General features: G+C 35.5%; 1 protein-coding gene and 1 non-coding gene across 5 annotated transcripts; one reads left to right on the top strand and one right to left on the bottom strand.

Moving 5' to 3' along the window:
- Positions 1 to 880: 880 nt before the first annotated feature.
- Positions 881 to 984, bottom strand: LOC112752129 (small nucleolar RNA R71). The gene has a single exon (XR_003176573.1). It is a non-coding gene; the product is annotated as a small nucleolar RNA R71 (small nucleolar RNA).
- Positions 985 to 27,555: 26,571 nt separating this feature from the next.
- Positions 27,556 to 58,494, top strand: LOC112750589 (LEAF RUST 10 DISEASE-RESISTANCE LOCUS RECEPTOR-LIKE PROTEIN KINASE-like 1.2). 4 transcript variants are annotated; one of them, XM_025799382.3, is made up of 5 exons: positions 27,721 to 28,630; positions 35,787 to 36,837; positions 55,970 to 56,008; positions 56,717 to 56,968; positions 57,229 to 58,494. In XM_025799382.3, the coding sequence occupies exons 1-5, from the start codon at positions 28,571 to 28,573 to the stop codon at positions 58,209 to 58,211; spliced, it is 2,385 nt and encodes a 794-aa protein (XP_025655167.1). In that variant the 5' UTR covers positions 27,721 to 28,570; the 3' UTR covers positions 58,212 to 58,494. The 4 variants fall into 4 exon arrangements, with proteins under 4 accessions (XP_025655169.1, XP_025655167.1, XP_072072831.1 ...); XM_072216730.1 differs by lacking the exon at positions 35,787 to 36,837 and adding an exon at positions 54,972 to 55,774 and having other exon boundaries at positions 27,945 to 28,630; XM_072216731.1 differs by lacking the exon at positions 27,721 to 28,630 and adding an exon at positions 54,972 to 55,774 and having other exon boundaries at positions 35,983 to 36,837.
- The last annotated feature ends 13,595 nt before the right edge of the window (positions 58,495 to 72,089 follow it).

Raw genomic sequence — 72,089 nt, 5'->3', positions numbered from 1 at the left:
TTGATTTTAAAAGTTTTCTATTTCAATCATATCTTTTTCAAACCCACCTAACATCTTTTCTCTCTAATTTTTGAATTCTAACCACATTTTAAAATAAAAACAAAAATATTTTCCTTTTATTTTAATTTAAATTTGAAAATTTCCCCCCTCCTCACCTTCTTCTATTTAAGGACTAACACTCCTCCTCAATAAGCAATTTGGACTCTCTCCTTCTTTATATGTTCGAATTCTTATCTATCTACCTCATCCTTCTATTCTTATTTTCCTCCGACACCTCAAGAAATCTCTATACTGTGACATAGAAGATTTCATACTTTCTTGTTCTCTTCTCTTTCACATGAGCAGGAACAAGGACAAAGGCATTCTTGTTGAAGCTGATCCTGAACCTGAAAGGACCTTGAAGAGGAAGCTAAGAGAAGCTAAAGCATAACTCTCTGGAGAGGACCTAACAGAACTTTTCGAAAAAGAAGAAGACATGGCAGCCGAAAATAACAACGATGCCAACAATGCAAGGAAGATGTTTGGTGACTTTATTGCACCCTCTTCTGACTTCTGTGGAAGGAGCATCTCAATCCCTGCAATTGGAGCAAACAACTTTGAGCTTAAGCCTCAATTAGTTTCTCTAATGCAGCAGAATTGCAAGTATCATGGACTTCCATTGGAAGATCCTCATCAGTTTTTAGCTGAATTCTTGTAAATCTGTGACACTGTTAAGACTCATGGGGTTGACCCTGAGGTCTACAAACTTATGCTTTTCCCTTTTGCTGTAAAAGACAAAGCTAAGACATGGTTGGACTCACAACCTAAGGACAGCCTGAAGTCTTTGGAAAAGCTAGTTAATGCTTTCTTGGCCAAATTCTTTCCACCTCAAAAATTGAGTAAGCTTAGAGTGGAAATCCAGACCTTCAAACAGAAGGAAGGCGAATCCCTCTATGAAGCTTGGGAAAGATACAAGCAATTGATCAGAAGGTGTCCTTCTGGCATGCTTTCAGAATGGAGCTTCATATGCATATTCTATGACGGTCTGTCTGAACTGTCCAAGATGTCATTGGACAACTCTGCAGGTGGATCTCTTCATCCGAAGAAGACGCCTGAAGAAGCCCAGGAACTCATTAAAATGGTTGCAAATAACCAGTTCATGTACACTTCTGAAAGAAATCCTGTGAATAATGGGACAACTTAGAAGAAAGGAATTCTTGAGATTGATACTCTAAATGCCATATTGGCTCAAAATAAGATATTGACTCAGCAAGTCAATATGATTTTTCAGAGTCTGTCTGGAATGCAAGCTGCAACAGGCAGTACTAAGGAAGCTTCCTCTGAAAAAGAAGCTTATGATCCTAAGAATCCTGGAATAGAAGAAGTGAATTACATGGGAGAATCCTATGGAAACACTTACAATCCTTCATGGAGAAATCATCCTAACATTTCATGGAAGGATCACAGAAGCCTCAACAGGGCTTCAATAATAATAATGGTGGAAGAAATAGGTTTAGCAATAGCAAACCTTTTCCATCATCTTCTCAGCAACAAACAGAGAACTCTGAGCAAAGTCGTTCTGGCCTAGCAACCAGAGTCTCTGATCTATCTAAGACCACACTAAGTTTTATGAATGAAACAAGATCTTCCATTTGAAATTTGGAGGTACAAGTGGGTCAGCTGAGTAAGAGAATTACTGAAACTCCCCCTAGCACTCTTCCAAGCAATACAGAAGAAAATCCCAAGAGAGAGTGCAAGGCCATAACCATGACCAACATGGCCAAACCTGGAGAGAGTAAGGAGGACGTGATTCCCAGTGAGAAAAACCTACTTCTGCCATTTACGAGCTCTGATGAGTATTCTTCCTCTGAAGAGGATGAAGATATTACTGAAGAGAAAGTTGCTAAGTATCTTGGAGCAATCATGAAGTTGAATGCTAAGTTATTTGGTAATGAAACTTGGGAGGATGAACCTCCATTGCTCATCAATGAACTGGATACCTTGGATAGGCAGAAATTACCTCAGAAGAAACCGGACCCCAGAAAAATCTTAATACCCTGTACCATAGGCACCTTTGATATGGCTCTGTGTGATCTAGGGTCAAGTATAAACCTCATGTCCCTCTCTGTAATGGACAAACTAGGGATCCTTGAGGTGCAAGCTGCAAAAATCTCACTAGAGATGGTAGACAATTTAAGAAAACAGGCTTATGGACTTGTAGAGGATGTCTTGGTAAGGGTTGAAGGCCTTTACATCCCTACTGACTTCATAATCCTAGACACTGGAAAGAACATGGATGAATCCATCATCCTTCGCAGACCCTTCCTAGCCATAGCAAAAGCTGTGATTGATGTTGACAGAGGAGAATTGGTCCTTCAAGTGAATGAGGACTACCTTGTGTTTAAAGCTAAAGAATCTCCTTCTGTACACATGGAGAAGAAGCATGACAAGCTTCTCTCAATGCAGAGTCAAACAGAGCCCCCACATTCAAACTCTAAGTTTGGTGTTGGGAGGCTATCATCATGCTCTGAGTATCTATGAGGCTCCATGAGAGCCCACTGTCAAGCTATTGACATTAAAGAAGCGCTTGTTGGGAGGTAACCCAACTTTTACTTATCTATGTTAAATTTATATTTTCTATTGTTATTTTATGTTTTCTTTAGGATGATGATCATGTGGAGTCACAAAAATAACTGAAAAATCAAAAACAGAATGAAAAATAATATTAAAAACAGCACACCCTGGAGGACAAGCTTACTGGCATTTAAACGCCAGTAAGGGTAGCAGAATGGGCATTAAACGCCCAGTCTGGCACCATTCTGGGCGTTTAACGCCAGAAAAGGGCACCAAACTGGCGTTTAACGCTAGAAAGGGGCACAAAGCTGGCGTTTAACGCCAGAAAGGGGCACAAAGCTGGCGTTTAACCCAGAAAAGGAAGAAAAATTGGCATTTAATGCCAGAAAAGGAAGAAAAGTTGGCGTTTAACGCCAGAAAGGGAAGAAAATCTGGCATTCAACGCCAGAAATGGGCAGCTACCTGGTGTTTAACGCCAGGATTGGCACTCAAAGGGGCGTTTACACGCCAAAATGGTGCAGGGATGAGAAATCCTTGACACCTCAGGATCTGTGGACCCCACAGGATCCCCACCTACCTCAACTCACACTTTCTCTTATTCACACTTTCCAACGACACCCTTCCCCAAATACCCCTCACCAATCACCTCCATTTCTCTTCCCCATCACCACTTCACTAATCACCTCCACCACTCCTCCCCAAAAACTCCTCATCCCTCCTTCATTTTCACACATCATAAACACTTCCTTTCCCCCCTGGCCGAACCACTCACCCCTCTCCATCTCCTCCAATTTCTTCTTCTTCTACTCCCCTCTTTCTTCTTTTGCTCGAGGACGAGCAAACTTTCTATGTTTGGTGTGGTAAAAGGGTTACTTTTTGTCTTTTCCATAACCATTTATGGCACCTAAGGCCGGAAAAACCTCTAGAAAGAGGAAAGGGAAGGAAATTGCTTCCACCTCCGAGTCATGGGAGATGGAGAGATTCATCTCAAAAGCCCATCACTAAGAAAAGGATGGAGCAAACAAGAGAGCCCACTCATGGACCTCAACAAGAGCATGAGGAAATTCCTCATCATGAAATCCCTGAGATGCCTCAAGGGATGCACTTTCCTCCACAAAACTATTGGGAGCAACTCAACACCTCTTTGGGAGATTTGAGTTCTAATATGGAGCAACTAAAGATGGAGCACCAAGAGCACTCCATTATTCTCCATGAAATTAGAGAGGATCAAATAGCCATGGGGGAAGAGCAACAAAGGCAAGGAAGAGACATTGAGGAGCTCAAGCACTCCATAGGATCTTCAAAAAGAAGAACTAGCCGCCATCACTAAGGTGGACCCGTTCTTTAATTTTCTTGTTCTTATTTTTCTATTTTTCGTTCTCTATGCTTTATGTTTATCTATGTTTGTGTCTTTATTTACATGATCATTAGTGTCTAGCGTTTATGCCTTAAAGCTATGAATGTCCTATAAATCTATCACCTTTCTTAAATGAAAAATGTTTTTAATCAAAAGAAAAAGAAGTATATGAATTTCAAATTTTAAAATAGTTTAATTATTTTGATGTGATGGCAATACTTTTTGTTTTCTGAATGAATGCTTGAACAGTGCATATTTTTGATAGTGAAGTTTATGAATGTTAAATTTGTTGGCTCTTGAAAGAATAATGAAAAAGGAGAAATGTTATTGATAATCTAAAAAATCATAAAATTGATTCTTGAAGTAAGAAAAAGCAGTGAAGAAAAAAAGCAAGCAGAAAAATCCAATAGCCCTTTAAACCAAAAGACAAGGGTAAAAAGGATCCAAAGCTTTGAGCATTAATGGATAGGAGGGCCTAAAGGAATAAAATCCTAGCCTAAGCGGCTAAACCAAGTTGTCCCTAACCATGTGCTTATGGCGTGAAGGTGTCAAGTGAAAAGCTTGAGACTGAGCGGTTAAGTCGTGGTCCAAAGCATAAAGAGTGTGATTAAGAGCTCTAGACACCTCTAATTGGGGACTCTAGCAAAGCTGAGTCACAATCTGAAAAGGTTCACCCAGTTATGTGTCTGTGGTATTTATGTATCCGGTGGTAATAATGGAAAACAAAATACTTAGGGTCATGGCCAAGACTCATAAAGTAACTGTATTCAAGAATCAACATACTGAACTAGGAGAATCAATAACACTATCTGAATTCTGAGTTTCTATAGATGCCAATCATTCTGAACTTCAAAGGATAAAGTAAGATGCCAAAACTGTTCAGAAGCAAAAATCTACTAGCCCCGCTCATCTAATTAAGACTGATCTTCATAGATGTTTTCAGAATTTATTATATATTCTCTTCTTTTTATCCTACTTTGTTTTTATTTTCTTGGGGACAAGCAACAATTTAAGTTTGGTGTTGTGATGAGCGGATAATTTATACGCTTTTTGGCACTGTTTTTACATAGTTTTTTGTATGTTTTAGTTAGTTTTTAGTATATTTGTATTAGTTTATATGCAAAATTCACATTTTCGGACTTTACTATGAGTTTGTGTATTTTTCTATGATTTCAAGTATTTTCTGGCTGAAATTGAGGGACCTGAGCAAAAATCTGATTCAGAGGCTGAAAAAGGACTGCAGATGCTGTTGGATTCTGACCCTGCTACACTCGAAATAGATTTTCTCAATCTACAGAAGCCTAATTGGCGCACTCTTAATTACGTTGGAAAGTAGACATCTTGGGCTTTCCAGCAATATATAATAGTCCATACTTTGCCCGAAATTTGATGGCCCAAACTGGCATCAAAACGCAGTCAGAGACCCTTTTCTAGCGTTAAACGTCGGAACTGGCATAAAAGCTGGAGTCAAATGCCCAAACTGGCACCAGAACTGGCGTTTAACTCCAAGAAAAGCCTATGCACGTGAAAGCTTCAATGCTCAGCCCAAGCACACACCAAGTGGGCACGGAAGTGGATTTCTGCATCATTTACTTATTTCTGTAAACCCTAGGTTACTAGTTCATTATAAATAGGACCTCCTGCTATTGTATTTTCATGTTTAGATCATTTTTGAGACTATCTCTGTATCACTTTTGATCTCTTGATCACGTTTAGGGGACTGGCCATTCGGCCATGCCTGGACCTTGTTCTTATGTATTTTCAACGGTGGAGTTTCTACACCCCATAGATTAAGGTGTGGAGCTCTGCTGTTCCTCATAAATTAATGCAATAACTACTGTTTTCTATTCAATTCATGCCTACTTCTTATTCTAAGATATTCATTCGCACTTCAACCTGATGAATGTGACGATCCGTGACACTCATCACCATTATCACCTATGAACGCGTGCCTGACAACCACTTCCGTTCTATCTGCAATAGCTTGAGTATATATCTCTTAGCCTCCTGGTTCACGATGCATGGTTGCCTCTCCTGACAACAGAGCCTTCCATTCTGTGAGATCAGAGTCTTCGTGGTATAAGCTAGAATCAATTGGCAGCATTCTTGAGATCCGAAAAGTCTAAACCTTGTCTGTGGTATTCCGACTAGGATCTGGGATGGGATGACTGTGACGAGCTTCAAACTCGTGAGTGTTGGGCATAGTGACAGACGCAAAAGGATCAATGGATCCTATTCCAACATGAGTGAGAACCGACAGATGATTAGCCCTACGTAACCCATAGCTGGACCATTTTCACTGAGAGGACGCACGATAGCCATTGACAACGGTGATCCCCAACATACAGCTTGCCATGGAAGGGAGTATGAATAATTGGATGAAGGCAATAGGAAATCAGAGGTTCAGAAGGAACAAAGCATCTTCATACGCTTATCTGAAACTCCTACCAATGAATTACATAAGTGTTTCTATCTTATTTTCTGCTTTAATTATATTTTAATTATCAAAACCTCAAAACCATTTGAATTCGCCTGACTGAGATTTACAAGGATGACTATAGCTTGCTTTAAGCCGATAATCTCCGTGGGATCGACCCTTACTCACGTAAGGTATTACTTGGACGACCCAGTGCACTTGCTGGTTAGTTGTGCGGAATTGTAAAAGTGTGTTGTGAAAGTGTGATTGCAATTTCGTGCACCAAGTTTTTTGGCGCTGTTGTCGGGGATTGTTCGAGTTTGGACAACTGACGGTTCATCTTGTTGCTTAGATTAGGTAATTTTATTTTATTTTTAGGCTTTCTTATTTTAATTTTTGAAAAAAAGAATAAAATAATAAATATTTGTTTTCTAAAAATTCACAAAATTTTTAAGAATGAATTTTAGAGTTTCATGATGATTTATTGAAATCTGGCTGGCTGTGAAGCCATGTCTAATCTTTTGGACCGAGGTTTCAACTTATCATCACAAGAGCTTGTTAATTTCTTGCTGTTGAATGTAATGATCTGCTAAAGCTTGGCTGGCCATTGGCCATGTCTAGTATTTTGGACCGAAGCTTTCACTAAAAGCTTGGCTGGCTAGTAAGCCATGTCTAATTCCTGGACCGGAGTTTTAGACTAACATTGCATGATTCCTGGAATTCTCATTAAGAATTTTGAATTCCATATTTTCTTCTTCCAAATAATTTTCGAAAAATACAAAAAAAATTAATAAAACCATGAAAATCAAAAATAATTTGTTTCTTGTTTGAGTCTAGTGTCAAACTTTATGTTTGGTGTCAATTGCATGATTTTCTTTTTCTTGCATTTTTCAAAATTTTATGCATTATGTTCTTTGTTGATCTTCAAGTTGTTCTTGATGATTTTCTTCGTTCTGATCTTTAAACTCTCCTGTTTAGTGTCTTTTGTTATTTTTTATATGCATTTTCAAATTGTTATTGTCCCTAGTATACAAACTTCTAAGTTTGGTGTCTTGCATGCATTATTTGTTTTGATCTTGATTTTCCATGTTTAGCTTCATTCTGTTGTTTTTCTTTCTCATCATTAAAAATTCAAAAAAAATTCAAAATTATGTCTTTTCAAGAAAATAATACAGAGAATTGAAGATTCAGAACATACAGCAGAGGAATTATAGAGAAAAAGTTGGGCGTTCAAAACGCCCAGTGAGGAAGGAAAACTGGCGGAACCTGGCTGGGCGTTAAACTCCCAAAAGGGTAGTATTTTGGGCGTTTAACGCCAGAACAACACAAGGGAGGTAAGTTAGTTTTTCATTCAAATCTTTTGCAAATCTTCACATTTCTTTTCAAAATTAATGCTGACATTTAATATGATTGATTCAAAATCTCAAGTTGTTACTTGCCTATTAAGAAATGTTCAATTTTTAAATTTTAAAAATCATATTTTTTAGTTTCTTGTTAGTCAAGTAATCAACTTTAATTTTCAAAATCAAATCGTCTTAAATTGTTTTTTAACCATATCTTCTTAATCATATCTTCCCAACCACATCTTTTTCAAAATAATTTTCAATCATATCTTTTTTATTACTGATTTCAAAAATCTTTTCTAACTTCTTATCCTTTCAAAACTGATTTTCAAATCTTCCCAAATTAACTACTTGACTTTTCGTTTGATTTTAAAAGTTCTCTATTTCAATCATATCTTTTTTAAACCCACCTAACATCTTTTCTCTCTAATTTTCGAATTCTAACCACATTTTAAAATAAAAACAAAAATATTTTCCTTTTATTTTAATTTAAATTCAAAAATTTTCCCCCCTCCCCACCTTGTTCTATTTAAGGACTAACACTCCTCCTCAATTAGCAATTCGGACTCTCTTTTTCTTTATATCTTCGAATTCTTATCTATCTATCTCGTCCTTCTATTCTTATTTTCCTCTGACACCTCAAGGAATCTCTATACTATGACATAGAGGATTCCATACTTTCTTGTTCTCTTCTCTTTCACATGAGCAGGAACAAGGACAAAGGCATTCTTGTTGAAGCTAATCCTGAACCTGAAAGGACCTTAAAGAGGAAGCTAAGAGAAGCTAAAGCACAACTCTCTAGAGAGGACCTAACAGAACTTTTCAAAAAAGAAGAAGACATGGCAGCCGAAAATAACAACGATGCCAACAATGCAAGGAAGATGCTTGGTGACTTTATTGCACCCTCTTCTGACTTCTGTGGAAGGAGCATCTCAATCCCTGCAATTGGAGCAAACAACTTTGAGCTTAAGCCTCAATTAGTTTCTCTAATGCAGCAGAATTGCAAGTATCATGGACTTCCATTGGAAGATCCTCATCAGTTTTTAGTTGAATTCTTGAAAATCTGTGACACTGTTAAGACTCATGGGGTTGACCCTGAGGTCTACAAACTTATGCTTTTCCCTTTTGCTATAAGAGACAGAGCTAGGACATGCTTGGACTCACAACCTAAGGACAGCCTGAACTCTTGGGAAAAGCTGGTCAATGCTTTCTTGGCCAAATTCTTTCCACTTCAAAAATTGAGTAAGCCTAGAGTGGAAGTCCAGACCTTCAGACAGAAGGAACGCGAATCCCTCTATGAAGCTTGGAAAAGATACAAGCAATTAATCAGAAGGTATCCTTCTGGAATGCTTTCAGAATGGAGCTTCATATGCATATTCTATGACGGTCTGTCTGAACTGTCCAAGATGTCATGGGACAACTCTGCAGGTGGATCTCTTCATCTGAAGAAGATGACTGAAGAATCCCAGGAACTCATTGAAATGGTTGCAAATAACCAGTTCATGTACACTTCTGAAAGAAATCCTGTGAATAATGGTACAACTCAGAAGAAAGGAGTTCTTGAGATTGATACTCTGAATGCCATATTGGCTCAGAATAAGATATTGACTCAGCAAGTCAATATGATTTCTCAGAGTCTGTCTGGAATGCAAGCTGCAACAAGCAGTACTAAGGAAGCTTCCTCTGAAGAAGAAGCTTATGATCCTGAGAATCCTAGAATGGAAGAAGTGAATTACATGGGAGAATCCTATGGAAACACTTACAATCCTTCATGGAGGAATCATCCTAATCTTTCATGGAAGGATCAACAGAATCCTTAACAAGGCTTCAATAATAATAATGGTGGAAGAAATAGGTTTAGCAATAGCAAACCTTTTCCATCATCTTCTCAGCAACAAACAGAGAACTCTAAACAAAGTCGTTCTGGTCTAGCAACCATAGTCTCTGATCTATCTAAGACCACACTAAGTTTCATGAATGAAACAAGATCCTCCATTAGAAATTTGGAGGCACAAGTGGGTCAGCTGAGTAAGAGAATTACTGAAACTCCCCCTAGCACTCTCCCAAGCAATACAGAAGAAAATTCCAAGAGAGAGTGTAAGGCCATAACCATGACCAACATGTCCGAACCTGGAGAGAGTAAGGTGGACGTGATTCCCAGTGAGAAAAACCTCATGGGATGTTCTCTAAACGAAAAGGAGTTTCCCTTTAAGGAACCAAAGGAATCTGAGGCTCATATAGAGACCATAGAGATCCCATTGAACCTACTTCTGCCATTCATGAGCTCTGATGAGTATTCTTCCTAGATATTACTGAAGAGCAAGTTGCTATTTATCTTGGAGAAATCATGAAACTGAATGCTAAGTTATTTGATAATGAAACTTGGGAGGATGAACCTCCATTGCTCATCAATGAACTGGATACCTTGGATAGGCAGAAATTACCTCAGAAGAAATCGGACCCCGGAAAATTCTTAATACCCTGTACCATAGGCACCATGACCTTTGAGAAGGCTCTGTGTGATCTAGGGACAAGTATAAACCTCATGTCCCTCTCTGTAATAGAGAAACTAGGGATCCTTGAGGTGCAAGCTGCAAGAATCTCACTAGAGATGGCAGACAATTCAAGAAAACAGGCTTATCGACTTGTAGAGGATGTCTTGGTAAGGGTTGAAGGCCTTTACATCCCTGCTGACTTCATAATCCTAGACACTGAGAAGAACATGGATGAATCCATCATCCTTGGCAGACCCTTCCTAGCCGCAGCAAAAGCTGTGATTGATGTTGACAGAGGAGAATTGGTCCTTCAAGTGAATGAGGACTACCTTGTGTTTAAAGCTAAAGAATCTCCTTCTGTACACATGGAGAAGAAGCATGACAAGCTTCTCTCAATGCAGAGTCAAACAGAGCCCCCATATTCAAACTCTAAGTTTGGTGTTGGGAGGTCATCATCATGCTCTGAGTATCTGTGAGGCTCCATGAGAGCCCACTGTCAAGCTATTGATATTAAAGAAGCGCTTGTTGGGAGGTAACCCAATTTTTACTTATCTATGTTAAATTTCTATTTTCTATTGTTATTTTATGTTTACTTTAGGATGATGATCATGTGGAGTCACAAAAACAACTGAAAAATCAAAAACAGAATAAAAAACAGCATTAAAAATAGCACACCCTAGAGGACAAGCTTTCTGGCATTTAAACGCCAGTAAGGGTAGCAGAATGGGCGTTTAACGCCAGAAAAGGGCACCAGACTGGCGTTTAACGCCAGAAAGGGGCACAAAGCTGGCGTTTAATGCCAGAAAAGGAAGAAAAGTTGGCATTTAATGCCAAAAAGGGAAGAAAAGCTTGCATTAAACGCCAGAAATGGGTAGCAACCTGGCGTTTAACGCCAGGATTGGCACTCAAAGGAACGTTTACACGCCAAAATGGTGCAGGGATGAGAAATCCTTGACACCTCAGGATCTGCGGACCCCACAGGATCCCACCTACCTCAACTCACTCTCTCTCTTCTTCACACTTTCCAACGACACCCTTCCCCAAATACCCCTCACCAATCACCTCCATTTCTCTTCCCCATCACCACTTCACCAATCACCTCCACCACTCCTCCCCAAAAACTTCTCATCCCTCCTTCATTATCACACATCATAAACACTTCCTTTTCCCCCTTGGCCGAACCACTCACCCCTCTCCATCTTCTCCAATTTCTACTTCTTCTACTCCCATCTTTCTTCTTTTGCTCGAGGACGAGCAAACTTTCTAAGTTTGGTATGGTAAAAGCGTTGCTTTTTGTCTTTTTCATAACCATTTATGGCACTTAAGGCCGAAGAAACCTCTAGAAAGAGAAAAGGGAAGGCAATTGCTTCCACCTCTGAGTCATGGGAGATGGAGAGATTCATCTCAAAAGCTCATCACTAAGAAAAGGATGGAGCAAACAAGAGAGCCCACTCATGGACCTCAACAAGAGCATGAGAAAATTCCTCATCATGTAATTCCTGAGATGCCTCAAGGGATGCACTTTCCTCCACAAAACTATTGGGAGCAACTCAACACCTCTTTGGGAGATTTGAGTTCTAATATGGAGCACCAAGAGCACTCCATTATTCTCCATGAAATTAGAGACGATCAAATAGCCATGAGGAAAGAGCAACAAAGGCAAAGAAGAGACATTGAGGAGCTCAAGCACTCCATAGAATCTTCAAAAAGAAGAACTAGCTGCCATCACTAAGGTGGACCCGTTCTTTAATTTCCTTGCACTTATTTTTTTGTTTTTCATTCTCTATGCTTTATGTTTATCTATGTTTGTGTCTTTATTTACATGATCATTAGTGTCTAGTGTTTATGCCTTAAAGCTATGAATGTCCTATGAATCTATCACATTTCTTAAATGAAAAATGTTTTTAATTGCAAAAGAAAAAGAAGTATATGAATTTCAAATTTTAAAATAGTTTAATTATTTTGTTGTGGTGGCAATACTTTTTGTTTTCTGAATGAATGCTTGAACAGTGCATATTTTTTATAGTGAAGTTTATGAATGTTAAATTTGTTGGCTCTTGAAAGAATAATGAAAAAGGAGAAATGTTATTGATAATCTGAAAAATCATAAAATTGATTCTTGAAGCAAGAAAAAGCAGTGAAAAAAAAAAGCAAGCAGAAAAAGCCAATAGCCCTTTAAACCAAAAGGCAAGGATAAAAAGGATCAAAGGCTTTGAGCATTAATGGATAGGAGGGCCTAAAGGAATAAAATCCTAGCCTATGCGGCTAAACCAAGCTGTCCCTAACCATGTGCTTGTAGCGTGAAGGTGTCAAGTGAAAAGCTTGAGACTGAGCGGTTAAAGTCGTAGTCCAAAGCAAAAAGAGTGTGCTTAAGAGCTCTGGCCACCTCTAATTGGGGACTCTAGCAAAGCTGAGTCACAATCTGAAAAGGTTCACCCAGTTATGTGTCTGTGGCATTTATGTATCCGGTGGTAATACTGGAAAACAAAATGCTTAGGGTCATGGCCAAGACTCATAAAGTAACTGTGTTCAAGAATCAACATACTGAACTAGGAGAATCAATAACACTATCTGAATTCTGAGTTCCTATAGATGCCAATCATTCTGAACTTCAAAGGATAAAGTGAGATGCCAAAACTGTTCAGAAGCAAAAAGCTACTAGTCCCGCTCATCTAATTAAGACTGATCTTCATAGACGTTTTCGTAATTTATTATATATTATCTTCTTTTTATCCTACTTTGTTTTTAGTTGCTTGGGGACAAGCAACAATTTAAGTTTGGTGTTGTGATAAGCGGATAATTTATACACTTTTTGGCACTGTTTTTACATAGTTTTTAGTATATTTTTATTAGTTTTTATGAAAAATTTATATTTCTGGACTTTACTATGAGTTTGTGTATTTTTCTATGATTTTAGGTATTTTCTGGCTGAAATTGAGGGACCTGAGCAAAAATCTGATTCAGAGGCTGAAAAAGGACTGCAGATGCTGTTGAATTCTGACCCTGCTGCACTCGAAATGAATTTTCTCGAGCTACTGAATCCCAATTGGCACTCTCTTAATTGCGTTGGAAAGTAGACATCTTGGGCTTTCCAGAAATATATAATAGTTCATACTTTGCCCGAGATTTGATGGCTTAAACTGGCGTCAAAACGCCGGTCAGAGACCCTTTTCTGGCGTTAAACGCGGGAACTGGCATAAAAGTTGGAGTTAAACGCCCAAACTAGCACCAGAACTGGCGTTTTAACTCCAAGAAAAGCCTATGCACGTGAAAGCTTCAATGCTCAGTCCAAGCACACACCAAATGGGCCCGAAAGTGGATTTCTGCATCATTTACTTATTTATGTAAACCCTAGGTTACTAGTTCATTATAAATAGGACCTCCTGCTATTGTATTTTCATCTTTAGATCATTTTTGTACTATCTTCGTATCACTTTTGATCTCTTGATCACGTTTAGGGGACTGGCCATTCGGCCATGCCTGGACCTTGTTCTTATGTATTTTCAACAGTGGAGTTTCTACTCCCCATAGATTAAGGTGTGGAGCTCTGCTGTTTCTCATAAATTAATGTAATTACTACTGTTTTCTATTCAATTCACGCCTACTTCTTATTCTAAGATATTCATTCGCACTTCAACCTGATGAATGTGATGATCCGTGACACTCATCACCATTCTCACCTATGAACGCGTGACTGACAACCACTTCTGTTCTATCTGCAATAGCTTGAGTGTATATCTCTTAGCCTCCTGGTTCACGATGCATGGTTGCCTCTCCTGACAACAGATCCTTCCATTCCGTGAGATCAGAGTCTTCGTGGTATAAGCTAGAATCAATTGACAGCATTCTTGAGATCCGGAAAGTCTAAACCTTGTCTGTGGTATTCCGAGTAGGATCTGGAATGGGATGACTGTGACAAGCTTCAAACTCGCGAGTGTTGGGCGTAGTGACAGACGCAAAAGTATTAATAGATCCTATTCCAACATGAGTGAGAACCGACAGATGATTAGCCCTACGTAACCCGTAGCCAGACCATTTTCACTGAGAGGACGGACGGTAGCCATTGATAACGGTGATCCCCCAACATACAGCTTGCCATGGAAGGGAGTATGAATGATTGGATGAAGGCAATAGGAAAGCAGAGGTTCAGAAGGAACAAAGCATCTTCATACGCTTATCTGAAACTCCTACCAATGAATTACATAAGTGTTTCTATCTTATTTTCTGCTTTAATTATATTTTAATTATCAAAACCTCAAAACCATTTGAATTCGCCTGACTGAGATTTACAAGGATGACCATACCTTGCTTCAAGCCGACAATCTCCGTGGGATCGACCCTTACTCACGTAAGGTATTACTTGAACGACCCAGTGCACTTGCTAGTTAGTTGTACGGAATTGTAAAAGTATGTTGCGAAAGTGTGATTGCAATTTCGTGCACCAATTCTCCAACTTGAGGAAACAGCTTGGATTTCCGTGTTTTGGGATCTGTTTAGGTAGGCTCATGGTACGCGAAATCGTGATTGCACTTTAATTATGTAAAATTCATTGCTCTTTCTTTCCCTGGCAATGGCGCCAAAAACATGATGCCAATACCATGGTTCACAACTCCGTGTAACTGACCAGCAAGTGCACTGGGTCCTCCAAGTAATACCTTACGTGAGTAAGGGTCGATCCCACGGAGATTGTTGGTATGAAGCAAGCTATGGTCACCTTGTAAATCTCAGTCAGGCGGATATAAAATGGATATTGAGTTTTCGAAAATATAGTTAAATAAACATAAAATAAAGGATAGAAACACTTATGCAATTCCTTGGTGAGAATTTCAGATAAGCGTATAGAGATGCGTTTGTTCCTCTGAACCTCTGCTTTCCTGTTGTCTTCATCCAATCAGTCTTACTCCTTTCTATGGCTGGCTTTATGCAAGGGCATCACCGTTGTCAATGGCTACATTCCCCTCCTCTCAGTGAAAATGATCAACGCACCCTGTCACGGCACGGCTATTCATCTGTCGGTTCTCGATCATACTGGAATAGGATTCACCCTCCTTTTGCGTCTGTCACTAACGCCCAGCACTCGCGAGTTTGAAGCTCGTCACAGTCATTCAATCATTGAATCCTACTCGGAATACCACAGACAAGGTTTAGACTTTCCGGATTCTCTTGAATGCCGCCATCATTCTAGCTTACGCCACGGAGATTCTGATTAGGAGATCTAAGAGATACTCATTCAGTCTAATGTAGAACGAAAGTGGTTGTCAGGCACGCGTTCATAGGGAATAATGATGATTGTCACGTTCATCACATTCAGGTTGAAGTGCGAATGAATATCTTAGAAGCGAAATAAGATGAATTGAATAGAAAACAGTAGTACTTTGCATTAATCTTTGAGGAACAGCAGAGCTCCACACCTTAATCTATGGAGTGTAGAAACTCTACCGTTGAAAATACATAAGTGAAAGGTCCAGGCATGGCCGAGATGGCCAGCCCCCAAAAACGTGATCACAGGATCAAACAATACAATCCAGGATCCAGGATGTCTAATACAATAGTAAAAGGTCCTATTTATAATATACTAGCTCTTAGGGTTTACATGAGTAAGTAATTGATGCATAAATCCACTTCCGGGGTCCACTTGGTGTGTGCTTGGGCTGAGCTTTAACTTTTCACGTGCAGAGGCCAATTGTGGAGTTGAACGTCAGTTTTGGAGCCAGTTTGGGCGTTGAACTCTGCTTTTGGATCCTTTTCTGGCGCTGGACGCCAGAATTGGGCAGAGAGCTGGCGTTGAATGCCAGTTTGCATCATCTAAACTTGGCCAAAGTATAGACTATTATATATTGCTGGAAAGCCCTGGATGTCTACTTTCCAACGCAATTAAAAGCGTGCCATTTTGAGTTCTGTAGCTCCAGAAAATCTATTTTGAGTGCAGGGAGGTCAGAATCCAACAGCATCAGCAGTCCTTCTTCAACCTCTGAATCTGATTTTTGCTCAAGTCCCTCAATTTCAGCCAGAAAATACCTGAAATCACAGAAAAATACACAAATTCATAGTAAAGTCCAGAAATATGAATTTAACATAAAAACTAATGAAAACATCCCTAAAAGTAACTAGATTCTACTAAAAACATACTAAAAACAATGCCAAAAAGCGTATAAATTATCCGCTCATCAGCTCATTACCAATATGCTTACGTTGATTCCATATTGTTTCAATATTGTCCAGGTATCCTGAACAAAATGTAAGGATCTCTTGCATAAGATAACCTTTAGTAACAGAGCCCTCTGATTGTGCTTTATTATGCATGTAAGATTTTATTTGTCCTAAGTACCTATTAATTAAGCCAAAATTATCAACATTAATAGAAAACTTATACACTATTTTAAAATTAAAGTAAATGAATTTATTCTTTTTTATCTTTCTATCAGATACATCCACCGGTAATGTACAGGACCTCCAAGTTTAACTTTTTCAACAAGGTGAACCACCAAATGAACCATAACTATAAAAAATAGATGGAGGAAATAACATCTCCATGTGGCATAGAGTGAGTACAATTTGATCTTACAACTTATCTAAATTCTTAATAATCAATCTTTTATCACATAACTTCCTAAAGAATGAGCATAACTCTGTCAAGATTGCTGAAACTTCATTAGGCAAACTCATTCACATGGCTAATGATAGCAACTATTCCATCAATATATGATTATCATGACTTTTCAGCATTCCATTTATCTTAAGGTTTTCAACATCAATACACCCAGATATGTTGCCTGAATACCTGCCTGGCGCACTAATATTTCTTCAAGTTGACAGAACATCCTTTTTTTCTTTCTTAGTCAGTGTAAAGATAGCTGGAGCATATTTTCTATTTTCATCTGACCAAAGATCTTATTTATAGGCTAAAGGTTTAAGGATCTCTCTGAGCATTGAGGTGGTCCTTTGACTTGGTGTTGTCATTTAGTAACGTGTATATCACATTATTACATTTTTTTTCTATATGCATCACATCATGATTATGATGCAATAGGTTATAATTCCAAAAAAGAAGTTCAAAGAAAATGCTATTCTTTCTCTACTGCTTGGCACCTTCTGCAGCATGCTCACCACGTCTTCTTTTTCTCCTAACTTTTGCCTCTTCTTTTCTCTCAAATGTGACATTGATGTGCTTGACTTGCTCAAGGATATCAAGCCCAGATAACCTCCTTGGTGAATTGAAAAATTCTTGCTTTTTATTAAATCAACTTTATTTAATCTAAATCAATGTCTTTGATTAAGAAAACGACGATGTCCTATGAAACATAATTTCCTAATATGAGGAAGTTGGAAAGGAACAGAGTTGAAGTTATAAGATGGACAAACAAGTCTAGTGTACGTATTCTACCCAGAGAGAATTCCTAACCCAAGAAAGTCACTTATAGTTCACATCAAAGCCACATGCAATTTGAACGGCTTTTTCTCAAAAGAATCATATGCATCCACACCCTCACTCCATAGCTCATTTAACTATTTGATAAACAATTGTAAGTAGAGATATATATTATTTTCTGGCATCTTTTTTCTTGGAAATTTCATTGAAAGAATAAAAGATGTCCACTTCATATAGATCCAAGAAGGAGTGTTGTAAGGAATGTAAATAATTGACCATGTAATAGAATTTGCATTCATAATACGATAGGGATTAATACCATTAGTAACTAATGCCAATCGTACATTTCGTGGATCCTCTACAAATGAAGTGTTTTTGAAATCAAACATCTTCCAAGCTTTTGAATCTCTAGAATGCGTCATTACACCATCTTCCTTAGGAGCCACATCATGCCATCTCATAGCCTTGACTATCTTTGAAGACAAAAATAACCTTTGCAAATGAGGTTTTAGTGGGAAGTAACGAAGAAGTTTAGCAGGCACCTTCTTCCTAATATTTCCATCATTTGATTCTTGAATTTCACCACCCTTTGTATCTGATTTTTATCTTGACTTATGTGAACTTTACATATTTTTCTCTCTTTGTATTCATCCCAATACAGCATGAAATTGTTTAGGCATGCATGTATCTTCTCATAATTCATGCTAAGCTTCAATATTATTTTCTTCGCTTCATAAAATGAACTCAAAATCTCTGCGTGTTGAAATTAATCATCTAAGAGTTCAAATATCATCGACATTGTCTTATCAGTCATCCCACATAGACAATTAATATGATATATCTTCACCAAAAAGGACAAATTTGATTATCTCGTACACCCTTCATACAAAGGTAGTTCTGTATTTCTTGCTAATTCTTTATACTCCATTACATTATGTTGTTCTTGAGTTACATCTAGCATCACTCTTTCAACTCCATCAAAGTCTTCATCTAACTCTAATGATATTTCATTTACCCAGTGCATATCAGTCCCAAGTGCATCTCCGAGCATGTCATGAATATAATCATGGTTAAGCAAAATATCAAGAACATTTGAAGCATTGCTATGTGAGACATTACTACTAGGCTCCTCTACCTCAGTCTCTCTGTGATAAAATCAAAGTGTATATTCTTTCGAAAATTGGATACATATCAAGTGATCATATATCTCACCCTTTGACACCTTTTTTCTAAAACCACACTTCAAACAAGGGCATGCGGTTGCTTCAACTTAACTATTTTCAAAGTCAAAATCAATAAACCTCCTAACCCATTGCTCATACTCTATTGAGTTTCATGGCTTTATGATCCATAATATATCCATTTTACCAATATAAGAATCTTCATTCGAATTTCAAACAAGAGTATATCCTCAATTCTATCTACAATGCAATAAATATTATACTATGAAAGGTACAATGCAATAAAAATATATAAAAACTACATATATATATATATATATATATATATATATATATATATATCAATTAAATAGATAACCATGTGCAGTAGTAAAAATAAAAATGAAGGAAAAAACTAAATGAATGTGGTAATGTCGCAAGGAAGCTCCTTCTAACACCCTACTATACAGAGCTTCAAACTTAGGTCGTAAATCAAAGGTGGTGAAGAGACACGACCTCTAAAAACAAAAATATGTACGTAGATATGTATGAAAGATAGTTTAACTAGGAGCCTTGAAGGAAAGGTTAGACAAAATAGAAACATAAAAATTGCATCACACTCGTACAGTTAAGAATAAAATGCATAGATAATAGTAAAACAAAAGAGACGTAATATATATGGCTAAAGAGTTCCAAAGGGAATACATATCAAGCTCCAGCCTCGACCTGCGAAGCAAAGGCCGGGTAGAATATACACACACACACACACACACAACCCAAAACATACCAAAAGACAAATACAAATCTTGATTCTCCGAAGTCAACCACTAGGAGACACACACACAACCCAAAACATACCAAAAGACAAATACAAATCCTGATTCTCCAAAGTCAACCACTAGAAGGGACAATCCAAGTTTTATACAAAAGTGGAGAATGTACACACACACACACACACACACACACACACACACACACACACACACACACACACACACACACACACACACACACACACACACACACACACACATAAATTAAATACATAATATGAAATCCCAAAAAGTAGATCTTCGCTTCCAAGAATCATCCAGCACTCTCAGCGAGGTACTTGACGTCTTGCATCTGAAAAAAAATAAATATGTATGGAATGAGAATCGGGAGTTCTCAGTATGGTAATAGTGCCAAAATAGATAAAATATAAGGCTCCGAGAAGTCAAAGACAATCCTAAACTCCATAGTCCCAAATCAAAGCCTAAAGTCCTCACTAAAATAGAAATAGGGTAATCCTATCTTGGAATTCTAATCTATCTCTTCATTTCGCAAACCTCCCAATCACCAATGTGAAACAACCCTTAGCATCACCTCCACCAGCATAAGGGATCTCTCAAAAGTAAACACATACAAGGCATACAAGTAATACACGATTAAGGAAACAGGTAAAGCATTTAAGTCACGTAGGATATAGATACAGATAATTCAATTAGGCAAGCCAAAACACAAAGTGCATACTCAAACAAATCATACAAATGCACATGATGCATGTCTGCTTATGACCAATGAGCTCATCTGTCGGATATACAACTAAACCCAATATGTCCGGTAGCGAACCCTGTACAGTCCCTGTGTGCGTGAATCCCCAAGAGTTATTCACATACATATTCATTAAATTATCATCTAATTGGGGGAATTATCCAAAAAGTTAAAGTGTCCGGCCACATCTTGCGACGGAGGGTCAACAGAGTATCGAATCTCGACCTGGAGCAAATGGGGGTGAGCCACTGCATCTATCCAGAAAAACTCATATCCCAGATATTTAAATTCACATGCCATTCATATCTTTAGATCATAATTCATCAATATCATCATTGCCATCAATCATATCTCATTCAGCATTAACAACGCCTCATTAATTCAATTATTTACTTTGCAAATCTCTCTCAATATCAATCTAACTCCCTCCATATGTTTGCTCTTATTTCGAATCCTAAAAACTAGCTATTGGACCTTAAACAAGGTTTAGAGAGGTTTGGAAAGCCAGAGGAATGGTTAAAAACACAACAATACAACTTTGGCGAAACAAGGTGGTCATGCATATGCATGCCATCTGCGTGCGCGAGATTTGAAAACATGACTGTGCCGCGTACGCATGCATCCATCCACGTACGCGAAAGTACTGGGTAGAGACCAATACTCGCGTCGCGAACACCCTCGCGTATGCACACTTATCAGTTTTATTAAAAAGTTGTTTTGCTGCAGAATTCAACTTTTCATACCAAACTTTAAATGTGCATAAATTTTTGTGAAAAATCATTTTCTGTCCGTTCTTCAAATGTTATAAAATCCACAGGCCTAATTTTCATTTGAAATAAGTTTTACCAAATTTGAGGGTCCAGAAACTAAGTTATGGCCCGTTGTAATCGGTTAAAAATAGGTTTTCACGAAAATTTGCCAAATCCCCTAGTTTTTAAAACTCTCAATACAAAACCAAACCAATCACACCAAAATCAATACCATACTCCTACACGTTATCACATTCTCTTCAATCACTTCATAATCATTCCAACACCTAAGTTCTTCAATTTATTCAAATATTTCCACTCATAATTCCACCAATTCAAACAATTATTATCAATCATTATCACATCAACAACTATCATTAACATAGCATCATATTAAAGTTCCATCATACAATTCATTTCACCCTCAATCAACATTCACTCTCAACTCTCAATAAAATCAAAATTTCATGCAATTCAAACTATCTTACAGATAACTAGCTTGAGTTTCACACAGCCTTATATATTATCTAAAAGAAACTGAAACTATACCTTGGTCGATTTCTCCCAAGCTCAAAGTACCACCAAAACCTTTTTTTCACAAGTCTCCAAAAATGTGGATCTGAATGAAAGGGAGAACTGGAAAAGAAATTCAGAGATCCTTACCACTTTATTCAGATGAAATTGAAAAGCTCAACAAGGTGATTGCATGGCCACAAACGGTGCGGCAATCGGAGCTCCTGATCGAAAGTTATGATGGATTGAAATTTGAAGTAAATAGAGGTTTAGGTTTTGGTTCTCTTCTTCTTTTCCTCATCGTGTTTCACTATGAACAAAGGGAATAGTGCATGATTGAGGCTTATATGGGTTGAGCCTTGGGCCCAATATGGGACTAGTTCAATTGATTTAGCCTACTGGCCCAATTTCGGGCCAAAATCTTTAAAATTAGTGTTTTAATTCGTATTCTAAATATTTTTACTTCTTCAAATTATAAAATTTAATTTCCTAATTTCCTTAGCTCATAATTAATTTATCAGTTAATTATTTATTAATGAATCGAGATTTACATCCTACCCACCAAATTAGGAATTTTGTCTCCAAAATTCAATTCCCTGAGAATAAATGTGGGTAGTCCTTTCTTATCTCTGATTCGAGCTCCACGTATGTTCTTCCGCTTTGGCTTGACTCCAAGCAACCTTTACTAACTGAACTTGTTTTCCTCAAATTTTCTTGATGCTGACATCATCATTCTTAACCGGAACCACTTGAAACATTAGATTCTCCTTTAACTTAATCGATTTAGCTTCTAAGATATGAGTTGCATCCGGTGTGTCTTTGCGAAGTTGTGATACATGAAAGACGTCTTGGAGGTTTGAAAGGTGTGGCAGTAAAGCTACCTGATAGGCCACTGGTCCAATCCGTCTCAACACCTCAAAGTGTCCAATGCACCTAGGGTTTAACTTCTTAGTCTTTATTGCCTGTCCGATGCCTGTAGTCGGAGTAACTCTCAGAAATACAAAATCGCCTTCATTAAATTCCAACGGCTTCCGTCACTGATCTGCGTAACTCTTCTAACAACTTTGTGCAGTGGGAATTCTAGCTCGGATTTGCTTAATCTGTTCGGTTGTGTTTCTGCATCACTTGGTAGAGGCATATAGTTCGCCTACAAAAGGAAGGTAATAAGTGTAAATATGAACAAGTAAAATGAAGTATGAAAAGGTAGAGAATTTTACCAATGGAGAATCAGTCGAGGCTTGAGAGGCAGCAGTCAACAGAATGGTTTGTATCGGACTCAAAATGGGAGTAGGTGAAATCACTGTCTGATGAGAAATTACAGGAGCAACAGATTAAGTCACTTCAGCCTTGACGTCATCAGGTTGGTCGAGTTCTCGCTCAGATTGACTTTCTGTTTTAACTCTAGTTCTTGAGTCTCACTTGCATTTTTTAGACTAAAACCAAGTAACAAAGAAGGGTTAACAGAACGTAAAGACATCAAAGGATTAGTTCGGCACCATATATATATTTATATATATAGACACACACACACACACCCCCTTTTGAGGAAGCAACAAGATTTGTCTTTTAAACTTTTTTGGGACCTGAGCTCATAAAGATGTGAGAAGACCACATTTTTTGGAAGAAAGAGTGGCATCACTCGACCTCCCATGGCCTCGACCAACGCCGCGCTTCAACTTTGCTCTTTTGGGAATAGGATCCTCATCTGAGTCCCAATTTTCTTCGATAGGTTGAGGATCAGCAACAACCTCAGAAATTTGTGTCGGTTGAGCAGCTGGAAATGTATGAGGAATATAAGATGAATATAGATTTAATGTTCTAAGTCATAAGGAAAATACGATACCTAGAGAATATCAAGCAATCCTTATTTGAGTATTTATTCTATCACTAGTTCTTGGGTAGTAGAAGGCACCCGTAGTGTTTATACCCAGCGTTCTTAGGTCTTTCTTTGGAGTCGATAATTCCCTCCTAAGGCTCCTTTAAGAGGGTCATTAGGAGGGTCAGGTAGCCGATCAGCAAGGCCAAAAGGGGCATTAGAAAAAGAAGGAAACTTAAATTTTCGCATAAAGTCTCTTTGTTGAACATAAGGGTCTCGAGCCAAAGTTTTGAAATAACAATCGAGACATTTATAAAAATGCATTTCCATCTTCTTTTCACATACCTCCAAGGCCTCATTGAAAACATAATTTACCTTCTTAAAATGCCATTTTACCTTATAATACTTTTCAAACTTAACAATTACTTTGACATGCTCACCTTTAGTTTTCTTTGACGCCGTAGTAGTCTGCACAGTAGGAAGAACCAAATTAGAAAGGGCACAATCAATCGAAGAGCAATGAGAAGTATAGTAGGTCGACCACCACTTGTGGAAGGCAGGAGTTGAAAGGAAACAACGAGTAAAGTCGAGCGTTTGGTATTGATTGTTCACTCTTTGGTGATTCAAGTCAAGGATTTGGTCAAAATCTTCTCGTCTCAACACCTCATAATGTATCATTTGAGCCTCAAAGTCGAAGGAGAGTGGATAAGGAAGTGCTTGGGCTGGGTCAAATTGTCGTGACATGAACTAAAGGGAGTAAGTGACTAGTTTCTTCTTTAAGGCCATTGTCAACTAACGTGGAAGCCCCACAGAAAGAATTTGAGGAGTAAGGATTTTGGACCACAAATCATTGACAATATGCTGCATTTCAGGTTTGGGATTGATGAAGTAATTACGATACCTAACCACACTTTGATGGTGGGTGAATGGATTTGGGTAATAGGAAGTGTTATCATCAGTTTTGATCTCAAGAAGAAGAGTCACAAAGTGTCGAAAGGTATCTATGGCAGAAATATTCTTTTGTTTCGACCAAGAGAGAAGAAATAGTCGAATACCAACGACTTGAGCTTAAGGCATATCAGAGGAGAAGCTATTAGTCAAGGTTCACAAACTTCCTTTAACCACAAGTTCACAACCCAAAGGGGACCACAGGGATTGATCGATGATTCACCCCATCAAATCTCACTAACCACTAAAGAAAGTGTCTCATAGAATTGACCTAAAATTAAAGAAGGAAGGTTGACATACATTTTATTATGAAGCATGATGGCTAGTGGTAGATAATTGTTCTTTTGGATTTGAATAAATTTGGGACAAGAGACAAAGGCGTTAAGTCATAAAAGCAAAAAGGCCACATGTTCACTATTATTCATGGGATCACTCTCGGATCTCCATTTTATTCTGAATAAAGTCCGACACAAAAGTCGAGTCAAAATTGATGTTGAAAATATCATCAAGATATTCGGTAGCCCATGACACACGTTCTCCATCGGGGGGTTATACCAGTTAAACCAAAAACTTCTATTAAAGTTGATTCCATCATTCCATAAAAAAAATAGAAGTTATTGGTAACATGATACCAAAAGTATAAACTGGCTCCTAAGAGGGGTGCAGTATAACAGAGGTCGAAAGTTTGTAGGTCGGGGACAACCTCAACATCCAAGTGGAAAGAAGAGAACTTGATTCCTTTGGAGGGTCAGTATTAAAGACCCGACTAGCAAAATAAGAAGCCTAACATTTTTGCAAAATATCAGGGGGAGATGGAAAAAAAGAAGAGACAAATCCGACCTGTTCTTGAGTAGAAAAAGGCCCTAAAAAGGAATATAAGCGGCCAGTAATCTTGAAAGGAAGGAATACCTAGCCCTTCCAAAGGGCAGTGATTTCAATGTCTAGACTGGGGGATCTCAAGCTCCCATCTTCATTGTAGAATTGTGCCACGTGAGACACCAAAGAGGGAGGAGGGATGATTTGAACATCATCATCTTCTTCAGATTGATGAGGTAGTTGAGTTGTAGTTGCCACACCGGACGCAGAGGTCGCTGCGGTAGCTATAATGGCCGAAAAAGAGGAAGAAGCGGAGGCCATAGTTACGGGAGTAATGATGGAAGCAGTAGTAGCGGCATCGGTCGCATAAGAAGAAGATGCAACGGTAATAGCGGGAGTGCTACTAGAATGAAGAACGGATTGAGAATCCACGGAGGAAATGGAAAGAAAATTTTATGGAGAAGAGAGAAAGTTCTTCGGGAAAAATGAAGAATGGTGAAAATGATGAAAGTAAATGGAGATGAACAAAGTAACAAACCTTAAGAGAATATGAAGAGTTTTTAAATGAAAAGTCCCATTAAAGCCCATAGAGAACGTTACGTATTTTCAAGAAATGCGCAAACTATTTCAAAAATTGTGTAACTGTCTTTTCAAATTTTAGAATTTTAAATGTGGCACGTGAATGGCATGCATGTAATTAAATAAAACTTATCATTTCATTTTTCGAAAAAAGACAAGTTTTAAGGGGCAATTTGTTAGAACAAAATTTGACTAGTAATGAAATTTGACTCTAATAGAGCAGAATAACGATTATGAATCGAGTCGAGAATAATTTGAGTCGAAACTGGGTCAATGGCACGACGATGATTATGAGTCATGTCGAAGAAAGATCGGAGTCGAACTGAATCAATAGCACGTGGTCCAAATTGACAGCACGACGCAGAATGTGGGGCTTGGAGACCAAGGTAGGAAAAGACATGGGATGGCAAACTTGGATGTCAAGATTCTTCATGGTCAAGGCAAGGTCGTGGCTTGAGAGAAAGGAAGAAGCTAAATTGTGGGAAGAAAAACATTCTGCAAGCCTGTCCTTACAGCCTACAAATAGGAGAAGATCAAAAGGAATGGAGGACTTCAATCTAAACACTTTATCATCACACAAAACTCTACAAAATTCAAGTCATGCTGACGCCAAAAAGAATCATAGAGTACAAGTACATGTAAATGTGGAATGCACTTTTGATTTATTTCTTTTGTTTGCTTTTCTTTTATTTTCTTTGTTCTTTCATTTTCCTGTCAATTTATTTTACTTTTCTTCGAACATTTCTTTTTTTGTAAATACTTTGTTTTTTTTATTTTAATTTTATTCTTTCATTTAATTAAAGCTTTCATTTATTTTAAGTATTTCTTTTCATTTGTTATAATGTGTCATAAGTATCTTGACACAATTTATTTCAACACAAACAATAAATAATTTTTAGATTAAACCTACTTTTTTTTTTTTAAAGAATCGTATCTATTCTCCAAACTAAAATTTTGATACAAATTTAATTCGACATCCTATCGAAATTACAAAAAATCAAATGAAACATTATAAATAAAGTTGTATAGAGAGAATATAAATTCTTTTTATAGTTATTTTTTATTATTTTGTTATTCTTTAAAATGTGGGTCTTAACTTTTTCAATTTCTCTTTTATTTGATAAAAAAAATATTTATAAACTTACATTTTTACCGTATAATTTACCAAATAACAATATCGAAATTGCAAGGTTAGTCAAAAAGTCAAAATTAATAGTAACATAAGGTTGGCCATTGAAGAGACCCTTGAAGTCTAAGCGACAATACATTCTCATTCGAGTACGTAACACAAAAATACAAACAAACTTTTTTTATGTAGTTTTAAAATTTTGGTTGTCCTTTTTTCATTTAGTTTGAATGATAGACCAATTTGTTAAGAATTATACAACAAGTCTTCCCCTTCAATCTGAACTTAATTAAGACTTCAGCCCTAATTTTGGACACTGAAAGTGGTATGGGTTGAAAAAAAATACTTTTAATTTATTTAATAAATAAATAAAAATATTTGAAGGTAAATTAATTTGAATTGGTCAAGTGGTCAACTCATCCATCTACTTAGTTCGAATTTTGCCTTGTACATGCAATAATCTATTGACTAACGATAAATCCTTAAATGAAGTTCAGATTCGTGACGAATTAGTCATTGATCTGCAAATAAAAAAATATCGTGAGCAAATAAAAAAAAACACTTGAAGAGAGACTATTTCACTAGTGTACATAGTAAAATTGATATATTTTCTCAATTGTCACGGTCATGGCGTCTAGTTTCATAACCGAATACATTTCAATTATACTTAGAGATAAAAAAGTATTGAGATCCAGTAGATTTTAGTATTTTTAGTTACCAATTCATTAATATAAATATTAAATTATTTTAATAAATAAATTATATTAATTTATATATATAAATTTTAATAAATATAACTACAAATTATTATTAATTTAATATTAAGTAAAAATAAAAAATATTTGCCTGTAATAATCAAAGTCTTCGAAACAATCCCCCGTAGAGTACACTAATCAAACCTTTGTAGTGATCAATTATTCAACCGTGAACAGTGACGCACGCGCGTTATCGAAAAACAAAAATGTCAAAAGCATTACCATTAACAATAGTAGACTCCAATTGAATAAAGCTCAAACTCGCAACCAAAAAAAAAAATCTTATCATGATAACTTCACCTTTCCTCTCCAAATTAAACTCCACCATCTCTCAGCCGCCATCTTGAAACATTCCAAATGAAACAAAGAACACTCTTATCCACCTTCAATTTAATAATCTTGTTCTCTCTTCTAACAAGAATCACTGTGTATTCTATGAATCCAAAGTTCGAAGCATGTGAACCCAAAACTTGTGGTGGCACCACTAATCACCAAAACGTAAGCTTTCCCTTCTACATCATATCAAAACAAAACTCCTACTGTGGTCTCCCCAATTTCGGACTCACCTGCTCCCACGACGGCTTCCCAATCCTCAACACCTCAGAAACTCTATACACTGTCCAAAACATTTTCTACAACAACCAATCACTTCGAGTGTCCATCCCTGGCCTCTCGGGACCAAGATCCACGGAATGTATTGCCCCACTGAGAAACATCAGCGGCCACAGCAAAAGGTTCAGTGTTGCTTCGAAGCAGAAGCAAGTGTTGCTGTTCTATGGCTGCAAGAACATGCAAGAGCACAGTATTGGGTGTTCAGCTGAAAACAGAACGGGATCGGTTGTGGCGCTTTATTGGGATGATGTCGAGAATTTGAAGTTAGCGAAGAAGAATTGCAGGGGGACGGTGAGCGTAACGAGGGTGGAAGATGAGAAAAGAGGGGTTGAAGAGGAGCTGAGAAGAGGGTTTTTGATGAATTGGACGGCCAAGAATTGCAGTGAGTGTTCCAACAGTGGTGGAAGGTGTGGGTTCGATCAAGACCACTATGCTTTCAGGTGTTACTGTCGTGATAGAATTGATTCAGAGAATTGTTATCCACAACCAGGTTTGTCCATATTGCTCTCTCGGATTATTGTGAATTATTAATCAAGTTAGATTGCCCGAGTAATTAATTTTTTTTGTTTATTTGAATAAATATTTAAAATTATCTTATACATATAAAAATTCATTAACTAGATATAAATTTTCAAATAAAATTCTTATTCATAACAAATTTTGTGTTTTACATAAAAAAAATTCAATTAGCTAGATACAAATTTTTAAATAAAAATATTATGACAAGTCAAAAAAATATCTATATTGTCAATTATTCGGTGAATACAATGAACTAAATAAAGAAGGTTTTAACTAGTCCATTAATAAAAGGTAAATAAAAGAATGTAATTAATATAAGTACAATTTAATTAAAATTTAACAATAGTGTCACTTTTTATATTATTATCTAATTATGGAGAACAAAAACAAGAATTATCTAATAAAAAAATGTTATACCGTATCAGCCATTATAGTTATTCTCAATTTCTCATTATTCAAATGGTTATATAAAAGGTAGTGTTTAGGATCTCCTTGTAGCATGTTTAACAATTCATTTAATTTCCGAACAAAGTAAAAATCAAACACATTTCATAGTTCTTTTGGTTACAAATTAGGATCGCAGAATGATTTTCTTTTGTCGTCTATGGGAGGATGATTTTGAAAATGTTCTCATTTTTCTTATATAATTAAATGATAAAATTGATAATATAAAAGACAGTCGTAATCCAAATTCTTCTTCCATCATTACATCAATCAGAATTATTATTAAATGCTTGTGAGTTGTGACAAATCTGTTGACCACAAAATAACAAAGACTACTGTAATTTGTTCATGGATTAAATAATGTTTTATTAATATTATTTGACATTCTTACTTCCTTTATGAAATAAAAAAAATTACTACATAAAGTAATTTTAATAAAAAGAGAAAGAAAAGAGAAAAGAAAAATGGAAGATAAAGAGAATGGAGGAAGAAAAATATTTGAACTTATGTTCATTTGAGATAATAATTTAAATTTAATACTAGAGAAGGTACATAAATAAATAAATAAAAGAGTAAACTACGATAATACTTATCATCCCCTAAAAGGTTATGAATTCCTGATAGGATAGTGTAAGTAAATTCAAAGTAATTATTAGAAAGTATAGTCCTGGTTGTACCAATTGGGGAGTTGTAGGAGACTTTTGTTCTTTTGGTTATGAATCTATTGATGAGCACCAAAATCTTTCAAGTGTAATTTAAATAGTGTGACTGTGTTCGTTCTAAACAAAATGTTGGAGAATGATTATCCACCAAAACTAATAACACACTTGTAGCTCTACTTGTTGTTAAGAGTTAATACCAGCATGAATTACAAGAAGAGTTCGAGATTCCTACAACACGAGCATTAAGCCATGAGGAAGAGAATTAACAATGGTCTCTTTTTAGTTGTGTGTTGCGAAAACTGAAGTAGTATACTGTTAGTCAAATAATTGAAATTTAAACCCTTTTAGCAATATAACACTAGTAGCCACAATCTCTCTCTATCTAAATATCCTACTCGCTTGAACACTCAATTCAGATAATCAGCTGATTCAGCTCGCCAGAAAGAAGCACATACTGTTATTTATTTATTTTTGTTATGCACACACTATATGCTCTTTAATCGCATCTTTCACAAACCGACTTTTTTTATTTAAATAAAAAAATTAATTATTTTCAGAAGACTTAGAGAAATCAATGTAAATTCGCTGGATTTTGCTGTCAGTAACCCCACAATCAATATAAATCCGTAATTTCATTCTTTGTGCCAACAAATCGTACCTAAATATTTAAAACGATAAAAATTCAAAAATCTATTTAATTAAGTAAGTAATTAATTGCTAATGAGTAATAGCTCAAATGGCATAGTCTCCTCATACTCAATTAAGAGGTTGCGGGTTCGAGTCTCCTATCTTTGTTAAAAAAAAAAAAAAAAGTAAGTAATTAATTTATTTTATAAACAAAGCCTACATAAACCTCAATCACTACATATTCTGATATTTTGAATAAGTAAATGATCAAAATGGTACCTAAAAATCCACATGACAAAAATAATTCGAAGAGATGTTAATGATAACTAAGTTTTCGAAAAAATTGAAAAAGTAACAACAAAAATTACATATTAAATATATATCTTAAAAAAAATTTTAGAGAACATATTTTAATATAATTTTTTGCATGCATTATTAAAAAAATAAGATCGTTTCATCTTTAAAATTTTATAATTTTATGTCAACTAAATTTTATTTTAAAATTTTTTTATTATGAATGACTAATTTTTTTTTAAAAAATAAAAAGAATTTAGAGATCAAATTTTATTCTAAATGTTTTTTGTACTTTTTAAATATTTATTCAAATGTTAGTACAAAATTTTAGTTTAAATGAATAATTCGTTTATTAAATACAAAAATTTTTTTATACTTATAAAAATATAATATTTATTAATAATTTTTGTTATATTTTTAAATCATTCAAAAATTATTTTATTGATAATCTTTTTTAAAAATTTTTATGTAAGTAGCTAAACCTTTTAAGTACTAAATAAATAGTTAATTCTATTTTAAATCCATAATTATGAAGTGGATAGAGCCAAAGTTGTCCTGCTTTATGACCGGTTTTGGTGGTGCAAGTAAGAATACTTGTTTTCCATCTCTAATGGTTAATATCTTTTGGATTTTTCACTACTGTTGCAAACTTCCTAAGGCAATTTTCTAGTATTTATTATATTGGATAAAGCATATTTTATGTTTTTAATATTTTTTAAAAAATTTTAAAATATTTTTAATATTTAATTTATTTTGATTTTATATATTTTTAATAAATTTTAATTTTAACTCTATCCTCAAATTGTTTACTGTCAACATTTGGTGAACATTTTTTCAAATTTTATCCTTTTCTCTGTACTTCCACATCACCATCACCATCACCATCATATATTCCCTCTCTCAAATATCAAATACTCAAAATTTAAATTGTTCTTTCATGCATCCTCTAAACATCATATTGATTTTGTTATTTGCATTGTTCTTTTGATACACCTTTTTGTTTTGTACAAAAATAATTACTACAACTATATATTATGAAAAAAAAATAAATGTTATTATTTTTAAAACATAATATATACATTTTATGCTAGATCAAAGTGTAATAAAAATATTATTTTAATCTAAATTAAAAAAACATAAAAAAGAAAAGAAAAGAAAGAGTGCTTTCAACTTTTGCCTCGACTTTACTCTATCAAATATATCATCAAATGTTTGAGATAACTTTTATCTTAACAATATGATATGTATATGGGGACTAACAGTTTTAGTGAAAAAAAATTCTTGAAATTAGAATAAAATTCAATTGTATCTTTGTCTACTTTTTTAAAGAATAAAGTAATTTTTGTCTAAAAAAAAAAGGACACTATGGTCCCTATTATAATTATTTTAGGATAATATGGCTCTTCTATTAAAAAATTCGTTAAATAGTAACAAAAATTAATTTTGTGAGGATTTTATTTATAATTTATGAAAATTTAAAAATTTTTCACAAATTATTAATAAATTTATTTTAAAAAATTCTTTCATAAGTAGTGGGTAAGTAGAGAAGGACCATTGTGGGAAGTAATGTCATAAATTAGCGTGACACAAAAATTAAGAGAAGAGAATGGTGATGTTGATGGTATTGTTGCATTGTGCGTGTTAATAATGGTAAAGAAGATAATAATGATGATAATATATATGATTACATAATTGAAATAATGTAGATAGAAATGATTATGATGAAAAAGACCGTAATAGTAATTATGGTAGTTAGTTCTATTATAGAAAAAATTTTGTAGAAAGTTTGAAATCCTACAAATTATAAATAAAAGTCCCACAATACTAATTTTTATTATTATTTAATAATTTTTTAATAAAAAAATCATTCCGAAATAATTTATTAGGAGCCGAAATATTTTTTAGGACAAAAATCATATTATTTTTCAAAAAAAAAAAGAGATTCTTCTTTATTATTTGAATTAACGTTATCTTGTATAATTATTGTAGAAGACTAAAAACAAATATATTATTATATTTAAAGAAAGTTGTGTGATTAAAAGCATGTATTTTAATATTTCTTAGTTATACTTGTTTGTCATTCCAATGTTAACAAATATAGTTAATATATGGGTAATTTACAATAATATAATAGAGTGAATGGAGAGAGATATTATTGGTTTATTTGTCCTTTTTGAAATTCGCATACATACATGTTTTTTTTTTTTTTATATAATTCGTTGTACCCAAAACAGATTACATAAAAAAAAGGCAACAATTTTCTCTCTTCACTACTAATTTACTGTAGGATGTAATGAATTAACTTTTAGTTCAATTTCTAAGTAAATGGTTTTATCTTGAAACGATTTATGTAGAAATTAGAAATTCGATTTTGGATACAACGAATTACATAAAGTAAGAAAAAAACATGTATGTATATAAATCCCGAAAAGATCAAAGTAATATATCTCTCGCTCCCTAAACTTTTTAAAGAAAGACAGAAATGAAAAGATTTGAAATTCCAAAAAATAAAACATATCCCGCTAGTGAAAAAATTAAAGATGAAAAAAAGCTATCCTTGATATATATATATTATTACTTACATATAAATAAACCTAAAAATAATAATACACTATTTGAGCCCATTATAGAATTGGCCGAGAAAAAGATGTTTTAAGAGAACTAAAGAAACACTCATTAACATTAGAGAGTAACACTCATTAGGGGCGGATAAGTAGTTTACTGTCAGGAACCTAAAGTCTGGCCTGCCATGTCCTAACAGAAAATAAGTTTAGGTCAGACTATTTTAGAAGCCTAAATTCTTAGATAAGTTAAGCTCATACTTACAAAATAAGCTATTTGGTTCCTGAACTTGTGAAGATATATAAATATATAGCTTTATTATATTGAAAAATATAATGGTAAAGGATTAAACTTATTATATCTTTCATTTTATTTAACAATTTTTATAGGCTAATTTTTTATATGGAAAAAATATTGGTATTTTTGTTGGAAATAAAATTATTTGGTGTAATTATAACTGGATGAATTTTTTAAGTGGAGAATCAATACATAAGGGGCGTATTGCTCACATGGTAACATCTTGGCCAATACGCTAGAAGCGTGTTGAACACGTGTCAACCTATAGTAACATGCTCTCTGTATGTATTAGTATTTTCTCTATATATCTACAATACTGTAATACACTCTAAATATCAATATTTAACTAAAATATTATCTTTATTTTTATATTAAAAATAATTTTCAACTTTTATTCATTAGGTTATTTGATTATTTAACTACCTATATATTTTTATTTTTAAATATATTTAATATTTTTATTTTATTTTTTTATTTTTTAAAATTTATTAAGTTTTTTAATATGTTTTAGAAAAGACTAGATATGTTGCCAAATTTAGTACTTAGTAAATATCCTATAGTAAATCATAAGTTAGGCTCAAATTAATAAATGTAGTCTATTAAGAAAAAAATTTAGTTCGACTTAATCTGTTTCCAGTTCTAAGTGTAAGGCATTAGTTCTCACCGATTTATAGATTACGGTTTGTAAATGGAGATTTGTATAAAATTAATTTATAAAATTGATTTTGATTAAAAGTGAGTTAGTATTAATGTGGTTTATATTTGGTAATTTTTATTTAAAATAGATTATAATAAAATAAATATTATTTAAAATATATTATTCAAAATCACTTTTAGATGAAAAATTATAAAAAAGGATATGAATTTAAATAATTATTTTATGTTATCTTATAATTTTATTTTAAATATTTAAATAAATATTAATATTCTTTTTTTAGTACTCTCAGTATTCTTTAGTACTTTAATAGAATTAATAGAATTATAATACAAAATAAAAAAAATATTTTATACAAAAAAATTAATAATAACAGTAAAAGAATTCATATAAACAAAAAAAAAACAGAAATTTTATAAAAAATAATAATATGCATAAGAGAATATTAGAAAAAAATATTAAAAAAAATAATAAACGTACGAATAATGAAAGACATAATTAATACATAAAATATAAATTTCAATTCAACCTGAAAAGGTGAATGAAAAAGGTGAATGAAAAAGGTAAAATTTGTAATTTTTGGTAAACGTGGATTGAAAAATAAAAATTACTTCTATGTTTAAAAAATAAAAACGTTGTCAAACATAAAAGATGAAACATTTAAAGAACTCAAATGAATTTTTTTCTTTTCCAACACAAATTCAAATATACCCAAAGTGGTAAAACAAATTCTATCGATATTAGTACTTTTATGGCTCCTTGATCTCTAGTCTGTTTTTAAATATGTCCACCGCCTACTATTCCTAGTAAAACATTCTCTCACAATTCCCAAACCAGAAACACCTTGCACACACCTCGAACTATGTCAAATTCAAAGCCAGAGTCGCTACGGGGAGCAAGCACCTTTAGCTACTGCATCTAATCACCTTTAGAATGGAAGATCCAATTTAATCGGTTATTTAACGGATAATTTGATATAATTATATAAAATCCGATTAGACTCATTTTCATTTAGATTTCGTATTGAATTAAATTTTCCAAAAATAGAAAAAACCCAATTACCTTATAATTCAATTAAAAAAAAATATAATTTGTAGAGTTGATATTCGATATTAATATGTAGTTTTAACATGTGCTAATATAAATTTGTTATAATCTCTTACATTATTTTCTTTTGTCATTCTCTCTATAACTCTTAATGTTATTTTTTAAATTTTAACTGAATACCCAATTATTCCAATAGAACCAAACCAATTTTAGTGAGTCAGGATCGAATACAAGTTAAAAGATGTTAAACCTAATCCAAACCGAACAAATTATATTTTAATTGGTTTAGATAAAAGAAGAGAAGATTCTTTAGGATTCTAAGCGTCCTTATTATTCTAAGCATCCTTCCGGGAGCAGTCTAATAAGTAAAGCAACGCTGAAGTTGTACTTTTCCATGTCAAAGTAACTGTTTTATATGAATCATGACAAGAGGCGGATTCTACTTGCATATACCACAATATATTCACTAGATTGGGCTTTTTAAGTTATTCCTATTCATTTAGTTGAAAAAAAAATAAACAAATATACTCTTACGGCAGTTTCGTTCCCAAAGGTCAAGATATGAGGCCAAGAGAGGACAACTAGAGAGTACTAGACAAACAGCCATCGACTTCGGTTGCTGGTCAAACCCTCCCATGCCATATCCTCTCACAGACACTTTTTTCTCCTTCTTGATGACATATTCAGACACACCCTCCTCCAGTTCTTCAATCTCTCTCTTTCTTCCATGCTCTCATTTTGATTCATCTCAAATGATTAAACCAACTCTCCCCTACATCCTCCTCAAGTTCTTGTTACGTTTTCCCCTTATTAGTACCCTTCACAATCACATCGTTATCCTCCTCTTCTTGGTCCAAATCAAAGTGACTTTCTCTGCTACGGATCCAAACTTCACAGCTTGCGAGCCCGTGAATTGTGGTCACGGCCCAGATATAAGCTACCCTTTCTACATCACAGGGAAACAAAAACCCTTTTGTGGGTACCCAGGTTTTGACCTCACTTGTGGCAAAAATGGCTTCCCAATTCTCGATCTCATCAACACCCAACACATCATCCAACAAATCTTCTATAACAACAACTCACTCCGAGTCTCCAACCCCGTTTTTTCAACTCCAAACACTTCTCAGTGCATTCTTCCCACAAAGAATCTCACCGTTGGCAAGTACAGGTTTCGTATTGCTCCCAATCAGAGGAACCTCTTCGTGTTCTATGGTTGTAACTTAACGTTGCTTCCTGAAGAGATGAAAGAACATAAAATCGGGTGTTCTGTTCATGAAAACAGAACGAGTAGTAATTTATCCGTTGTGGCGTTGTATGCGGAAGACGTCACGAATGTGAGATTAGCGGAAGAGAATTGCAGAGGTGGGTGGGTGAATGCAACGGTGGAAGATGGAAAGGGAGGGAATGTTCGAGAAGCTCTTGAAGAAGGGTTTGTGATGAGTTGGAATGCAAGTAATTGCAGCACGTGCTTGAATAGTGGAGGAAGATGCGGGTTTGATACAAGCCCAGCTATATACGCTTTCAGGTGCTTCTGCCGTGATCGAGTTCATATTGCGCAGTGTAATCTTCCACCTGGACCACAACAACCAGGTTAGCCTCCTCCTCCTCTTCGTCTCACTTAGTACCAAATATACGGAGAATGTTAGGGAAAAAACGCCAACATAGTTAATATTAACTCAGAAATTTTAGAGACTTATTTTTTTAATTAATATAAGTCAATTTTTATATTACTAGACTTTAAAATTACTTTTAATTTTTTTTTGTGACTTAAAAGAAAATAAACAAAAACTAAGAAAAAAAAAACTGCTTAAGAAAGGCAGTCTCGTTGAATACTACTCTCAAACTCCTTCCAAGGCAATAGAAGCTCCACTTGGGGAGAAATAGTCCTCATTGCAGTCTTTGTCATGATGTCTGGTACTGTATTTGCATCTCTCAAGATCAACCGAAGATCAGCACACCATTTCCAAGACATGATATCTCGGATTTTTAACACAAAAGGATCAATAAATCCAGAGCAATCTTGTAAATTATTGACAATAGTAAAAGCCTACACACAGTCTGTCTCACATATAATGTCTCTTTGTCCCGAGTCCCATGCTAAAAGAAAGCCTCTCCAAATAGCAAACAACTCTCCTTGCAAAATGCTACGACTCTCAATTGTTCCCAGACATCCTCGTTGCCACCTTCCCTTCCAATCTCTGCTAACACAAGCAAAACCAACTCGAGCACCACTGCCAGGATAGCTAGCATCACAATTAATCTTAAAGGTACCCACTGAGGGGGGAATCCAAGAGCCACTAATGGTTGAGGGAATAGATAGTCGTTGCAACTCAAAAATATTTCGGAGCTCTTTTTCTAAGGACAAAGCCATACCAATCACCTTGTCTGTGGTCAAATGCTCGTGAGGGTGAAAGATCTCGTTATTTCTCGAACACCAAATCCACCAGAGACCAGAAAAGAATCTAAAGGGGCGCTGTTTGCTATTATGTAAGAACCAACTCATCAAATCCACTGGTTGATCGGAGATCCCTAAAGCTTGCCAAACAAGTTGGGCTTTTGGACAATCCCGAATACAATGTAAAACCGACTCCTGACTTGAGAAACATCGTGGACAGCTATCCGTGTGCGAAATGCCCCTTCTAAAACGAAATGCAGCAGTAGGAAGAGCCTCCCGAAGATATAGCCAGGCCAAAAATTTGTGCTTTTCCGGAACATGTTGACGCCAAAGCCAAAGCCAATTACCCCTTTCCTCCCAACTAAACATCTTCTTACTGAGCCATAAATAACCACTATGAGCATCATAAACCTTTGAGGCCGCACCAGTCCAACACCAACCGACCTCTAAACCAGCTTGAACATATGGGTTGTAAGAGTTAATGTTGCTCTGCAGAGACTGATTCAGAGGAGAATAGATATTCTCAAGGTTCCACTGTCCAGATGACCAAAGGTCCAAGATCCTGATATCCGAATCAGAAATGTGAACATAATCCATCTCCTGACACAGTCGCCCCTCTCTTCTCCATTTAGAAAACCAAAAGTTCTGTTCCAAATCCCCAATGCACCAACTAAAACCTTCCTTTAGGATATCCCAAGCTCGACATATACTCTTCCAAACATAAGATCCCCTTCCTCGAGACCGACTAAAACAATCATCCTTAGAAGAATGGTATTTCTTCGTCAACAGTTGAACCCATAGCTTGTTGGGATGGTGAAAAAGTTGCCAAACTAGTTTTTCAAGAAGAACAATATTGGCACAAAAAGGATCTCTAATTCCCAGACCTCCAAACTTCTTAGGAGTGACCAACACTTTCCAGTTAACTAGATTCAGGCCTCTACCATCAGCTTGACCCTTCCATAGAAAGTTTCGCATCATGGATTCTATCTTATTAGTTACCCCTTTAGGGAAGAGAGATACTTGCATGCGATAAGTAGGAATCGCAGTCACTACCGAGTTGAGCAAACAGAGTCTGCCTGCCTTATTAAGCAATCTTCCTTTCCAGCTGGCTAGCCTTCCCCAAATCTTGTCCAAAACATCGTTGAAAGTTGCGCGTGTCACCCGAGAGTGATTAAGGTTCACCCCTAAATACTTGCCCAAGTTCTGAACGAATCTGATGGAGGAGACTCCAGTGAAAATCTCTTTTCTTGTCGCTGAAACATTCCTGGAGCATAGCGCTTTAGATTTTTCCACATTAACCTTCATCCCAGAGGCTCTGCAGAAATTTTCCAAAGCTACCATTACAGTTTGAACTTGCTGTTTTTCAGCTTTACAGAAAAGAAGAAAATCATCGGCAAACATCAAATGAGAAATTCTTGGACCCCCTCTAGAAACCGCAACTGGCTTCCACAAGCCCTTATCAACTTGCTGATTAATAGAACAGGACAATCTCTCCATACACAACACAAACAGATACGGTGATATAGGATCTCCTTGCCTAAGACCCCTGCTCGGAGTAAAGCTATTTAATCTATCCCCATTCCAGAGGATAGACAGTGAGGAAGCAGTGACACAACGCATAATCAGATTGACTGTCGGAGGAGGAAAGCCAAAACTCACCAGGGTTTGTTTCAGAAATCCCCAATCCACTCTATCGTACGCTTTCTCCAAATCAATCTTAAAGGCCAGGGTGCCTTTCTTTGACTTTGTCTTCTTCATGAAATGGAGAACCTCTTGTGCTACAATGATGTTGTCAGGGGTTCCTCTCCCCGGGATAAACCCTCCTTGAAGGGGCCCAAAAATCTCTTTGAGATGGGGACGAAGTCTATTGACCAGGACCTTCGTTATAACTTTGTAAACCACATTACAGAGACTAATTGGTCGGAAATCCTTCATGGAAATCGGGTTTTCTACCTTCGGAATAAGAACCACAAGAGTTTCCATCATCCTTGGATCCATATCCAAACCAGAGAACGCATGACGAACCATAGTCCAAACATCAAAACCAACAATCTTCCAGTATTCTTTAAAGAAGAAAGCCTGAAACCCATCAGGGCCCGGCGTCTTAAAAGAATGCATACTGAAAACAGCCGACTTAACTTCTTCCAGAGTAACTGGCGCTGTGAGGCTACAACAGGCTTCATCATTCAGGGAAGGCAGCGGCACATCACCAAGACAACGTAAGTCTACATCCTCCGACTGGCAGAATAGGCGTTTATAGAAGGATTCAGCTTCCTTTCTAAGGACATCCGGGTCCGTTTTCCACACCCCATCTTGAAAAAAGAGACCATGAATCTTATTATGCTTTCTCCGCACAAGAGTCTGGACATGAAAGAACTTGGTATTTCTATCCCCAAATTTTACCCACTGCTCTCTGGATTTTTGAAACCATAGAAGTTCCTCCTGCACAAGCGTGTTATTAAATTCCTCAATCAGCTGTTTTTCTTTTTGCCACATAGACAAATCTTCCATTACTTCAAGTCGCTTCTGAAGAAAATTAATCTGTCTCTCCAATTTGCATTTCCTAACGAAAATATTGCCGAACACTTTAGAATTAAACTTCAAAGAGTTCTTCTGCACTTCTGAAAGCTTGCCATGCATCTCTCTGTAGCCAGTCTGCCATGACTGGGTCACAATATTTCTGTACCCCGGATGAGTTGCCCAAGCTGCAATAAACCGAAAAGGTCTATTCTTTTTCGGTTGGGGACGACCTGTACAGCGTACTAGGATAGGACAATGATCAGATTGAAGCCTATTTAAAATTTCTGCGTAAGCCTCTGGAAAGAGAGATAGCCAGCCACTATTGATACAAACCCGGTCAAGTTTTTTCGCCACCTCAACACCATTTTTAACCCTTCTGTACCAAGAAAATTGTCTTCCAATAGTCTTCAAGTCAAACAGATTACTATCCCCTAGAGAGGCAGCAAGCCGATCTGCATGATGACTCGAGAAGAGGCAACCCTTAGATTCATGAGAGAATATTACTTCATTAAAATCACCAAGAACAATCCATGGCCCGCAGAAAGACGAAGACTGAGTAACAAGATAATCCCATAGCAAAACTCTGGTATTAAATTGAGGACTACCATAGATACCACTGCACCTCCAAATCACATTATTTACCTGAACCTCAACTGTAACACACTGATCGAAAGCATCAACCCATTTGCAGTGAACACCCTGTATTGCAGAAAGGAACCAAATACCCCCCTTGTGTCCTGACGCCTCCACTATACCAATAGGGTGATAACCAAGTCTTTCCCAGAACATTTTCAAGTGTTGAAAAGGACAGTGAGTTTCAACCACAATAAAAATTACAGGTTTAAATTTCCTAACCAGCTCTTTACAATTCACCCGGGCTAACTTATTAGAAGCACCCCTAATATTCCAAGCTATTATATTTAAACTATCCATAATATAAAATATAAAAATATAAAACAAGGAAATCAAAGTGCTTCACCAACCTCAAACCGAGGCTTGCCCAGCGGAAGTGACTCCCGTGACCTTCAGGTTTGCCGGATCTCCCTGGAATATCTCCTTAATCCCGCCTACCGACGCAGTAACAGCCGGCAATGCGCCTTCCTTCTCCAATGGAACTGCCACGGTAACACCCTCCTTCACGATTGCAGGAAGACATGACGATGCTTCCACCACCGTGCCTCCATTCTTCTCAACTGGCGAGCTCTGTAGGGACCCCGGCCTTGGTCGTTTCCGGAGAGAGGACCCACAAGGCACTGGGGTGTGTCGGGTTGAGGAGATCGACGTCTCACCAACACGGGAAGCACTGTGTCCGACCTTGACTCGTGACCCGACCCTAGCACGATAGGAGCTTGATCCATTCGTGTGAGAGAAGTGAATGGTGGGCCTGATTACTCTACCCGAATCGATTCTGGAGTGAATGCCTCTTTGGACCTTGTTAGATTGCTTCTGACCCAGCTTGGTTTTACCTTTCCTCACAACTTGCTCCCAGCCTGGTTCATCATTCATGCAAGCCTCCTCAACATTATTTCCTTCTAAATTATTAGCCTCCAAATCTTCTTGCAAATTCGATGCAGGATTCTCGCCAGTAACGCCACCTACCACATTAGGTTCTACTTCATTTGAATTGTGAATTTTGGTGTCAGGATGTGGCACTGCCTTTGTACCGTCCCGTGGCTTGGTGGCATCGGAATCAACACTCTTTCCTTCCCTAGAGTCTCTACCCAAGCACTGTGCCATATCGTGACCATAACGTGCACAAGAGTTACAAATTAAATTTAAACTTTCATACTCCACTACATGAGTTACGCCTTCCACAATTATATGCTTGATCACTGGCAGTCCTAAATTTATTTGAACACATACTCGGGCATATCGTCCTCTCTCAGCCAATTTAGTGGCTAAGTCCACTTTGATGGGAACTCCTATTGCAGAAGCAATACGCATCATGGCCTGTTCCTGATAGCACCAGATTGGGAGCCCCGAAATCCGAACCCATACAAGCGTAGACCCGAAGGATTGCTCACATGGCCGAAAATCTATATCCCACGATTTTACAGCAACATAGTGCCCCTCAATCAACCACGGGCCACCAAGCATGACCTTCTCACGATCTTCACATGCATCGAATTTTACCATGAAGTACCCAAACCCCACATCAAGCAGATCAAAGCCACCTTTGATGCGCCAAAGCGGTACAAAATTATTTTAAAAGATAAAAATAATAAATTCTCTTATAAAATATAGTATTAGTTTGATAAAAAAAAAACTTATTTTTTTAGAAATAATAAATAATTTGTGTATTTGATTTAATTTGTAAAAATATTTAAATAATTCTTTTAAATAATATTTGATATTTTTTTCATATTAATATAGTTTTTAAACTTTCTATCATTTTTATTTTAAGACTATTTTTGTGTGTGTCTGAATATATTTTAATATATTTGTAAAAATTTATTTTAAACTTAATAATATTTGAAGAATTAATACTCACTTTTTTTTAAATTTGAGGTCAAATTGACTCTTAAAACTATAATAGACTCAATTTATTTGCATTTTAAATTTTACAATAACTCGCATTAGTTTTTAAATTAATTTTTGTAAACGGCGTGTCGATTTTGTACGCTTACTTGAATTCTGCCTAAGTTTAATGTTACTGGAATTTATTAGACCTTCTATAAATTTGACTGTTCTCTAGGATTCTCACGATAATAACAAGTTTAATTTTAAAAAATTTGGAGGTCTGAAAGTAGTAATTAATTTTTTATAAAGTTCTAATAAATCTCGATCACATAAAACCTGAATTTGGTTGAAGAATCGGAGCAAGTTAATGTATTAAATTAATACATTATTAACAAAAAATCAATTCAAAAATAAATACAAATTATGATTACAAATTTCAAAATCTAATTTAAGTCTATTAAAATTTTGAAAATCAAATTAAATTTTATTTCAAATTTTAAAGATCAAATTGGTTATTAACTGTAACATTTTTAACTTTTAACGGGATAGTCTTTAAAGGAAAGTAAGACGCCCTTGATTCACAAGAAAATTATTAAAATTTGACAAATTTCTGTTTTCTTTAATCTTTAGGAGTGCCGTGAGTGTTACTATTAGTTTAAAGATTATTTTTTCCGAATCAAAATATTTTTATTAACTAAAACAGTTATCTATATTCTTCTTTCTATTGAATAACTTCAAACGGTCTAGCTTTGTGGTTGACCAATCTGAAATGTTAGTATTAAAATTAATTAATAAAAGATAAAATTAGTACAAACACTATTTTTTACACTTTGTTTGGATATAAAAAAATAAAAAAAAATAAAAAAGTAAAATTATTTGTGTATTATTTAAATAAAAAAATAATTTTTTTTATTTAAATAAAAAAAATAAAAAAATTATAATAATATAAAATTATATTAATATTTTTAAATATTTTATTTGTTTTATTAATTAAAAAATAAATTTATAATTTCACTCATTTTTATCCATTTTTCTTCTATTTTTATCTCATCTTAACAAAAAATTTTACATAAAACCCTAACTATATTTTTTCTTTTCATCCAATTTTCATTTCTCATTCAAATAACAAAAATTTTATTTTTTTATTTATTTATTTTTTTCATTTTCTATAAATCCAAACAACTCATTAATCTTTATATATGGCTGAATTGTTAGTTATATAAGACATGATTAGGCTGGCACGTAGACTTCGGCGCATAGCCCAAGTTTAACTTTCAATAGTCAAAAGTCAAAACTATCTGCCACTTCCCACTTGGTTAGAAAACAAATTAATCGTTTATTAGTGATTTAGTGGCCCACCTCTACCAATATGAACTTGGGATTTGTATCTTCTAAAGTTTGAATTTTATTTTAGAAAGTAAAGTGTGATTTTTTATTATTGATTTTATAGATAGAATCATAATAAATATAAAAAAAAAACTATTTAAAGATAAAAGATCATATTTTACTTTCTAAAATAAAATTTAAATTTTAGAGGATTCAAATTCATGAACTTGATTTATGCGATACTCCTATTACATGGTGACATACTAACATATATGTTATTACTACTATTATTATAGTTGTCAGAATATTGTTACAAGATAGAAACTTAATAAATAAATTTTAAATTAAATGAGGTGAAATTTTTTTTTAATAATGTTACAATCCTTTTTCAGTAAAAATGGTTTTATTCGATAAGACTCATTTAGTCACTGAATTTTTATTTGATAATCAGTTTGACCCTTGACTTTTTATAACCGTGAAACAAGCTAATTTTTTTGTTGCCAACCTAATATGGCTTTTTTTGGAGTTAATTGTTATTGTGGTAGTTTAACAACGACTTTCCATGATACTTGTGGAATTCAATGTAATTTGGTGTGGCTAACTCAAATGGTCTAAATTCTATAAACGTGTGGATGACTCGATTTAGGGTGACTTTGATAAAATTTGGACTCCACAAGAGTAGTTTATTAAAATTAATTTTTTAAAGAAAGTTTTAAAGTTCTGGCGGTTATATTTGATAAATAAGAATAAGTGATTTTTGAAAGACACAAATTATAAAACGCTTTTTATTTTTAATATGGTGGAAGGTGTGGAGTATAACAGCATTATGGAGAATAGAGGTGTTTTTCTTGCATGTGGTGTTAGGAAGTTGAAATCGGACCGAACAATTTAGAACAAGAAATTCGGACGGTCCAATTAGAGGAGATCTATAAAAAAAAATTTATAAAACTCGGACGGTCCGTTTTGATTTAAAAAAAAAAAAAAAAAACTAAAAACGGAGGGTCCGTTTTGTTTTAAAGGAAAAATTAAAAAAAACAAAAATTGTTAACGGATGGTCCGTTTTTATTTTTTTAAAAATAAAAAAATAAAAAGTATAAACGGAGGGTCCGATTTCATGTTAAATAAAAAAAAATAAAAACTAATCGGACGGTCCGATTTGTGATCAACGAATTTTTTAACAAAAAACTCGAACGGTCCAATTTCTTCTTGTTCCACACCTGTGTGTCTAACACCTGTATACATCATAAGAAAGCACAACTCACACACTCCTCCAATATAAAAAAAAAATTAACCGTTATAAAATTACATTTAAAAATGAATTTAATAAACAAAAATGAACAAAAAGTAATCCGATAAAGTCATTAAATGTGTTTCCCACTGAATATGACAACCGGTTTACATAAGACTATTTGATGTGCTTTCGTAATAGCAATGGTGTAGATGTAACAGTCCGTTAAGTTAGTATTTATGTCTATTAGTTGGCGTTTGTTCTCTGATATTAGAACTGACAATAAGAGATTAAAATTTAATATTATGTTTGATAGTTAAAAATTAAAAATAAAATTTTAATTATAAAATATAAAATTTCATTTTTTTAATATTTTTAAAAATATAAAAAATTAAAATTTTAATAATTTTTGTTTTCAAAAATATCCCTCCTCAACTGGTCAAATTTCAAATATAATCCCACATTTTCTTTCCTCTCAGACCATGCCTCTTGTAACTTTCATTTTCTCTGCCACTACTGCCCTTATTGTCGGTGACATCAGTAATGAATCCACCAGAAAACCAACCAGTGAAAAAATCGAAGTTATCATCTCCTGCCGGGCTCACTCTTAGCCTCACCTCACTCATCAACTCGTCAGCCTCCAGTCTTGCCTCCATTAAAGCTTGCCGTACTATTATCGCGTTTGTTCTCTATCTGTGATTGCGTTGTGTCACTGTTCTATTCTGCCATCTGGAGAAAGTTGTTACGAAGAGAGGGATGCGATTAAGGGGGAGGATTTCGAGACGGCGGCGGAGAGTATCCTCCCTCGATGGTGTGGTCGGAGAACTTGGTGTGGCGACGACGCTGCAACTTCATTTTGGTGATGATTTTCAGAGGGAGAGGGGAAATGAGAAAAGGAAAAGGAAAAGGAAAGGGGGATGTCATTAAGGTTTATTTTGTTTTTAATTTTTTCGGGTAAAGTTTATTTTTTTTGTCCTTGAAAATTTAGGAAAAGTTTTAAAATTATTTTTAAATTTTATTTTATTTTAATTTTGTTCCAATAATTTTCGATTTACATCAAATATATCTTTAACGACTAAATTTTTAAAAAATTTAAGACCAATCTAACAATAATGCATGAAAATTATACTTGATTTGCTTGTATTGATGGGTTGTTCTTATAAAATTGTTGTTGAATCTATCTTAATTTTTTTGAAAAATTAGCCGTCACGAGTATATTTGATGTAAATCAAAAATTTTTTGAACAAAATTGAAACAAAATAAAATTTAGGAATATTTTTGAAACTTTTGTCAAATTTCAAAGACAAAAGTATACTTTATCCTATTTTTTTAATTAATAAGGATATTTCAGTAATTTAATCAAGTAATTTTGTTTGTTTCAATCTCTATATTTATCTTATACCAAATAAGAAATTAAGACATAACTCGATTATGTACACTAAAGTCCTAACTAACTCCTCAAGCTATAAGTCTTCCCTCTTCTTTGCCTACAAGAGGTGAGGAATGCGGTGACCTAATTCCAGATCGAGTCTGAAATCTCGACCTTTAAGACCATTTCATTTGTTCGAGAATTCTTAAGATTTGTTGCAGTTTGAGCGGAGAAGCCATTTCCAGTCTAAGATCGTCAAAAAGCTTGTGACGAGATAGGTCGAGCGAAGGTCCCTAGGATCGTAGACTGCTTGGCTCACCCTTATTTGTAACGGTCTTACCGCCGAGATGCAACTATTGTTCTCGCTTGTTCCGTTCAAACCAATTTGTGGAACAAGAATTCCAGGAATTAGACCACCTAAATTCTATATCCGCCAAAGAAATTGCTTGCTTACCAAGAAGAAATGTAAATTTTCTTCTGTCTTTATCCTTGATAAAAAATAGTGAATTTTGCCACCGATAAGCGCTTTAAGATTTTCATAACACCCAATATTATTCCTTTTGGGCAATACAAAAATTTAATTTTAGTCTCTATCTCTTACTTTCTATCTCTTAGTAGCGTTTGGTGGAGAGACAAAGACAGAAAAACTGAGACTGAGAGACAGAGACTAAGAGATAGAGATTGAAATAAATCTCACTATTTTGTTTAGGGCAAAGTGGGAGACAGAAATTGAAACAAGAATGGAACTCTAATTTAATTTGCACAAAGAGTAAAATTGAAATTAATTAATTAAAATGAGGGTATTTAAGGTATAAAATATTAAAATTTCAGTCTCCATCTCTTAAAATTTTAGTCCCCTGTGTTTCTACTTTTTGGAGGTATTGAAATACTAAAATTTTGGAGATAGAGACAGAAAGTTTAGTACCAGTTTCTGAACCAACAAACATGATACTAAGTCTCAATCTCAGTACCTCAAAATAAACGCAATCCCTTTTTAGAGACCGGGACTGAAACTAGGGGATTGAGACTCAATATTGTGTTTGGTAGCCAGAGACTAAAACTAAAATTTTTGTCTCAAGACACAAAATTTCAATCCCTTCAATACCTCCAAAAAATAGGGATACAGGAGATTAAAATTTTTAGAGACAGAAACTGAAACTATAATAACATTTCTTCTCAAAAATACCTTCATTCGACTTTTCAAATTCTAAATTTACCTCTCAGTCTCTATATTTATCTTAAACCAAATATAATACTGAGATATAACTCAGCCTATTATATTTTACACCAAATACAATACAAAGACTTAATTTAGTTTCTGTTTCTTAATCTCAGTCTTTCTTCCAAATGCAGTCTTAGTCTCAGTCTGTTTTCCAAACGCAATCTTTAAGGCATGGACATAGGGTTGGCAATGGGTAAGGTAGGATTTGGACTCTACCCTAACCCTACACCTGCAGGTTGAAAACTTTCTTAAAACTCTACTTTATCCTATTCGCGAGTTGAAAATCTCTCAATCCTAACCCTACCCGCACCCTAAAGTTCTAAACCCTACCTTACCCTATCCTACTCGCAGAAAAATCAAATTTTTTCAAGCAAATAAAAATTTCAATCATTCCAAAATTTCATACATATTAATAAAATAGAAAATAAAAAACTAAGTTCAAATTAAAATTAAAAACAATAAAATTTTAAAAAAATTCAATATAAAATTACAAATAACATGATCATCAAGTTCTTAAGAAATGACACTTAAGTCTTAAAATTTCTGAATGATATATGACTTTTATTTTTATTTTATTTTATTTTATGTTAACTTTATAGATATACAAATACTTTAAATTATTAATTTATCTAACTAGTTTAATGATTATTCATTTACTCTAAACTATTATGATGTAAGGGTATATGTTTACTGTTTATTTGTTAAGATAATTATTTTTATGAATACAGTAGTACAGATGGCAATGTTTGATTAGTCACCATGTTTAACGAAGACATAAATATGGTGGTACACATCCCATATTTGTTTATTGAGATATAAATATTTTATAGACACGTTAATATATAAATACCTACAAAATATATATTTTTAGTCTCTCTCTTTAAGGTTGAGACAATGACACACAATATATAAAACACAAAATTTAACATTTTTATCCCTATTGTTTAGAATTGTCAATTTTATCTTCAATTTTTTTTATCACTTTTTGTTCTCCCTCTTTCCATCTCCTTCCTTTCTTCCTCCCTCATCCCTCTACCAATGATATTCTCTCATGCTTCTTCCATCATTGTCACTAGCACCGTCGCCGTGCTCTCTTCTCTTCATCCTCCATATCTTACTCTTTACCACTCATTTATATATGTTGTTTCTGCTCCACCGTCGTTCATATCTATTACTTTTGCCTTATTAAAGGCTTTCTAAGTAGGAAGAGAAAAATAAAGTTTCAAAGTACCCATAATAAACACAAAACTAGCCACAAAGAAAATAAAAAAATTATAAAAATACTTCACATAGAATAAATAAATAATTATTAGAAAGGGATATAAAATCAATGACAACAGTAGAAAAAAAACGGGTAATATTCAATGCTACTCTTGTCCATTTTATGAAGACTAACACAGTCGTTAATAAGAAAAAAAAAGAGTATTTATTTATTTTAGTCCTTAACGAATTTTGGACTGGATACTTTAGTCTTTAATTAAAATTAATTATTCGATTGATTTCTAATAATTAATTTCGTCAATCATTTGGGTCTTTTGTTCCATCAACTCTAACGGGAGACAAAATGACTTATGACAACTTTAACGGGGGACAAAATGGTCCTTATTTCCTCTGTTCGGAAACGACACCGTTCTCCCTCAATTTCCATCGTATCTTGCATAACCCTAACATTTATACTCTCCTTCTTCACCTTGACAGTCTTCTTCTTCATCTTCTCCTTCCTCCTCTTCAACTCCAAAATCAAGTAATAGTGTAACTGCCACGCGTGTCGCACATACCTCAACATGTCATGGACCACACACTTTCTAAATCTTTGTGACTGGTACACCCACCTCCTCCATACTTCACCCATTAGAAGCATCCACCTCCACGTTCTCAATAATAGCATCACCTCCAATCCTGACAACGTCCACCACATCCTCAAGACCAAGTTCCACAACTACCCCAAGGGAGAACAATGTAGATTGTTGGACATTAGGACATTATGAGAAGATTCTCCTACGACATCATATGCAAATTTTCATTTAAAATGGACCCGAGTGCTTAATTCCTTCTCTCCCGAAGTCTAAGCTGGCAGACAGTTTTGATCTCGCAACCAAGCCATTAGTACAACGAGTAATGTCGCCGTCGCCGCTCATATGAAAACTGAAGCGATTATTGAATATTGGTTCAGAGAAGAAGCTGAAGGATGCGATCAGAGTGGTGAAAAATGTGGCCATAGAGATGATAGGGCAAAGGAGGAGGGAGATGGAGATGGCAACGACGATGACGGGTCTTAATAAATCGGACTTCCTGCCTAGATTCATGGGATCTATCGAAGACGACAAGTACTTGAGAAACATAGTCATTAGTTTCCTGAGTATGAATTGGTTGAGAACAAGTTGAGGATTTTTCTTCTTGTGAATATTGAAGTTGTAGAGTGTGGATTGTATAACTTGAAGTTGTACTGTTAGACTATTAGGGTTATGCCAGATATTATGGAAATTGGGAGAGAATAGTGTCGTTTCCGAACAGAGGGAGTCAAAGACCATTTTGTCTCCCGTTAGAGTTATCAGAGACCATTTTACCTTCCGTTAGAGTTGACAGAATAAAAGATCTAAGTAACTGACAAAGTTAATTTTTAGGGATCAATCAAGTAATTAATTTTAGTTAAAAACTAAAGTGTCTTATTTGAAATTTTTTTAGAATCAAAATAGATAAATATTAAAAAAAAAAAAGAGACAAAGCAATCCTTTAATCACTAGTTTGAGCCACCATTCCTTTTTCACCTAAAACGGTGTTTGAGAGACTAGGTAGTCCCTACTTTAAAAGAAAAATGATGTAATTCTAGATAAAATACTGTAATGTCTCAAATGTGAATAGTTAAGGGATCGCTTTGTCATTTATTTTTTATTAAGGATTTTGTGATCACCATGTCTCCCGAAAACTTAATTGAAGATAGAAATACTATCAAAAGATGAAAACAACGAAATATCTTAAAAAAAAAATTTTAAAGATGACAAAAGCACTCAAACTTGAAATACACATATGATTGTATTCGTAAGTCGTAAGTCTAAACTATTTGTTAGACTCTTTCACATCTCAGTTTTCTTCTCGTTCCTAGACAAGTTATGACGATAGCATATGTCATCTGTAGTTCTGTACCAAAAAATCATTGCCGACCATTTTGACTTTAATAAATAAAATCATGTAATAGAACATTTTTTTAAGATATGGAAGTAACTTTGCAGTAACACTTAATTATTGAATAATAATTTATTCTTTATTAGAATTTATTTTTATTTGATTTTATTTTATTTATCCGAAGAATACTAAAGTTTAAGATTACACTTAAAAGAGTATTTGAAAGAACGAGACAAGACATGTAAACTTTTTTTTTATTTAAATAAAAAAAATTCATTTTTTATAAATTTAAATCAGGTACAAAAATTCATCAATTTGTACATTTAGTTTCAGTTTTATAATAAGAGATTGAGAAAACAAGATTTATAAGATTTTTGGTGACTGTATCAATAAAAATAAGACAAATTTTTCCTTCTCTATTTTCACAAGGAGAAACAGAAAAAATGAATCACAAAAAGTAAATCGTTTTTGTTTTGATACGTAGCAACAATGAGACAAAATGAGATCGAATTTTTAAGTTTGTTTTCGCTGGCTCAAAACTAAAAATGAATGATTGTTTTGTGCTTCATTTTTACTGTTTTACGATCCAAAAATTGTACAAAAATTTTCTTTAATTTGTTTTTCCAGGCTATATGTTCGAAAATGTAACAAATTATTTTTTATTTTTATGATTGCAAAAATGTATTTAAATATATAAATTGATAAACTTTTATATCTTAATGTAATTATGTAAATAATAAAAACTTTTATTTAAATAAAAGAAAGTCAGACATAAAGATATATAAAAAATCAATCACTAAACTTTAAATAGTAGTTGGAGAGATATAATTATATATAATGTGTGTGTGTACAACTTTTTTAGTTTTTTTAGATATTAAGAGTTCAAATAAATTAAATACGATTTAGTATTTACATTTACAATCACCATAAGTTTAATTTTCTATACATATTCATATTCTCTTAAGAGTTAAGATAGATGTCTATAATAATGTGTAATTGTCTTGTGTGCAAATAATATCTACTCTTAGACCTTTAATAAGATCTTTAATGCAAATTCTCAAGTAGACAATTGATCAGAACATACTAAACCTTATTATTTTATATTATAGGCAGCTTAAATTATATATATATATATATATAGTTCGTTGAAGCATAAATATATTAATACACAGTCTTTATCCTCCTCCTATATGAGGTTTACCAATTTCTTTTTTTATTATATTGATTAAAATCTGAAATATCTTTTGAAGCCATAAATATACAAAAGTATTCTAGCTAGCTTTCCTTTGACTTTATGAGGAAAAAAAATCGTAAAATAAATCTTTTCGATCAAATGTAATTACTTTCCACTCCAATAGTAGCCAACAAATGATGTTGAAAATTCAAGATGAAAAACTTATATCCTGAATTAATTAGCCCAGCCAATTGACTTAGACCTTGGAGTGCCGTTAATTCAGTGGGTGGAAAAAAAAGGGAAATGATGAGGATATCTCTTTAGATACTGTTTCACACTTACACGTTGTGAGGAACATCACCTTATAATTTCTCTCCTAATAATAACAAAAAAAATTAGTCAAAAATAATTATAATTTATCTTATTTAATATTTATTAATAGTTGCAATAATTAATAAATATTAAATAAGACAAATTCTGACTATTATTTTTGTCTCTTTAGTATTATCGTTTTTAAACTAATAATACTTAAATATATAAATCATTATCAACTAGCTCATTAAATTATTTAGCAGCCCACGTTTCTTCCTCTATATTTAATAGGTTTCAGCTAAAATTCACAACAAAAATAATTGAAAATTCTAACTCAATCTTTTAATTATTCTTCTAATTTAAAATATTTTTTTGTACATTTTAAAAAATAATATATATATATATATATATATATATATATGTATATTTAAATTTATTATTCTTTTAAAAATTAGAAAAATAATTAAAAGGATAAATTAAAACTTTTAATTATTACTCTAAAATACAAATATCTATTGTTATTCTTTGTCGTATCTTATTCACTATTGTGTTTATTTTTTCTATTTTATTTTTTATTTTTACTATTGCATTTATTATTATTATTATTATTATTATTATTATTATTATTATTATTATTATTATTATTATTATTATTGTTGTTGTTGTTTTTTGATTTGGTGAAAGTTTGAGTTGAGACTCAAATATCATCATTCAAATAATAATTAATCTATATCTATCATACATACTTTTATACTATGAGAAATAATAATGTCACTTTTATTTTTTATAATGTTATTTTATATATAATTTTTTCACATTGTATATATCCATGAATAAAAAGAGTGGTACTATCAAAAGAAAGGTGAAAATATCCATTTCCATTGTCTATCATAATAATAATAGAAAAAGGTTAATTACTACTCTATCCAAGAAGTTACCGTTTGTGTAGTGTTATAAAGTTCCCGTGAGTAATAAGCAATTTAATGTGTGTAATATAGATAAAATATTGTATTTTCTTTAATAGAAGAATATTAAGAACAGAAAAATATTTTCAGATTTTCTTTAATATAATAAAAAATTTTTTGAAAAAAAAGTTAGACACTAAAAAAAAGAAGTCAAACCTCTATAAACAAAGATAAATGTTAAATGGCCAACATAATTTATTATTTTTAGTTAGTTAGTTAACAATATTTAAAGTATAAATTAAAAATATATAATTATTAAATTATTAAACAAAAAATTAGATTAATAATTAAAAATATTTGTCAAAAATAACAAATTCTGATAACCCATCAACTTTTTCCTAAACAAATATAAGCTTAGTTAAAATGATGACTATCAACTTTTAACATATTGAGTAATAAACACAAGATTAATATGGTAGCACTTATCAGTCTTCTGGTTATAATGATAAACACTCTTTCAATAAGAACTAAATCAAAAGTAGTCAGGGGTGTTTTATTATTTATAAGTGGAATGCAACAACATAGAAGTAGTCAGGGCCTTTTTTTGCTTCTCATGCACGAGAATAGCTTTGGCCTTGTTATTTCTAACAATTTCTAATTGTAAGACCATTTTAAACTGTTTTAGATATTTTAAGATCACACATGTTAAAAGAGATGAAAACTTGGTGGCCCACAAATTAGCTAATTTAGCTTTTACCCAACTAAACTTAATATGGCTGAAAGAGATGCCTGCTGAAGTTTGTAATTTGATTTACAAGGACATTCTAGGTCCTAATAGTTAATACAAAGCAACTTTCATGTCAAAAAAAAAAAAAAAAAAAAAAAACACTAAATCAGAAGAAATTGACGACATCTTACGTACGAAATCACCTGATTGGGGACAGTACACTTTATGTACTTGAAATTTACAATTTAGAGATAAAACAGATGGATGAGAATGAGAACCAAGAAGGTGCCCAGAAACTTTGAACTTCGAAGTCGTTGATCAAACTCATGTTCTTGACGGCATGATTCGGTAGATGTGAATATGCGACGCCAGCATCCCCTTGTAGACGCGTTTGTACGTAGTCCCACATAAAAATCGGCTTCACTTTTTGTCAGTGTGAACTCCTCACACCCTAAAATAAAGACCTTTGGCCTTTTTCCCTTTTCCTCTGTTTTCATTTGCTCTTCATGCCACTATTATTCCTGTAGTTATACCTCTTACCTGTTACTTATTTAATGTATTTGTGATAGACATTTCAGTCAGTGTGATGTTCCTGAACATGCTCACAAGATTTCATTAGGTCTATTCTGTTTTCTATAGAGTTTACCGAGGCCTCTTGATTGAGACCTTGAACTATAGTCTTAAGAGAAATGTCAAATTCTTTTTCTTTCAAATTAAGATTCCAAAATTGAGCTCATTTCATATTTCCTTGCATGGGGGGGGGGGGGGGGTTAGTTTTTTTGTTTTCTCAAGAATCCTCCAGCCTGACAGGCCAAGAATTGATCATGAATCTAAGTTCTATTTAAGAGTTTGTTGTTGGCCAATAAGTTACTCCATGCACAAGATAGGATTCGAACTCTTGATATTTACTTAGGCGATTAAGTGAGCTAACTATTCGATCAATCTAAGTTGGTTTGTTATTAGTTATATTTATGCAGAAGGAGAAGCTGTAACAGGAAAAGGACAAATCATGCTGCTTGATTCCATATGCTGCTGCTTCTCATAAATTTGGGTATTCAAGATGGCTCTAGTTCATGAATTTGTCTTCCTATTCTTTTCTCAACTCACTCTTCGCTTAGTAGCCGAACCTTGTTCACCTTCATTTGATTGTGGATATCTTGGCAAACTCAGATTCCCTTTCACCAAAACAGGATATGAGCAATGTGGCATATTGACAATACACAATTGTGATTCTAATTCCAAACCTAAACAGATCCAGCTACAGAACAATGGGAAATTCTTCGAAGTTATGAATGTAAATAAGGATCCGGATGGCACGACTACCTCGATGTACATAAGAGACAACGATCTCTACAATCTTCTGGAAAGCAAAAATTCTGAAGCCTTCAGCCACAATTATAGTCTTCCTTTCAGCTTTCATTTTGCTCATTTTCATATCAAACACAACACAACTCTACTGAAGTGCAACAAGCATATGGTCCATGTAGAACTCCAGAAAGGAATTTCTAATTACTCAGGGTGCTCTGCCGATGATTATGATCTATATTATGGACCTTCCATCGGTCATAGTCCTATGAGTTCTTCGACAGCATGCATACCAATCAACCTTCCAATCAAAGACTTCCCGGATTCGCGAGATCCATTTACGTTTTTATCTGCTAATTTATTAACTGTGGTACAATTGTCTGATGAATGTGTAAATTGTCACTACCTTAGAAGAGGGCAGTGTCAATTTAACAGTGAAGGGAAATTTTACTGTGCCAATGGTATTACATGAGTTCTAGTTGTAGTTGCTTTCGTTGTTTTAAACACAAGTTCTTTTTGTTCCCTTCTGAATCTTACTTGTGCTACAATTCTACAACTTGAGTTTTTTTCTTTCTTGTTTTATAGAACTTTATTATCTTCATACATTTGAATATTGATGAATCTTTATTAATTGTGTCTTTGAATTTGTGCTGCAGAGAAAAAAAGATTGAGCAAGGCTCGGAAAGTTGGCATAGGTAATGTGTACTTTCTGCACAATAATTGTTATTTTCACTGTCTGCCATCAAAATCTGATTCTGATTTCATATTCCTTAAGCATGTAAAAAATGGAAGAACCCTTCTCCTCTCACGCGTATTCTCAATCCCTCTTCCAAAAATATGAAAAAGCTTGAAAGATCTATAAATATGTATTTACTTTTTGTCAATGTCATGCAATCATGCACTATTGCACTTCATAGGAAAGTACTATAAAATTATATAACTATATTAGGTGTATATCAAAATCAACTACAAAAATCAGTGACTGATATAAAATACACCTTAAAAATAAATTAAATTACATATATATTTATACAAAAATAAATAGTGGCTGATTTTAATGTACAAATAACATTTTTAAAAATTATAACATATTAGCGTGAGATATACCCATTCTATGGGTAATTTACGATCCTAATTAAAAACAAATATCTTTTCTAAATTAGAAGGTCTAATTTACAATTCTAATAAAAGACGTATAAGAGAGTGTCCAGAGAGTACTATGTTTACTCTAATTATATCCTTTATCATAGCTTCTTTGAGTGATATGATATTTCTGTATTTAACTAAACTATTCGTTAATATAACATCTGCAAATATCTCAGACCAAATATATCTCAGACCAAATAAATTTCAATAGAATCTTATAACCTCTATTGATAGTTTCTTTTGATTCCCTTCCACAGCATTAGGTATCATACTCCCAAGCATCTTAATCATTGGATTGCTCCTTCTGTTCTTCAAACGAAGACGTAGTTTCTCACGTGAATTCCAGACAAGAAACACTTATGCTGATCACTCCTCAAATCCAGACGTAGAAGGCGGAAGCGTGTACTTTGGAATTCCCCTTTTCTCCTACAAGGAGCTTGAAGAAGCAACAAGCCGCTTCGACCTTAATAAACAAGTTGGAGATGGAGGATTCGGGACCGTCTACTATGGTAGGCAACTCGAACCTGAACTTATTAGTTGAAAAATGTTCAACAAAAATGTTATGTGCACCTCAAAAATCAGCAACCAAATCAACCATCATGTATTTGTATATAAATACATATATTGTTTTATTTATCTTTAATATATATTTTGTACTTCAACAGATAACTGATTTGGCTGCTGATTTTTAATATACACATAGCATGGTTGAATATTCAATTCAATTGGTCTTCCCTTGTCTAGTTTATGCTTAGCTCATAACATTCAGGGAAACTCCATGACGGACGAGAAGTTGCCGTGAAACGCTTATACGAGCACAACTACAGACGAGTTGAGCAGTTCATGAACGAAGTGCAGATCCTCACACGTTTGCGCCACAAGAATCTTGTGTCCCTCTATGGCTGCACTTCACGCACGAGCCGCGAACTACTGCTTGTATATGAATATATTCCCAACGGAACTGTTGCTTCTCATCTTCATGGTGAATCAGCAAAGCCTGGCTTACTACCTTGGTCCACAAGAATGAAAATTGCTGTAGAAACTGCTAGTGCTTTAGCTTATCTCCATGCTACTGACATCATTCACCGCGACGTAAAAACCAACAACATTCTTCTTGATTACAGTTATTGCGTTAAAGTTGCAGACTTTGGCCTTTCAAGACTATTCCCCAATGATGTTACACATGTCTCTACGGCGCCACAAGGAACTCCGGGATATGTTGATCCGGAGTATTACCAATGTTATCAGCTTACGAGCAAGAGTGATGTGTATAGTTTTGGAGTCGTGCTGATCGAGTTAATATCGTCTCAGCCGGCTGTTGATATGAACAGAGACAAGGATGAGATTAATTTGTCTAATCTCGCCATAAAGAAGATTCAAGAAGGTTCACTTGTTGAGCTTGTTGACCCTTGTCTGGGTTTTGATTCGGACAATGAGGTTAAGAGGATGGTTGTTTCGGTTGCGGAATTAGCTTTTCAGTGTTTGCAACAGGACAAGGACTTGAGACCTTCAATGGAGAAAGTGTTGGAAATGCTGGAGAGAATTGAGAGTGGGAAGCATGAACCAGAGCATTTAGAAGTAGTAGATGCTGGTCATGGTGTCAGTAATGTAAATTCTCAACAACCACAACCTTCAATTTCACCAGAATGGGACCAAATTGTGTTGTTGAAGAATGTGAAGCCACCTTCTTCGCCAATAACTGTTACTGATAGCTGGGAAAGTGAATCAACTACGCCTAATGTTAGTGCTTAATACATTAAGCTATTAGCAATTGTTGGTAATCCATTCTTGCTTTCAGCACTTTTTTCGTTGGAAGTGACTGTATCCTAACCCGAGCATGAATGAATATATATTCTCATCCACTTGTATAGGATAGATGATTGTATTATGCGGCATACCACTATCAATGTCATACAAAGAGTATAGAGAACATAAATCTGTCCGTCTATGTAGAAATCAAAGTTATTCTACAATGAATTAAGGAATTAATGATATTTGAGTTTGAAAATCAATAAAATTTATTATTTTTTATTAATATTTAGCCAATAAAAATATTTTTTTATACTAAATTTTAAATTTTAAATCTTAAATTATAAATTTTAATAGTATAAAAATAAAATATTAACTATAGTTCTAAAAATCAAATCGGATCTGTCAGTTGAATCGGTCCAACCAAAAATTGGCACGGTAAGCAGTTCAATCCATCACTAAAAACTGCTCATGACAGAATCAAAGAGAAATCATTGAACTGGCCAGAAATCGGTCGGTTGGACCGGACCGGTAATCGATTGGTTTGCCTAATGCATTACTGGTCCAAAAGAAGAACGCGTTACTAGTCTCTGTCCTCTCTTTCGTTCCTTTCATTGCTTTCATTCATTCCTTCAAAAAACAAAAAGGAAAAACCTTAGTGATATAAACGCTCGCTAGAAGATAGATGATATGGCTGGCAATGGCATTTATGATGGTACAGTAGAGGCTAGAAGGAAGGCTCTGGTAAGTTGTTGCAAGCGGTGGTATGTGAGAAAAGAAGTACACTAGAAGCAAATGTCTTGATCCAGGCATACAAAGGATATGGATAAAAACACTAGGTATTTTCATAACTTGGCGTCGGCAAGACAGAGGAATAACAGAATTGATGCATTGATAATTAATGGAAGGTTGATAAGAAATCAAGTTCGGATCAAGATTGAAATCAGAGTGTTTTATAAGGATTTGTATCATCAGGAGAGATCGCCGATTGTGGGGTTTAGGGATGGATTGGTAAATCGAATTGATGAAGAAGAGCCTGTAGCATTGGAGAGAATGCTGACAATGGAAGAGGTTAGAGAGGCAGCTTGGGATTGTGAATCATCTAAAGTGTCAGGAAGTGATAGGTATAACATAAATTTCATTAAAAAATGCTGGGATGATATTGGTGCAGAGTTTACGTCAACTGTGCTGGAATTTTTTCGGTCATCAAGGTTGCCTTCTGATTCGAACATTACGTGGGTGGCCCTAGCACCTAAGTTCGTTGTGGCCAAGGAGATTAAAGACCTCCGTCCGATTCGCATGGTAGGTTGCGTATATAAAGTAATCTCTAAAGTGATGGTCCGAAGGATGAGATCAGTGATACCAGGTCTAGTAGGGAAGACTTAGAGTGCATTTGTGAATGATCGGAAAATACATGATGGGGCACTTATTGCATGCGAAATAGTGCAATGGTTGAAGATGAGGAAGAAAAAAGTGGCGATCATTAAATTAGACTTCCAGAAGGCGTATGATTGGGTAAAATAGAGTTTTCGTGGATATTGTGTTACAAAAGATGGGATTTAGTTGGAGGTGGAGACGATGGGTGAAGGAGTGTGTTGGTACATCCTATATGTCGATTTTGATAAATGGTTCGCCAACTAAACCATTTAAGATGGAGAGGGGTTTGAGACAAGGTGATCCACTGTCCCCATTTTTGTTTGTTCTTGTTGTTGATGTTTTGCATAGGATGGTAGGGGAGACAGTTAGAAACAGACGTATTTCGCCTTTGCTGGTTGGCAAGAATAATATAGAATTGTCACATCTCCAGTTTGCTGATGGCACTATTTTGTTCTGTCCACCAAAGGAGGAGACCATCAGAAACTATGCCAGATTGCTAAGATGCTTTGAGTTGATGTCGTGGTTAAGTATCAACTTTAATAAGTCTAGTTTGATCCCAATCAATTGTGAACAGTCGTGGACTTACAATATGTGAAACTTATTGGGATGTAACGAGGCCAACCTTCTAGTCAGATATCTTGGCATTTCTTTAGGAGCGAATCCAAGGCGGGTCAACACTTGGAAGCCGATTATTGATAAAGTCGAGGAGAAGCTTAGCTTGTGGAAGGCAAAAGTGCTCAATAAAGCGGGTAAGTTAATCCTTATTAAATTCATGTTGAATAGCTTGCCGGTGTACTACTTGAGCTTGTATAAGATGCTGAAGGCAGTGGCAGAAAAGTTGATTTCGTTACAAAGAGAATTTCTATGGAGTAAGGAGGAAGGCAGGTGATGAGCGGATAATTTATACGGTTTTTGGCATTGTTTTTAGTATGTTTTTAGTATGTTTTAATTAGTTTTTGTTATATTTTTAGTAGTTTTTATTTAAAATTCACTTTTCTGGACTTCACTATGAGTTTGTGTGTTTTTCTATGATTTCAGGTAACTTCTGGCTGAAATTGAGGGACCTGAGCAAAAATCTGATTCAGAGGCTGAAAAAGGACTGCAGATGCTGTTGGATTCTGACCTCCCTGCACTCGAAGTGGATTTTATGAAGCTACAGAAGCCCAATTGGCGCGCTCTCAATTGTGTTGGAAAGTAGACATCCAGGGCTTTCTAGCAATATATAATAGTCCATACTTTTCCCAAGATTTGATGGCCCAAACCGGTGTTCAAAGTCAGCATCAGAATTCCCAGCGTTAAACGCCAGAACTGGCACAAAAGTGGGAGTTAAACGCCCAAACTGGCACAAAAGCTGGCGTTTAACTCCAAGAGAAGTCTCTACACGAAAATGCTTCAATGCTCAGCCCAAGCACACATCAAGTGGGCCCAGAAGTGGATATTTACGTCATTTACTCATTTCTGTAAACCCTAGGCTACTAGTTCTCTATAAATAAGACCTTTTTGCTATTGTATCTTTACCTCATGACACATTACATGTTTCATTTTGTATCTTCTACGGCATGAGTCTCTAAACCCCATGGTTGGGGGTGAGGAGCTCTGCTGTGTCTTGATGGGTTAATGCAATTACTACTGTTTTTCCCATTCAATCATGCTTGTTCTATTCCAAGATACCACTTGTTCTTCAACTTGATGAATGTGATGATCCGTGACACTCATCACCATTCTTACCTATGAACGTGTGCCTGACAACCACCTCCGTTCTACCTTCGATTGAGTGTGTATCTCTTGGATTCCTTAATCAGAATCCTCGTGGTATAAGCTAGAATCCATTGGCGGCCATTCTTGAGAATCCGGAAGGTCTAAACCTTGTCTGTGGTATTCTGAGTAGGATTCAAGGATTGAATGACTGTGATGAGCTTCAAACTCACGAGTGTTGGGCGTTAGTGACAGACGCAAAAGAATCACTGGATTCTATTCCGACATGATCGAGAACCGACAGATGATTAGCCGTGCTGTGACAGAGCGCGTTGAACATTTTTACTGAGAGGACGGGAGGTAGCCATTGACAACGATGAAACCCAACATACAGCTTGCCATGGAAGGAGCCTTGCGTGCTTGAAGAAGAAGACAGTAGGAAACCAGAGATTCAGAAGATGGAGCATCTCCAAAACCTCAACCTGTTCTCCATTACTGCAAAACAAGTATTTATTTCATGTTCTTATACTTTTTACAATTAAATCTCAGAGTTATTGATATCCTGACTAAGAGTTACGAGATAACCATAGTTTGCTTCAAGCTGACAATCTCTGTGGGATCGACCCTTACTCACGTAAGGTATTACTTGGACGACCCAGTGCACTTGCTGGTTAGTTGTGCGGAATTACAAAAGTGTGATTGTGATTTCGTGCACCAAGTTTTTGGCGCCGTTGCCGGGGATTGTTCGAGTTTGGACAACTGACGGCTTATCTTGTTGCTTAGATTAGGAATATTTTATTTTTGTTGGTTTAGAGTCTTTTATTTGAGTCTAGTTTCATATTTTAAGTTTGGTGTCTTTTGTGCTTTTATTTACTTAAAATTTTTTTGAAAATTTGTTCTTGGTGTTCATCTTGACATTCAAAGTTTTCTTGTTTGTTTTCTCTATATTGATTCAAAATTTCTAAGTTTGGTGTCATTTTGTTGTTTTTCTCTTTCCTCATTAAAATTCAAAAATCAAAAAAATATCCTTTCCTTTTTTACTCATAATTTTCAAAATTTTGCATTAATTTAATCAAAGATTTTCAAAATCATATTTTTTTAGTCAAGTCAAAATTCTAATTTCAAAAAAATTGATTTTTTTTCAAATTTTTTTCAAAATAATTTTCAATCATATCTTTTTGATTGCTCTTTTCAAAATCTTTTTAATCAATTAATTAATTTAGTTTTCAATTTGCTTTGATTTTATTTTCTTTTAGTTTTCAAAAATTTATTTTATTTTCCATTTATTTTATTTTATTAATTTCGGTTACTTTTAATTAAAATAAAAAAATAAAATAATAACAACATCATCTCCCTTTCTCCATCATGGACCTAAGTGGGAATGAGCAGTCCAGAAGGACTCTGGGGTCATATGCCAACCCCATTACAGCTGCATATGGGAGTAGCATCTGTATACCCCCCATTAAAGCAAGCAGCTTTGAGCTAAATCCTCAACTCATTATCATGGTGCAGCAAAATTGCCAGTATTCCGGTCTTCCATAGGAAGAATCCACTGAGTTTTTGGCACAGTTCTTACAAATTGCTGACACAGTACGTGATAAAGAGGTAGATCAGGATGTCTACAGATTATTACTGTTTCCATTTGCTGTAAAAGATCAAGCTAAGAGGTGGTTGAATACCAACCCACAGCAAGCATAAAAACATGGAGACAGTTATCAGACAAATTCCTGAATCAATTTTACCCTCCAAAAAGGATGACACAGCTAAGGCTGGACATCCAAGGCTTTAAACAAGAGGATCATGAATCCCTTTATAATGCCTGGGAGAGGTACAGAGGTATGCTAAGGAAATGCCCCTCTGAAATATTTTCAGAGTGGGTACAGTTAGACATTTTCTACTATGGGCTTACAGAAAAAGCTCAGATGTCTCTAGACCACTCAGCAGGTGGATCTATACACATGAGGAAAACGATTGAAGAGGCTCAAGAGCTCATAGATACGGTTGCTAGAAATCAACATCTATACTCAAGCAGTGAGTCTTCTATAAAAGAAGAAGCCATGGCAGTAACTACTGATCCTAATCCTCAAGAACAGATTGTTGAACTTAATCAACAATTACTCCTGATGACAAAACAGTTAACCGAATTCAAAGAGATGCTCCAAGAAACTAAAATTGCTAACAAAAATATAGAATCACAGTTGAATCAGACAAAACTGTAGCTATCTAAACAGATAACAGAAGAGTGCCAAGCAGTTCAACTAAGGAATGGGAAGAAATTGAACAATTTAGCTCAAAATGGCAAAAAGCCAAGAAAGGAACAACTGACAGAGGATGACCAAACCACTGTCCAAAATCCCTTTGAGGATAGTAAGAGCCCAGAGAGGAATACTTCTGGCATTCAAACGCCAGAAAAGGGGGAAAAGCTGGCGTTAAACGCCCATTCTGTACCCAATCCTGGCGTTCAAACGCCAATGAGGAATCAGACACCTGAGAGTGCTGATAGTAACCCCTCTAAGAAGGCTTCTCCAACCACCTCTGTAGGGAATAAACCTGCAGCAACTAAGGTTGAAGAATATAAAGCCAAGATGCCTTATCCTCAGAAACTCCGCCAAGCGGAACAGGATAAACAATTTGCTCGCTTTGCAGACTATCTCAGAACTCTTGAAATAAAGATTCCGTTTGCAGAGGCACTTGAGCAAATACCTTCTTATGCTAAGTTCATGAAAGAGATCTTAAGTCATAAGAAGGATTGGAGAGAAACTGAAAAGGTATTTCTCACTGAAGAATGCAGTGCAGTCATTCTGAAAAGCTTACCAGAGAAGCTTCAAGATCCAGGAAGCTTTATGATACCATGCACATTAGAGGGCGCTGGTACCAAGACAGCCCTATGTGACCTTGGAGCAAGTATCAACCTAATACCTGCATCCACTATCAGAAAGCTTGGGTTGACTGAAGAAGTCAAACCAACCCGGATATGTCTCCAACTTGCTGATGGCTCCATTAAATATCCATCAGGCATGATTGAGGACATAATTGTCAAGGTTGGGCTATTTGCCTTTCCCACTAACTTTGTAGTGCTGGAGATGGAGGAGCACAAGAGTGCAACCCTCATCCTAGGAAGACCTTTCCTAGCAACTGGACGAACTCTTATTGATGTACAAAAAGGAGAAGTAACCTTGAGAGCCAATGAGGATGAGTTCAAGTTGAATGCTGTCAAAGCTATGCAGCATCTAGACACATCAAATGACTGCATGAGCACTGATATTATTGACTCTTTGGTGGAAGAGATCAATATGACTGAGAGTCTCGAATCAGAGTTAGACGATATCTTTAAAGATGTTCAGCCTGACCTGGAGGGACCAGAGGAAATAAAAGAACCTCTGAAAATTCCTCAGAAAGAGGATAAGCCTCCTAAACCCGAGCTCAAGCCACTACCACCATCCCTGAAGTATGCATTTCTGGGAGAAGGTGACACTTTTCCAGTGATCATAAGCTCTGCTTTAAATTCACAGGAAGAGGAAGCACTGATTCAAGTGCTGAGGACACACAAAACAGCTCTTGGGTGGTCCATAAGTGATCTTAAGGGCATTAACCCAGCAAGATGCATGCACAAAATCCTATTGGAAGATAATGCCAAGCCAGTGGTTCAACCACAGAGGCGGCTAAATCCAGCCATGAAGGAGGTGGTGCAGAAAGAGGTCACTAAGTTACTAGAGGCTGGGATTATTTATCCCATTTCTGATAGCCCCTGGGTGAGCCCTGTCCAAGTTGTCCCCAAGACGGGAGGCATGACAGTGGTTCATAATGAAAAGAATGAACTGGTTCCTACAAGAACAGTTACAGGGTGGTGTATGTGTATTGACTACAGAAGGCTCAATACAGCCACCAGGAAGGATCATTTTCCTCTACCATTCATAGACCAAATGCTAGAAAGACTGGCGGGTCATGATTATTACTGCTTTTTAGATGGCTATTCAGGCTATAATCAAATTGCAGTGGACCCTAAAGATCAAGAGAAAACAGCATTCACCTGTCCTTCTGGCGTATTTGCCTACAGAAGAATGCCTTTTGGTTTATGCAATGCACCTGCAACTTTTCAGAGGTGCATGCTCTCCATCTTCTCTGATATGGTAGAGAAGTTCCTGGAAGTCTTCATGGATGACTTTTCAGTATTTAGAGACTCATTCAACTCCTGTCTTGATCATCTAGCACTTGTCCTGAAAAGGTGCCAAGAGACTACTCCCATAATATTCATACCATACATAGGATACAGTAATTCTATCGTAACAACCATTAAAAAATTTTCATTAAACATGTTATTCTTATTTTCTTTCTTTCTGTATGTATCTTTGTGCTTTTTTTTATTCTGTATCAGAAAGTCACCGTATTGACAAACTAATCACCATTACCATGTATGAATCATAGTTCAAATACGTACGTTAAACCTGGTACTACCTAGGTAGAGTAGGAGGATGTAAAAATGTATAGCAATCTGAGGAGTCCCAATAGATTGAAAAACGCTAGAACTTCAGATAAAATTATGTATGAATAACGTCTAACATTAGAATTTTTAGGTAGCTTTTGTTTATAGGGATTAAGATTTTGGAATTTAGTGTTGTATTTAATGGCAAAAAATTATAACTAAAATTTCAATTGCTAAACACAAAATTTTAATTTTTTTAGTACTTTTAAAAAATAATAACACAGAAAATTAAAATTTTTGTGATGAAAACTGAAATTTTAATAAAATTTTTTTAAAAAAAATTTATTTAATTTTTTAAATTTATTTTTGGAAGAGGGAGCAAGACCTGTCCGTCAACCCCAAAGGAGATTGAATCCCACCATCTTGGAAGTTGTCAAAAAGGAGGTGACCAGACTATTGGAGGCCGGTATCATATATCCCATTTCAGACAGTGAATGGGTAAGCCCAGTACAAGTGGTGCCCAAGAAGTCCGGAGTCACTACCGTGAAGAATGAGCATGGAGAGCTCATAGCAACTAGAGTTCAGAATGCTTGGAGAGTCTGCATTGATTACAGGCGTCTCAACCAAGCTACCCGTAAGGATCACTACCCACTTCCATTCATTGATCAAATGCTGGATCGCCTGTCAGGTAAATCACATTATTGCTTTCTAGATGGTTACACAGGTTATTTCCAGATTCATATAGCTCCTGAGGATCAGGAAAAGACTACTTTTACATGTCCTTTTGGGACTTACGCTTATAAGAGAATGCCCTTTGGCTTGTGCAATGCACCAGCTACTTTCCAAAGGTGCATGATGAGTCTTTTCTCTGATCTTACTGAGGACTGTATGGAAGTTTTTATGGACGATTTCAGTGTTTATGGTGATTCTTTTACCCTTTGCTTAGATGGATTATCTAGAGTATTAGATAGATGTATTAATACAAACCTTGTACTGAATTTAAAAAAATGCCACTTTATGGTAAAAACAAGGGATTGTATTGGGACATGTGGTATCTAATAATGGTATTTCTGTGGACCCAGCAAAAGTGAATGTTATTTCTAGTTTACCTTACCCCTCGTCTGTGAGAGAAGTCCGTTCGTTCCTTGGCCATGCAGGTTTCTACAGGAGATTTATTAAGGACTTTAGTAAGGTGGCACTTCCCTTATCCAGATTACTGCAGAAGGACATTGAGTTCGAGTTCAGTGAGGATTGCAAACAAGCATTTGATAAGCTGAAGACTGCTCTAACTCAAGCCCCAATTGTGAGAGGACCCGACTGGAGCCAGCCGTTTGAAATCATGTGCGATGTTTCCAACCATGCAGTAGGAGCAGCGCTGGCTCAGCGTGAAGGTAAGGATCCTTTTGTTATTGCCTATGCATCTAAGACTTTAGACACTGCCCAGTCCAATTATACTACTACTGAGAAAGAATTTCTTGCTATTGTTTTTGCTCTGGATAAATTCCGGGCCTATTTACTTGGTACCAAAGTAGTAGTATATTCGAACCACGCAGCTCTAAAGTATCTATTAGCTAAAAAGGAGTCCAAACCAAGACTTATACGTTGGATACTGCTGCTATAAGAATTTAATTTAGAAATAAAGGATAGGAGTGGCAATCAGAATTTAGTAGCAGACCACTTGAGTCGCCTTGAACATATTAAGGATGATTCTACTCCTATAGATGATAATTTTCCTTTTGATAACCTACAAGCAGTATCTGAGGTAGTCCCTTGGTATGCACCTGTTGCTAATTATTTAGTTAGCCGCACATTTCCTCCACATTTTTCTAAACATCAAAGAGACAAGCTGAAAAGTGAGTCTAAATATTATATATGGGATGACCCATATTTATGGAGATGTGGCGCTGACCAGATAATTAGACGTTGTGTGCCTCAATCAGAATTCCAGTCCATTTTAGAGGCTTGTCACTCATCTGAGAGTGGAGGACATTTTGGCCCTCAATGAACAGCTAGAAAGATCTTAGACTGTGGATTCTGGTGGCCTACTCTTTTTAGAGACGCTGCTGAGTTTTGCAAATCTTGTATCCCATGCCAGAAATTCGGTAATATATCCAGGAGGGATGAGATGCCTCAACACTATATGCTTTTCTGTGAAATTTTTGATGTATGGGGCATTGACTTCATGGGTCTATTTCCAAATTCTAATGGATATTTTTATATATTGTTAGCTGTGGATTATGTTTCCAAATGGGTGGAAGCAATTCCTACCCGCACTGACGATGCTAACACCGTTGTTTTCTTTGTGAGAAACCACATTATATGCCGTTTTGGATCACCACGAGCGATCGTGAGCGATCAAGGCACCCATTTTTGTAACAAGAGACTAACATGATTGATGAAGAAGCATGGGATAATCCATAAAGTTGCAACAGCTTACCATCCCCAAACTAATGGGCAAGCCGAGGTGTCGAACAGAGAAATTAAGTGTATCTTGCAAAAGATAGTGAAGCCTCATAGAAAAGACTGGAGCACCAGGCTACAAGATGCACTGTGGGCATATAGAATAGCATACAAGACACCCATTGGGATGAGTCCCTTTCGCTTAGTTTATGGAAAAGCTTGCCATCTCCCAGTTGCAATCGAACACAGAGCCTTCTGGGCAGTTAAAGAGTGCAACATGGAAATTGAGAAGGCCGAAGCTGAAAGGAAGTTGTAACTGCAGGAACTGGAGAACCTTCGGCTAGAAGCTTATGAGAATTCCAGAATTTGCAAGGAAAGGATGAAAGTTGTGCATGATCAAAACATCAAGAAGAAAGAATTTCAACCTGGAGATTTCGTCCTCCTTTACAAATCTCGACTAAGGCTAATGCCCGGTAAGTTAAGATCAAAATGGGAAGGTCCATACAGAGTAGAGAAGGCTGAACCGTACGGAGTTTATCACCTAAGCCATCCTTCAAGCTCTGAACTTATTAAGGTTAATGGACACCGCCTGAAGCTGTACCATAGTGAGAAGGTGCAGAAAAGCAAGGAGCTTGAGATCCTCCACTTGGAAGATCCCCACATAGCAGCAGATTGAGCTAGTGGAGCGTCCAACTTACGGACGTTAAAGCAAAGTGCTTGGTGGGAGACAACCCACCGCGGTATGATCGTTCTTTTCTTCACTTTTAGTTTTTTTTTCTTCTTCAATAACTCTTCTCTTTATTAATACTTTCATGCTTTTACACCTACATGTCCTTATATTTCTTCTTAAAAAAAATTTTTTTTTTCGCCGCGCGACGCGATCGCATCAGCGACGCGTCCACGTGGCAGGGGGAGTAAAGAAAAATAAAAAAATGAACAGAAAGTTACGCAGGAGCAGCGCTGGAGTCGTGCCAATGGCACAAATTACCCTACGCGACCGCGTCGCATGGAAATCATGGCCTCCCACGCGACCGCGTGCCCCATGCGGCCGCGTGTCCTGAATTTTCGACGTAAAAGGGTGCACAGTCGCATTCTGTGCGAGAGTGATGCTGGATTGGTGCTGGAAGCACAATCCTTGTCACGCGACCGCGTCGCTGACGCGGCCGCGTCACCCATTTTATAACGCACACTCATGCGATTGCGTGACCGACGCGATCGCGTCACCCAATTTTGGCAATTAAAATGTATCGAACAGAGAGTTGTGCTGGAGCGAGGCTGCACTCGCGCCAGCAGCGCAACATAGGTCACGCGACCGCGTGACCGACGCGATCACGTCACCTTACCTGGAGCGCAACCACGCGAACGCGTGCCTTCCGCGGCCACGTCGCATGCACCGCACAGCTCAACTTTAGTTGCCAAATTATCTTATCTTTCTTTCCTCCAAATCCTAATTTTTCTTTTCCCTCCTTCTTTCTTCTTTCTCCCTTCCCCTTTCTATCTCACCTTTCATTCTCTATCTTTCTCACCCCCATTAACAAGGTTTTTCTTTTCTTCTTTCTCACTTTTCTACTATTCTTCTTATTTTCATATATTATCTTCTTATCTTTTCTTCATTGTTCTTATTTTCTTTTCTTTTCTTTTCCTTTTTACTTGGTGTTATCTATTTATATGAGTCATTATTTATCTTTATATGCTTATGGTTTGTTATAAATTTGTTTGACAATCATATATATTACTTTTTAAGGGATTGCTTGCATGTTCAAATTCATACTTTCAAGAGCTTATTCTACATGCATGCTATGTGTTTGTGAAAAAGTCCATATGGCATTATGCACTTCTTCACATTATTTTACTCTAATATGCAATGCTTTCTTTTCACAAATTCCCTTTCATATTTTATTAATTAAATTTAATTGTCAATACAAACGTGACGGCTAGTTTGTTACAAATGGTAATCTAAATTGGACATTGAATGTTTGATATATGCTACTCATGCCTTTACCTGCATGCCAATAAATCTCTTGCATTCCATTGTCCTACATGCACTTGCTATATTTCCATTGATGAGCCTTTCACATGTACTCCGGACCATGTGTTACTGCCATTTATCCTTATTGTGCATTGATTATCACTTACACTACCCTCTTCCTTGCTCTATCTCTTTGCACTTAAATTCCTTTCTCTTCCCTTCTTTCAGGATGGCCACCAAGAAAGGAAAAGAGAAAGCTACTTCCAAACCACCAGCAAGAAGAGGAACTAAAAGAGCATTAGTGGCAGAGCCTTCTTCAACCACAGTCAAGCCCTCAACAAAAAGAGTTAAGAGGATAATAAAGGTTGACGACAAGGAGAAAGCCTTTCCAGCAAGGGACACTACGCGATTTCCGAATCGCTACTGTGAGCAGATGTTCCCTATCCTAGCAGAAAGGAACTATAACAATGAATACCTTCTAATCCTCCCGTCCAATATTGCCACCTTTGTTGAGCCACAAATTGAACGAAGACAATGGGGTTTCTTACGGAGACAGCTGAGGCAGGTCAATCTCTCTTGGGTAGTTGAGTTCTACTCCAACTTCTACATACTGACCCTGCAGTCTATTTATGTCCGGCAGAAGCAAGTGCCCATTACAGAAGAGGCCATCCAGCAAGCTCTGAGTCTTCCCCCTTTTCCAGCAGGAATAGATGCTTTTCAAGAAGCCATCCTTCAGCACCAGAGATACCAATTTGACTGGGACTCCGTTCTCGGAGTCATTGCATTACCTGGCAGTCGTTGGATCTACGGATACCACCGTACCCGCCCTAAGGGAATCTTGCTTCCGCACTTACCTTGGAGGCTCGCGTATGGGCACAGATCATGTCCCATTACATCTTTCCGAGCACTCATGAGTCCTCCTTCACTGCAGACATGGCTGTTCTACTATGGTGCATCCTTACAGACCAACCTCTGAATCTCTCAAGACACATCCGGAATGCTATGGAGCATGTACAAATCGCGGGCAACCTACCTTTTCCCGCCCTGGTCTCAGATCTTGTTTCAGCAGCCGGGGTCTCTTACAGAGCTGGGGACACCAAAGCCATGCTTCCACGGGATGATCAATATGTCCCTAACGGGAAATACCTCAGACTTTTAGCAGCCACTACATGCCAGCCTAATGAGCCAGTTGAAGATATTCCTTCTTCAACACCACAAGCATCTACAACTGAGAAATTGCTCCAGCAGATACTTGAAAAGTTGGATCGGCATGAACAGAAAGCTAAGATGAGAGAGCGCCGTAACAAGCACCGATTCACATACCTCAAGGAGCTGATCATGGGCAAATTCAAGGACTCAGACACTCCGAACTCCACTTCTTTTACCAGCACCGGGAGCCATGATAGTCCCGACTGTGGAGATACTGCCACCAGCCCACCCCTGTTCCTGACAGATGGCACCGAGGACGGTGCAAAGCCTTAAGTGTGGGGAGGTCGGTCAGTACCTGACTTCCGGAGGTAATTTCTCTTCTCTGTACACCAATAATTAGAATATTTTAGTTAGATTTTCTTCCCTTTATAGAATAGAATAAATTGCATAGGTTAGAATAGTTGCATGCATGTTCTACTTGATTAAAAAGACAATAAGTTCTTTTAAAAATCTATCTTTGGAAAAAATTTCACTAATTTTTCAAATTTTTTATAAATCTGCTTGAGTTGTATTTGGAACATGATGTTTGAGCTAAAGAACACACAACCTGTGAAAGATTTGAGCCTTTATGTATGGTTACATTATTTAACCATAATTATTTTATTCTTGTGTGTTTACTTCTCTATGATTGTAATCTATATTTTGTTTTATCTTATATGTCCAATATTTATTATATTTACATGCTTGCACATGATTGAGGCCATTATTTGTTTAAACTCACTTATCCAAATCAAGCCTACCCTTTTCAATTACCCTTGTTAACCACTTTGAGCCTTTAAAACCCCATTTGTTCTATATTTTACCACAT

The sequence above is a fragment of the Arachis hypogaea genome, chromosome 15 (genome assembly GCF_003086295.3).
Source record: "Arachis hypogaea cultivar Tifrunner chromosome 15, arahy.Tifrunner.gnm2.J5K5, whole genome shotgun sequence".
Classification (NCBI taxonomy): Eukaryota; Viridiplantae; Streptophyta; class Magnoliopsida; order Fabales; family Fabaceae; genus Arachis; species Arachis hypogaea.
This window is presented reverse-complemented; position numbering and strand designations above follow the sequence as displayed.

Excerpts from the sequence above, each read along its gene's own strand:
- LOC112750589 (XM_025799382.3), top strand. The coding sequence starts at position 28,571 with ATGCTTTCAGGTGTTACTGTCGTGATAGAATTGATTCAGAGAATTGTT. Across the intron at positions 56,009-56,716 it reads GGCTCGGAAAGTTGGCATAG|CATTAGGTATCATACTCCCA; the intron begins GTAATGTGTACT and ends TCCCTTCCACAG. Across the intron at positions 56,969-57,228 it reads ATTCGGGACCGTCTACTATG|GGAAACTCCATGACGGACGA; the intron begins GTAGGCAACTCG and ends CATAACATTCAG.